The sequence below is a fragment of the Apium graveolens genome, chromosome 3 (assembly GCF_009905375.1).
Source record: "Apium graveolens cultivar Ventura chromosome 3, ASM990537v1, whole genome shotgun sequence".
NCBI classification, from domain to species: Eukaryota; Viridiplantae; Streptophyta; class Magnoliopsida; order Apiales; family Apiaceae; genus Apium; species Apium graveolens.
The window spans coordinates 29,514,918-29,586,537 of record NC_133649.1 but is presented as its reverse complement, the minus strand read 5'-3'; the positions used below and the strand labels follow the sequence as shown (position 1 = coordinate 29,586,537).

The 71,620-nt window shown below is 35.7% G+C and overlaps 7 protein-coding genes across 8 annotated transcripts; 1 reads left to right on the top strand and 6 right to left on the bottom strand.

Moving 5' to 3' along the window:
- Nucleotides 1–18,970: 18,970 nt before the first annotated feature.
- On the bottom strand, nt 18,971–23,130 carry LOC141714048 (type I inositol polyphosphate 5-phosphatase 8-like). The gene is made up of 8 exons (XM_074517593.1): nt 22,819–23,130; nt 21,410–21,474; nt 21,178–21,320; nt 20,963–21,043; nt 20,730–20,841; nt 20,045–20,650; nt 19,502–19,765; nt 18,971–19,142 (listed from the first exon to the last, which is right to left on the bottom strand). Exons 1-8 carry the CDS (start codon nt 23,128–23,130, stop codon nt 18,971–18,973), a joined length of 1,755 nt encoding a protein of 584 aa, XP_074373694.1.
- Nucleotides 23,131–23,649: 519 nt separating this feature from the next.
- Nucleotides 23,650–26,749, bottom strand: LOC141712040 (putative prolyl 4-hydroxylase 6). Its single transcript, XM_074514804.1, has 8 exons — nt 26,199–26,749; nt 26,013–26,105; nt 25,848–25,905; nt 25,455–25,562; nt 24,579–24,636; nt 24,309–24,484; nt 24,161–24,221; nt 23,650–24,030 (listed from the first exon to the last, which is right to left on the bottom strand). The coding sequence occupies exons 1-8, from the start codon at nt 26,357–26,359 to the stop codon at nt 23,720–23,722; spliced, it is 1,026 nt and encodes a 341-aa protein (XP_074370905.1). The 5' UTR covers nt 26,360–26,749; the 3' UTR covers nt 23,650–23,719.
- Nucleotides 26,750–27,121: 372 nt separating this feature from the next.
- Nucleotides 27,122–31,019, bottom strand: LOC141712041 (putative prolyl 4-hydroxylase 7). 2 transcript variants are annotated; one of them, XM_074514806.1, is made up of 8 exons: nt 30,807–31,019; nt 30,627–30,716; nt 30,312–30,369; nt 30,005–30,109; nt 29,127–29,184; nt 28,856–29,031; nt 28,684–28,744; nt 27,122–28,065 (listed from the first exon to the last, which is right to left on the bottom strand). In XM_074514806.1, coding segments are annotated over exons 1-8 (858 nt in total). In that variant the 5' UTR covers nt 30,809–31,019; the 3' UTR covers nt 27,122–27,757. The 2 variants fall into 2 exon arrangements, with proteins under 2 accessions (XP_074370907.1, XP_074370906.1); XM_074514805.1 differs by having other exon boundaries at nt 30,824–31,017.
- A 2,084-nt stretch (nt 31,020–33,103) lies between these two features.
- LOC141712042 (glycerol-3-phosphate acyltransferase RAM2-like) lies at nt 33,104–34,787 on the bottom strand. Its single transcript, XM_074514807.1, has 2 exons — nt 34,163–34,787; nt 33,104–34,055 (listed from the first exon to the last, which is right to left on the bottom strand). The coding sequence occupies exons 1-2, from the start codon at nt 34,700–34,702 to the stop codon at nt 33,192–33,194; spliced, it is 1,404 nt and encodes a 467-aa protein (XP_074370908.1). The 5' UTR covers nt 34,703–34,787; the 3' UTR covers nt 33,104–33,191.
- Nucleotides 34,788–36,275: 1,488 nt separating this feature from the next.
- On the bottom strand, nt 36,276–38,119 carry LOC141712039 (beta-glucuronosyltransferase GlcAT14B-like). The gene is made up of 4 exons (XM_074514803.1): nt 37,531–38,119; nt 37,369–37,444; nt 37,156–37,271; nt 36,276–37,006 (listed from the first exon to the last, which is right to left on the bottom strand). The coding sequence occupies exons 1-4, from the start codon at nt 38,069–38,071 to the stop codon at nt 36,492–36,494; spliced, it is 1,248 nt and encodes a 415-aa protein (XP_074370904.1). The 5' UTR covers nt 38,072–38,119; the 3' UTR covers nt 36,276–36,491.
- A 4,143-nt stretch (nt 38,120–42,262) lies between these two features.
- Nucleotides 42,263–43,358, top strand: LOC141712038 (uncharacterized). The gene is made up of 2 exons (XM_074514802.1): nt 42,263–42,401; nt 42,679–43,358. Exon 2 carries the CDS (start codon nt 42,689–42,691, stop codon nt 43,238–43,240), a length of 552 nt encoding a protein of 183 aa, XP_074370903.1. The 5' UTR covers nt 42,263–42,401; nt 42,679–42,688; the 3' UTR covers nt 43,241–43,358.
- Nucleotides 43,359–49,526: 6,168 nt separating this feature from the next.
- Nucleotides 49,527–49,889, bottom strand: LOC141714047 (uncharacterized). Its single transcript, XM_074517592.1, has one exon. It carries the CDS (start codon nt 49,887–49,889, stop codon nt 49,527–49,529), a length of 363 nt encoding a protein of 120 aa, XP_074373693.1.
- Between the last annotated feature and the right edge of the window lie 21,731 nt (nt 49,890–71,620).

Sequence of the window (71,620 nt, the reverse complement as noted above, 5' to 3'; positions counted from 1 at the left end):
AAGTAAATATGGTTGCTCTAGTCCTGACTAATAGCTTTTCTGGACTAGTGGTGGCTTTTCTACTTAGAAAATTATTTCTAAGTAAATATGGTTGCTCTAGTCCTGACTAATAGTGTGTCCGGACTAGTGAGTAGTTTTAATAATTATAAAAAGAGAAATGCTTTTCATTAATCCGGAGTTTCATTCATACAAAGCATAAGTAAAAACAAACTGGTTGCTTGCCATATTGGCTACAAGATTTTGGTTGCTTTTGTTTTTTCCTATTGGTAGAATTTCCTTAGTTTTAGTCCATGCCAAGTATTTGGTACTTCTGAGCCATCCATGTTCAGGAGCTTGTAGGTTCCTGGCCTCAGGACTTCTTTGATCTTGTATGGTCCTTCCCATTTGGGCATTAGCTTTCCAGTGTTCGTAGGATCTGATGCTTCGGTGTCTCGAAGAACTAAGTCTCCCATTTGGAAGTTTTTGACTCTGGACTTCTTACTAAAGTGCTCTCTAGTCTTCTCCTTGTATTTTTCCATCCTTTCTACAGCTTGGTCCCAGACCTCATCAATTAGCTCCATATTTGTTTTGAGTCCTTCTTCGTTGGCTTCTTCATTAAAGTTTATTGCTTTGTGAGAAGGAGATCCCACCTCAATAGGAAGCATCAGTTCTGTGCCGTAAGCTAGTTTGAATGGAGTTTCTCCGGTGCTTGTCCTGGGGCTTATCCTGTAGGACCATAGTATGCTTGGAAGTTCTTCTAGCCATTTGCTCTTGCTTTCTTTGAATCTCTTTTCAATACCTCGGAGCAGGATTATGTTGATGACTTCTACTTGGCCGTTTCCTTGGGGATATGCTACTGATGATTTTTTGTGCTTGATCCCACGCTCCTGAAGGTAGGACTCGAATTCTGATCCAATGAACCGTGGTCCGTTATCTGATACTAGGACTCGTGGAATCCCGAACCTCATCAAAATGTTGTCCATAAACTTTATGCAGTCTTGCTGATTAATTGTACTCATTACTTTCGCTTCAACCCATTTGGTCATGTAATCAATTGAGACTAACAAGTACTTGAGATCTCCTTTGGCCCGGGAAAAGGGTCCCATAATGTCAATACCCCATACAACAAAGGGGATAGGTAATAGGACTGAGGAAGATAGGATCGGGCTGATCCGGGACACATTGCTGAAGAGTTGTCATTCTTTGCATTTCTTCACGAACTCTATTGCGTCATGATAAATAGTTGGCTAGTAGTAACCTTGTCTTATGATCTTATGAGCTAGGGCCTTTGCGGACATGTGATCTCCGCATATCCCTGATTAGGGCAGCTCCCACTGCTTGTGCTCCTGCTGAGAGTATAATTAGAGAGGCTCTCCTGGTTGAACTATAGTTAGGACTGGTGGCTGAGAGAGGTAGGACTTGATTTCCTCAAATGCCTTTTGGCACTCCGGACTCCAGTTCACCTCTTTCTTGTTGCTTGCTCCTTTGAGTAAATCGAAGAATGGTAAGCACCTCTCTGCTAACTTTGAGATAAATCTCCTGAGTGCTGCTAGGGAACCCGCTAGCTTTTGTACATCTTTTTGGGTCCTGGGAGCCCTCATCTCTTTGATTGCTTTTATCTTCTCCAGATTAGCTTCTATTCCTCTGTTGCTGATCATGAATCCTAAGAACTTGCCTGCTCCTACTCCGAAGGTGCATTTCTCCGGATTCAGTTTAAGTTGGTTCTTCCTCAGGTTGTCAAAGCACTCCTTGAGATCTTCTACGTGTCCTGGTATAGTTGTTGATTTGGAGATCATATCATCGACATAGCACTCCAAGTTTCTTCCGAACTGAGACTTGAATATCTTGTCCATGGCTATTTGGTACGTGGATCCTACGCTTGTCAGTCCGAAGGGCAGCATCACATAAGCATAGACTGCTCCGTGAGTTATGAATGTTGTTTTAGGTATGTCCTTCGGGTTCATCTTGATCTGGTTGTATCCGGAGAAGGCGTCCATGAAACTTAGCATGATGTGTCCGGAGGTAGCATCTATCAATTGATCAATATTTGGGAGAGGGTATGGGTCCTTCGGGCATACATCATTCAGATAAGTGTAGTCCACACACATTCTCCATTTGCCGTTGGACTTCTTCACCATGACAATATTAGCTAGCCACTCCGGGTATTTAATTTCTTTGTTGATTCCTGCTTTGAGTAGCTTCTCCACTTCTTCGTCTATGGCTTTTTGCCTCTATGGGGAGAAATTCCTTCTCTTCTGATTGACTGGTTTTCTGTTGGGGTTGACATCCAAGTTGTGCATTGTTATGGACTCATGTAGTCCGGGCATGTCTCTTGGAATCCAGGCAAAAACATCTTTGTACTCCCGGAGCAAGGACATTAGTCTTTCTTTGAAGGACTCCTCGAGTCCTGACCCAACTTTCACCTTCCTGCTAGGACTACTTTCATCAATCTGGATTTCTTCTGTTTCAACTGCAGCTTCGATTTTCGCTTGTTCTTTGTTTGAAACCATTTGATGAATTCGGGCTTCAGAGTTCTTCTTCAGGTAGCAGTTCACTTGTTCTGATTCTTTTTCTTTGGTTGCTTGTATGGTAGGACTAGCTTGGTCTAGGACCTGATTTGCCTTGTCGACTACCATGACTTGTTTGTTTTCCGGTCTTTGCGAACTTGGCATGTTTGCTTCTTGGTCCGGACTTGATTCAATGAGTTGTACCTCTTTTGTTGTTTCTTCCCTTGGCCGGGGTCGGTGCTTCTTGATGCTTTGTTGTTTGCGAAGGACTGTAGCCTTCCTTTTGTTGTCCTGGAGGGTTTCTGCCATTACTAACCCCTGGCTATAACATGATTCAACAACTCCATAATCTCCTTTTATCTCCCCGACTCCTGTCGGGGTTGGGAACTTGATTTTGAGATGGGAAATTGAAGTTATTGCTTACATCATAGTTAAAGATGACCTGTCGATAATTCCATTGTATGATGAATGAGTGTTGATGATATAGAACTTTATGACATGAGTTACTTGGTTAGGAGCAGTTCCGAAAATTACTGGTAGATATAAAGTTCCTTGAATCGGGACTAAGTTGTGTCCAAACCCATAAAATGGATCCTCCCGGTAATCATTTGAGCGGACGCTCCCTAACTGCATTCGATCCACTGTGTGCTTGAAGAGAATATTTACTGAGGAACCATTGTCTATGTTAGGTCACACACACTGTAGAAGGGGGTTGAATACAATGTTTACTACAATCAAATCGAATATAAGAACTCAAGTAACGGAAAACAAATTTTATTCAACACAATAAACTCTGTTACAATATGGAACTGTCCTTTCTCAGTGATGAACAAATTATCACGAGAGCTGATAGGGTTACAAAGAATAATAACTTCGATAATGATAACACTTATAGTGTAAACCCTATGCATGTGTATATATACTACACAGTTACAAGATAATGTTCTAATTGATATGGAATATAATTCTGCTTCCTAAAATATATCAACTAGTTATCTTTTCTTCCAAGTATTCTATTCTTCATAGAATTCCTTCTTCTTGCATATTTCTTTCTGTCTTAGTCTCGATCTTCTTTCCTTTCAATCAGCCGCCTGCCTTATCTGAAAGTCATCTTAAGTCCTGATATTATTTCCTGATAAATATCTTCTGATAACTTAAGTTCTGATAATTTAAGTTCTGATATCTTAAGTTATGTCTTCATTATAAGTGCTGATTTCCAGTTAAGTACTGATTTGTCCTGTTAGGTAAGATCTGAAAACTAAACACAAATCATATTACACATGACATTATCAAATATATCTAACAATCTCCCCCAACTTGTAAATTAACATAATATACAAGTTCAACAGATATTTGATGATGTCAAAAATATAAAGTACAAATGCATGAGAATTTGACTAGATAACTACAACTTACAGTCCTTTTAGCTTTACCATCTTAAGGTCTGATAACAGCTTCAGTCTGTATACACTTCAGAATTTAAGTAGTTGTAGATCTTTGGCTTGGCTTCAATTTCTGATCTCTTTGATATCAGGAGTTGTTCTGAGATAGTTCTTCAACAAACATCTCTCAGCATATTCAAGTTCATTGACCATCCTCCTTTTAGCATTTATCAATTCAGCTGTATCTTCACCAGTTTGAAAAATAGCTTCTCTAAGATAATTTATCATAGCTTTTCTTATCTCCTGATCTAGTCTGATCAGATGCTTTGTCAGACTCTAGATTGAATTCCACAGCCCTATAACCCAGAAAAGTAGTTATAATCTTAGCAGAATTAGGCTTCATTTCGACAATATCACCTTTGTGATCTCTGTACTTGGGACATTATGTGCTATCAGACTTTACAGAATAAAGCTTCTTCTGTCTTTGAATTTGAGACTTTAAATAACCTGCAGCACTATCTGTTAATCTGTCATTCACTTGAAGTAGGAATAGAACATGTTCCAGTTCCTCAAAATACTTCAGTGGTATAATATTCTGCCTAATCTTGTATACCCTTCCATCTGTCATAAAATATAACAAGATATGTTCTTTCAAAAAGGTATGGTAACCATTTGTACAGATTCAAGTCGATTCAATCTTTCAGGAGTTGCTCCAACACCTGGTTCACTTAAGGAAGTTGGATCATTGGTAGTGTTATGTACTCTTCTTTCATCAGAACTACCCAATCCAGATTTATCTCTTATTTCCTTTCCTGTAACAACTCTTGCTTCAAAACCACTTGTTGCAGTCTTCAAAGGTTGAGCCTGTTTAGCTTTGGTGAATCCTGGTAGGAGTATTTTTGAAGGTTTAACATGAGCAGTGTCAGAGGTTTCCTTTTCCTTATCTTCTGATATCAAGCCAACTTGAGCTATGTCAGAGGTTGGCTTGAAACCTTAGTTTTCTCAATGTGGGTAATTCTGTCAAAGGCTGGCTTGAAAAATCTGTTCTTTTCAAGTTTCACATTCATATCTTGCTGGATCAAGGTTTCTTGAATTTTGTTCACCTTGGCATGAGTTGTTGAGTGTTGACCCTGAAGGTGCCTAGTACTCAATGCAGTAACTCTCAGCTTTGCCTTGAAATCATCATTTAACAACATTTCATCAGCTTTTACCAGATGCTCAGCAAGAATCTTTTCAAAAGGAACAAAACTAACTATGTTCCATTCCTTAGTCCACTCCTTTCCTCTAGGATTTTCACTCCAAGGTACTGGTGCCTGTAACAAACTTCTTGACTAAATCAGCTTTATTAACTGTTTGTTGAGGTGCATGTCCTGATGGACCAGCTGCATCAGCATCTAAATTAGCAGCAGCTTCACCAGTAGTTTCTTCATTGGCAACATCAGAACTTGTAGATACTGCAGTATCAGCATCCTCTGATAAAATAGCAGTATGTGAGGCTATAGAGGCTTCAACATCATTCTTTAAATTCTGATCTACAGCCAGGTTCTGATCAACATCCAAAATTGATGTTGTTGGTGGAGTGAGTTGAATTGGTGGAGCTTTCAAGTACAAAACCCCAGGCACAATCAAGTTATGAATATCAATTTCAGCACTTGTATCTGGTTCTTCAATATGTACTGGATCAACTATAGGTGACATAGGAGGTGTAGGAATTCTGTCTTAAGCAGTTTCTTGTTGTGCAGAAGGAAGTAATTCAATAACAATTGGTTCTGTTGAGATCAAAGATTCCTGATCCCATTCCTTAGCTGCTTCCACTACATCCTCTGAACCTGACTCAACTATGTCCCTGTGAGCTCTCTGTTTCTTTAATTTCTTCAACGGTGGAGACACTGTAGGAGCTTTATCATCATAATTTAATTTTCTAAGCCTTTTGAGGGGCCTAGAACTCCCAATTACAGTATCTTTCTGAGAAGAAACCTTCTCAGCTTCTACAACAACAGGTTCTGATATGGGAACCTGTTCCTCAGCATCTGATTCGTCTCGTAAAATAATTCTCCTTCTCTTCGATTGAGGCTGAGGTACTTTCTTAGTCCTCTTGGGTTTGGAAGATGAAGGCTTCACTGTAGGATATGAAGGTTGAGGTTGAGAAGTTTGAGGTGTTTGTGTAGAGGTGGTAGGTGCTGATGGATGAGGTTCTGATGGTTGGACATCAGGATATAGTTCAGTGTATTTAACTGGATCATAGGTTATTAAGGCTTGTTTGACAGATAAAGGAACTAGGAGGGGTCGTAACACATCCTTCTTATTATCAGTAGATAATAAGTCATTAAAAGCTCTTTTAGCTAGTCTGAATGATGAAATTAATTCACTAGCTGATTGGGGCTTATCATCACAACAAAAACTATAGATAAGCTGACAGAATCTAGCAAAGTAAACAGTATTTCTGTCTTTTGTCATTCTATCCCCAATAAAACCTAAGACAACACTTGCATAATCAAAATCAGTTTGATTTATGAGAGCATACTCGATTTGTTGGCTGAATATGGGGATTGCATCGAAATTAAAACATTTGTTTGCAAAAGCCTTGGTTATGCAGTCAAAGAAGAAACTCCATTTCCTCATTATGTAAGATCTCTTTAACTGACCCAGCTTTTCCAATGTCCTCTCATACCCCAGACTGGCCATCATGTTTTGAAGAACTGGCTCTTCAATATTAGAATAAACACAGTTCTCAGGTAGCTGCAGTGCTTGTCGAACCGTAGCCAATGTCACGACATGCTCATCCTCCCCTGATGAAAAATAATACTTGGGGACCCTTGAGCACCACCATCATCATATACTCCGCTTCTCCAGAACTCCAGCACTTGAGTACCAGAGACTGCATCAGGTTTGGTCAGAGCGTACCCAATATCAGAACTAGCAAGAAAGTCCTGAATGAAATGAAGTTCTGATGGGGCTTCTGACTTGCTAAGAATAGCGGAGAAGTTATTAGGAACAAACTTAGCTCCATCAAAAATTATATCTTTTGGTGCCATTTTTGGAAGAAATTAAGTGAGTAAGAGTATGTTTGCAAAGTGTTTGTAAAAAGTTCTGAGAGAAAAACAACTTCAAAAAATAAAAGAGAGAGAGAGAGAGAGAGAGAGAGAGAAAGAGATTTAGAATAGAAAAATAAGTAAATGATTAGAAAATATTTTATCTCTCATATATATACTCTCTCCACTCAACAGTCATATTTTTGAAGCATGGGATACACTTTACACCTGGCACCATGTGAACAGTCAGTAAACGGTTAGAATTTTTCAGGACATACACGTTAACCACTAACCCATAATGATTATGACTGTTTTATCTCACATTAACCAATATTCTGTGAAAATATTATCGTTCAGGTAATGACCAAAAATAAACCAAGTAAATAAATACTGCCACGTCAGCATCAAAACTTGATTATTATCGGGATTTAAAAGTCATCAGAATATGACTCCTTAACTCGAAAACTGAATGTGTATATCTGTAATTCTTCACACAAATACTGATATGATTTCATCAGAACTTAATCATCAGAACTTCCATCAGAACTTGTCCTCAGAATTTATGCAATTGACACTTAAACTGTTCATCTAAAACAACAGTTATCACCACAGTAATTTTCATCATTCATATGGAGTGTAAGTGTGTGCAATAAGCTAAATATCAGACAAAGAGTAAAGTTTGATTCACTTCAGTACATCTTAGAAATAAGGCATAACTAAGAACTTTGCTTAAAAACTGTCATTAGTCTGAAGCCTACTTTAGAATGAGTTCATGCATGAGTCCACCTCAACTGTTTTGTGCTCATTTTATGCATCTTTTGAAATTCCTTTTTACAGTGTCTTCTTAGTGTAAGTGAGTCACAATTGCTTATCAGAATTTATGCTATTATCAGAGTATTTCTCCAGTAATCAGAGAATGTGAAAAGTCATCAAGAAAATTTTATTTTACTTTTCTAATGCATATTACCTAATGCCAGCAATGCACTTGGGTCTTCCCTTCCACATATATTTTTCTCTAGATCTCAAAGGAGCACCTGATATTTATTTCTTTTCTTTTTCTTTTGATAAGTGAGGCTTATCAGCACTTAGTACATCCATCAGATTTACTAACATCAGAACTTAACAGATAAGAAGCACTATTCTAGTTTTTGACTTAGTAATAAGGTACACAAAGTAAACTTAACTAAGCTCAATATCAGAATTTGCTTGTGTTAAAAGATTTCCACATAAACAATTACTTCAAACATGGGATCTTTAGTATATTAAAGACTACTAGGTCAGCATCTAGCATAGTTGTCCTTATAGGATTGAATAGTCACAGAAACATTCATATCAATATCAGAGTTTAGAAATTCACATCAGACAACAATCAGCACTTAAGCAATTTTCAATTTAAGCACATAATACACAAAGATAGTAATATCTGTAAATACTGATCATAAAGTCTGATGTATCAAAATATAAACTAAACAGATTTAGAGAAAGAACCTGAAACTATTCCAAGTTCATTTACCAATCTTGTAAAAGTAGCTTCACACAGTGGTTTTGTGAAGATATCTGCTAGTTGTTGATATGTTGGAACAAAATGCAATTCCATTGTACCTTCATCCACATGTTCCCGTATGAAGTGGTACCTAATTCTGATGTGCTTTGTCATTGAGTGCTGAAATGGATTACCTGTCATAGTAATAACACTTTGATTATCACAGTAAATAGGGATTTTAGAAAATTCTAACCCATAATCCAGTAACTGATTCTTCATCCAAAGAATATATGCACAACAGCTTCTTACAACAATGTATTCTGCTTCTGCAGTTGATGTAGAAATTGACTTCTGTTTCTTGCTAAACCAAGAAACCAATCTGCCTCCAAGAAATTGGCAGCTTCCACTTGTGTTTTTCCTGTCAATTTTACATCCTGCAAAATCTGCATCTGAGTAACCTATTAGCTTAAAGTATGATTCTCTAGGATACCACAATCCCAGATCAGCTGTACCCTTAAGGTACTTGAAATTTTTTTTCACAGCTGTTAAGTAAGGTTCTCTTGGATCTGCTTGAAATCTTGCACAAAGACAGGTAGCATACATGATATCAGGTCTACTTGTAGTTAGATAGAGTAGTGAACCAATCATACCTCTGTAATCAGTAATATCTGCTGATTTACCAGTATTTTTATCCAACTTTGTTGCAGTGGCCATAGGAGTGGATGCACTTGAACAATCTTGCATTCCAAATTTCTTCAACAAATTTCTGGTGTACTTAGATTGACAAATAAAAGTTCCTTCTTCATCATGCTTGACTTGAAGGTCCAGAAAATAGTTAAGTTCTCCCATCATACTCATTTGATATCTTGACTGCATCAGCTTGGCAAACTTCTTACAAAGTCTGTCATTTGTAGAACCAAAAATGATATCATCAACATATATTTGCACCAAAAGTAAGTCTTTTCCATGGTTGAGGTAGAACAATGTTTTGTCAATAGTCCCTCTGTTAAATCCACTTTCCAGAAGAAACTGAGCTAATGTCTCATACCATGCTCTTGGAGCTTGCTTAAGGCCATAAAGTGCTTTATCAAGCCTGTAGACATGATTGGGAAATTTGGGATCTACAAAGCCTGGAGGTTGTTCAACATATACTTCTTCTTCCAATTCTCCATTGAGAAAATCACTTTTCATATCCATTTGAAAGACTTTAAACTTTTTGTGAGCAGCATAAGCCAAAAATATCCTTATGGCTTCCAATCTAGCAACTGGTGCAAATATTTCATCATAATCAATCCCTCCTGTTGAGAGTATTCTTTTGCAACCAGCCTTGCTTTATTCCTTGTAATTATGCCATCACTGTCAGTTTTGTTTCTGAACACCCACTTTGTACCAACAACAGACCTGTTCTTTGGTCTTGGCACTAGGGTCCAGACTTTATTTCTTTCAAATTCATTTAACTCTTCTTGCATTGCTTGCACCCAATCAGTACCTTGAAGAGCTTCTTCCACTTTTTTTGGTTCAGTCTGAGAAAGAAAAGAATGATAGAGACATTCATTTGATGTAGCTGTTCTAGTTCTGATACCTGCATCAGGATTTCCAATAATTAAGTTAGGCGTATGTGCTTTAGTCCACTTCCTTGCAGATGGAAGGTTCTCACTAGAACTAGATGCTCCCCCATTATCCATGTTGTCTCCATCAACATTTTATGATGCTCTCCCTGAAATTATGCTCTCTGAGTTGGATCCTTCAGAATTTGAGTTTCCAGAAATATCTGAACATGAGTTTCCATAATTATCAGAACTTGGCCCATCAGAACTTGACGAATCAGAACTTAAAGAGCCTGTTGTAGATTCTGATGTTTCTTGAGATGTGGTTGGATCTTCAGTATGCTCCCCCTGCACAGGTGCATCTTCCTTAGGCATAGTCACCACAGTTTCAATAACATCAGAGTTTAATCCATCAGAGTTTGCAGTATCAGGATTTAGACTGTCAGGATTTACAGAATCAGAATTTAAAACTTCATTTTCGAATCTCAGCTGATCATGATCATAGAAATCTTCAAGTCCAGTAATCTTCTTATCATCAAAAGAGACATTGATAAATTCCATGACAACCCTTGTTCTTAAATTGTAGACTCTGAAGGCTTTTGTAGAAAGTGGATATCCAACAAAAATTCCTTCTTCAGCTTTTAGATCAAATTTGGATAGCTGTTCAGGTTGAGTCTTAAGAAAAAAACACTTGCATCCAAATACATGAAAATACTTCATATTTGGCTTCTTTTTCTTCACCATCTCATATGGTGTTTTTCCATGCTTGTTGATAAGTGTTGTATTCTGAGTAAAACAAGTAGTCTGCACAGCTTCAGCTCAAAAGTAGGTTGGCAACTTTGCTTCATCAAGCATAGTTCGTGCAGCTTCAATAAGGGTTTTATTCTTTCTTTTAACAACTCCATTTTGCTTTGTGGAGTTCCAGGAGCAGAGAATTCCTGCTTTATTCCATGGTTTTTGCGGAACTCTTCCATGATCAAATTCTTGAAATTAGTGCCATTATCACTTCTTATGATCTTCACAGAATCTTTGACCAATTTATCCAATTGCTTGACATGATCAATCCATATAGATGCAGTTTCACTTTTTGTGTGCAAGAAATACACCCATGTGTATCTGGTGAACTCATCCACTATGACCATAGCATATTTTTCTTTGCAATAGACATGACATTAACTGGACCAAATAGATTAACATGTAGTAGGTGATAAGGCTCAAGAATTGATGATTCAGTCTTGCTCTTGAATGAAGATTTTCTTTGTTTTGCCTTCTGATAAGAATCACAAAGGCCATCAGGAGCAAATACTGATTTTGGCAGTCCTCTCACAAGATCTTTCTTGACTAGTTCATTTATATTGTTAAAATTTAAATGAGAGAGTTTCTTGTGCCAATCCCAGCTTTCTTCAATTGATGCTCAACTTAACAGACAGATTGCAGAACCATCAGTACTTGTTCAAAGCTTGGATTCATAAATGTTACCATGCCTGTACCCTTTCAGAACAACTTTACCTGTAGAGTTGCTTACAACTTCACAGTGTTCTTCAAAGAAATCCACATGATAACCTCTGTCACATATTTGACTAACACTCAGCAGATTGTGTTTAAATCCTGAGACCGGAGCTACTTTTTCAATGATGACATTCCCAAGATTGATATTGCCATATCCCAGAGTTTTTCCAATGTTGCCATCTCCATAAGAAACACCTGGGTCAGCTTTCTCCACAAAGTCTGATAGCAGGGCTTTATTTTCAGTCATATGTCCTGAACATCCACTATCCAGAACTAGGATGTTTTTCCTGTTGTCGTGCAATCACAAAGACCACTAATGATTAGTTTTAAGGACCCAGACTTGCTTGGATCCTTTGGCCTTTTTAAGTTTGTTAACATTTGCAGCAGATTTAGCATCAGAGTTTATGTTAACATTTTTCTTATTAGAATTTGCAATATCAAACTTTGCGTCAGAACTTACACTAGAAGGAATAATGCTAACTTTCTTTACAGAAGATTTTATTTGATAATAATCATAGTACAAACTATGATATTCCTTACAAGTATAAATGGAATGCCATAAACTACCACAATGAAAATAAGAATTTTATGGCTTATATCTAAAAGACTGACTCTTAACTCCTGATTTTGAAGGTAAGGAGTTTATGTTATTATTCTTCCTGCAAAAAGAAGCCAGATGGTTAGAGTTTCCACAGTTATGACATGTTTTTCTAGGAGCATTAGGAACAGGCTTATAATTGTTACTTTTGTTCACACCTTCCTTTCCATTCCTATTTTTCCTAGGTGGCTTTACCTTGTTTACATTCTTAACATCTTTCAGCTTATGCTTAAGCTGCTTCTTTGTCATTAAGCCTATGTTAACTTCAGTTGGCTTATCCTGTTTAGGTTTGTCAGAAGTTACTTTCTCCTTAACTTCTGATTTCTCAATATCAGACTTTGCAGTTACAAACTTAACATGATTTACCTTTGGTTTTTGTTTAACAACTATATGCTCAGTTTCTACAGTTCCCTTACTGTTCTTATCATCTCCATAATCTAAGCCCTCTTTCCAGTTTCCACTACTAAGAATATCCTGAGTTGTTTTACCAGAGTTAGTCCATGTCCTGATAATCTCTCTTTTCTTTTCTAACTCAGTTTTTAGAGATTCATTCATTTTTAGCACTTCATCCCTAACATAAAAGGCATCATCTCTATCTTTCTGAGTTTGATGGAACATGACTAACTCTTTTTCTAAAAATCATTCCTCTTTTTATAAGCAAGATTTTCAGAAGTTAATCTTTCATATGTTAAAGTTTGATCTTTATAACTAATGAACATGGTCTTAAGATATCTTCTCAACTCAGTAATATCATCAGTATGAAAGATATAAGTAGTTTGAGGTACCTTTAAGTCAGCAGTATCAGAACTGCTATCAGCATTTGCCATCAAGGCATAGTTTTCCTCATCCTCAGAATCTGAAGCATCTGACCAGCTTTTCTTCTTTGTGACAAGAGCCTTGCCTTTGTCACTTTTCCCTTTTCTGCAATAAGGAGATATGTGGCATTTCTCACCACAGTTGTAGCATTTAACATTTAAGTAATCTCCTCTGTCAGACTTTCCTCCTTTGCCTTCAGATTTTCTGAAACCTTTCTTATCAGAACTTGCACCTTTCCTGGAAAACTTCTTTCCGCTCCTGAATTTCCTGTATGCAATCTTTGTGATTCCTTTCACCATAAGAGCACACAGCTTCATCATCTCCTCATCATGGTCCATCTCAGGTATACTTTCAGTTTCTGAGTCATCATCACTATCAGAACTTGATGACTCAGTATCAGAATTTGTGATGAGAGCCTTTCCCTTACCTTTCTTTGAGGCAGCAACTTTGGGAGTTTTCTCCTCAGCCACAAAAGCAATTGTCCTTGACTTTCTTCCATTCCTCTTGCTTCTTTGTTCCATCTCAAGTTCATGAGTCTTGAGCATCCCATAAATTTCATCAAGAGTTGTTTCATCAAGATTATAGTTGTCTCTTATTATTGTGGCCTTCAAATCCCATCTTTCAGGAAGAGCTAATAGGAATTTAAGATTTGAATCTTCAATATCATACTCTTTGTCAACTAGTGACAAATCATTCAAGAGTTTGATAAATCTGTCATATAAATCAGTTAATGACTCATCAGGCTTTGAGTCAAAGTGCTCATACTCTTGAGTGAGTATAGTCTTCCTGTTCTTCTTGATTTAATCAGTTCCCTGACACCTTATTTTCAAAGCAACCCATATCTCTTTTGCAGTCTTGCATTGAATTACCCTGTTTGACATGACATTATCAATGACACTATGCAGCAAGTGTCTTACCTTTGCATCCTTTGCAATCGATGAGATATCTTCAGTAGTGTAATCACTTTTCTCCTTTGGTACAGACTTTGCTGGCTGACCTGCAACTTCCATAGAGAGTTTGGTTGGCATATGTGGTCCTTCATTAATCCTGTCGAGATATTCTGAATCTGTAGCTTCCAGAAACATAGCCATCTTCACTTTCCATATGGATTATTCAGAAGGTTTCAACATGGGAACTCTTATAGTCTCATATCGACTATGGGTTATGGTTTTTGGAGGTTCTTCAGTTTTGGTGGGCTTGGTTGGAGTTTCTTCTTCAGACATGATTGTTTATGGATCTTAGACTGTATGTGTGTTAACAGATCTGCTCTGATACCACTTGTTAGGTCACACACACTGTTAGGGATGGCAATCGGGTCGGATCAGATCGAGTATTGTAGAATCCATATCCAAATCCGAAAATTTTATCCATACTCGAACCCGACCCGAACCCGAAAAATACCCGAAAATGAATACCCGAACCCGATCCATCGGATTTCGGATCAGATTCGGATATACCCGAAACCCGAATTTTTTTGAATTGGATATTCATACCCGAATCCGAAACCCGAAATCTGAAAATTTGTATAATTATTGATATTGCAAGTGCTTGGGATCGAACACACGACTTGTAAAAAAGCGTTTTGATGTGTCATCTTCAACCACTACACCACATCATTAATTGTGTTATTATATGTATAACTAATATTGAAAAAATCAACTCAATTGATACCCAGTTTTTTAGATTTATTACTAAAAGATGTTTTGTTAACCTTATAAACCTTATCACCCGTATAAATGATTGAATAATTATATAATAATATGTATAATGTATATAATTAATTAATTTTTAACATAAATATAAAAATATATGTTCTAAAAAATCTATAATAATATATATAATGTATATTATTAAAATATATATTATAATATTATATATATTATAATGTGTAATATATAAAATTATAATATTATATATATAATTAATATATATATAACAATTCGGGTTTTTTCGGATTTCGGGTTCGGATCGAATTTCGAATTTCGGATCGGGTTTCAGATCGGTATACCTAATATCCAAATCCAAATCCAAAAATTTCCGGGTTTAAAAATTAAATCCATATCCAAATCCAAAAAATCGAATTCGGTAAATCCAAAATTTCGGGTTCCAGATCGGGTGTCCGTCGGATCGGATTATTTTGCCATCCACGAGAGCTGCTAGGGTTACAAAGAATAATAACTTCGATAATGATAACACTTATAGTGTAAACCCTATGCCTGTGTTTATATACTACACAGTTACAAGATAATGTTCTAATTGATATGGAATATAATTCTGCTTCCCAAAATATATCAACTAGTTATCTTTTCTTCCAAGTATTCTATTCTTCATAGAATTCCTTCTTCATACATATTTCTTTCTATCTTAGTCTCGATCTTCTTTCCTTTCAATCAGCCGTCTGCCTTATCTGAAAGTCATCTTAAGTCCTGATATTATTTCCCGATAAATATCTTCTGATAACTTAAGTTCTGATAACTTAAGTTCTGATATCTTAAGTTATGTCTTCAGTATAAGTGTTGATTTCCAGTTAAGTACTGATTTGTCCTGTTAGGTAAGATCTGAAAACTAAACACAAATCATATTACGCATGACATTATCAAATAAATCTAACAGTCTATGAGCATTCTTCTTACTTCGTTATCAAAGATGTCCAAGGTGACAACTAAAGCTGCATTGTGATGAGGGTTGACTCCTTCATAGTCCTTACTACTAAAGGATATCACCATATCTGGGAGTGATTGGATTGATAGCACTTCTTTGCCGAAGTCCGGGCTCCGAGGTGGGGAGTGGGGGCCTCCTAGGACTACGTTGACTACATTCTTTCCTCTCTTCTGCGCTTCCCCTCTGTTGTTGATGTCCCAGACTAAGTACTTGTTCATATTTCCTTTCTTCACTTGGTCCTCAATGAATTACTTGAGTGATAAGCAGTTCTCAGTCTTGTGGCCATGGGTCTCATGATAATCGCACTGCCTATTGTAAGGCCTACTCTCTGGAGGAGTTTGCATTGGTTTCGGAGGATAATAGAAGGGTTTGTCTTTTACCTCCTTCAAGATTTCCTCCCGGGTCATGTTGAGAGGAGTCCAGTACGGCTCCTACTTGGGCTCCCGAGGTTATTTACGGGTCTTGGATCGCTCTTTGACTCCTGCTTAGGATCGAGTCTCTGAAAAACCGGAGTAGTTTGTCTTTCTTGGCTTTGTTGGTTTTGCTTGAACTTCTTGTCCTGATGGTAACCCCCATTCGGTCGGTCATCAGTGTTCTTACTCCTGGACCCTCCATTCCGGGTCATCCTCATTGCCTGGAGTACATCAGTTTCCTTTATGAATCTGACAACCATGGAGTAAGTTGATGTCAGATTTTGCGGCTCCTTATTGATCAGTTCTACAATATATCTCTCATTGTGCTATGGATCCAAGTTTCTCCTGAAAATGCTCAAAGCTTCGCGCTCATCTAGGCTCGAGACTTTGTTGATTGCTTCATGGAACCAGCTCATATATGCAGAGAGAGACTCACTGTCATGCTGTCGGATTGTCTCCAGGTGACACATATGCATTTCGTGCGTTTTGTTTGCTCGAAATCTCTGGAGAAAAGAAGCGCGGAACTCCTTCCAACTATGGATGTTGTGGGAGGGGATCCTGTTGAACCATCTCTGGGCCCCTCCCTTAAGAGTTGATGCGAAGAACCTTGATTTCATCAAGTCATTGTAGTAATATATTTGTGCGATCTGCTCAAAGTAGTTTAGGTGCTCCTCCGGGTCTCCTAGACCATCAAATGAGTCAAACCGCTGCCGGGGAATAGCCTCCAAGGAGTGGCTGAAAGGAGTTAATGTTTCTCCAATTTCTACTCATGAGTCTCTGTCCATCTTTCTTTGCAATTCATAGATCATATCTTTCAGATCTTTCTTCTTTTCCTCTTCTTTATCATTAGAAATCAGCTCCGGAGTAGGATCTCTCCGGGTTCTCTTGGTCCTAGACTTGGGCAGTAGCTTTTCTTCTTCCAACTGCATTCTTTTTTGGATTTTTAGCTCGAGCTTTGCTTCTTCCTCTTTCCTGATTTGCTCCCGCATCTCTTCCAACCTTTTCTACTTAGCGGCTTCTGCTTCTTTCTTATTATCTTGTTCCTTTTTGCTTTTCTTTCCCTTAGCTCCAATTCGATCAAAGACAGATGTCTTAGATTACTGGGAGTCCCCGGACTCCTCCAGTTCTTCCTCAAGTTCGGCTTCATCCTGGAGCCGGGTTTGCTCCTGCCTGTATAGCCTGATTGCTTCTGCCAGTTCATCACTTGTAAGGTTGACCATGTGCTCCTCGGCCACTGGGACATTAGTGTATTTGTATTGGTTCAGCTCAATAAGGCTTCTGGCGTCCCTGGTGTTTACAATCCTCTCCATGACGGGAGTGTGTTGCAATGGTTGCTCCTGGAACGCTTCGGCTCCTGGATCGAGGACCCGAGAGTGGTCCGGCTCCTGGACCTGAGTGCTAACAGATGATCTCCCAGAAGTATGTTTTTCTGGTCTTGCCATTTCTCAAAAATACCAACAACAACTAACAAAAATCTCCAACTTACAATATGGATCTAAGGCTGCTTTACGAAAATCACAAAAACTATCCCAAACAATGACAAGTAGTAATAAACAGCTTTCTGGGACTAGTTTAAACAATCTTCTGGGACTACTCAGCAATGTGGTAACAAAAGTGTAGCGGGGTTTTAGAACACAAAGGAAATATTCAAACTAGAGCAAAATCAGGGTTCTAAAATAATCAAAGCTAACAATAGCACATACAAATGTGGCTTAAATCGACAAAACAGGGCTCACACAAATGTGGCCTAAAATAACGAGCACACACAAGCGTGGCTTAAATAAACAACATTCATGTTTATGGAAGAGTTTGGTTTCTTGGGTTCTTACAAGTTAAATAAATGGACTCTTTCAAGAGCTTGTTGATGAAAGTGAATCTAGGGGCACCGAGACCCAAGGATGGAGAGCCCCTCCTTCTAGCGTCAAATGATAACTCCTTGTGGCGGGGCCGCTCCTTCGACGCCGTGTCTGGATCCTTCGCCGTGATGGTGGTGTAAAGTGGCGGGGTTCCTACAAAACAACACCGGCAGGGGGGTTTGGGTCTCGCGGCGCCTCCGGTGTGAAAGTAAGAACTCGCTTTTGGGGAAGATGAAGATAGATATGAATGCAAGGTGGTTGTGTGTGTATATGAGTGTGAGAGGGTGATTAACCCCAAAACCTTACCTTCTTGGGTTATTTATAGCCCAGGGATAGGGTTTTAGGGTTGGTACCTTTAAATCGCATCCATCGGTTCTGGGAGCGGGGGACACCTGGTTCGAGTGAATGATTTACACGTGTCAGTGCGGGACTAGACACGTGCCCTAATTATTCCCATGATTGATAGGTGACAGTTGTCCCTGTCATGTGATTAGGCAAGTGCCTCACGTGCTGGGATTTCCCAAGATTGAGATTTCGGGATTGGGTCAGTCAGGACTGGAGTGTACGAGACTGGACTGAGATAGGAGTACAGGACTAGTCCTTTTAGGAGCTATATGCAGTTAGAAGTTCAGGACTAGTCTTTGCGGGAGCTACATGTACTATGAAATCGTAAGTATTTTTTGAGGAATGAATTAGTTGGTGCTTATGTCCCAGTTTTGGTAGAGACACAATGTGCTGTAGTTTATAATATGTTTTTTTTGTCTCAAAGTATGTAAAAGCTCTCAGTTTCTTTAGTTTTAGGCATATGTATCATAAGCATAACCTTAACTGCACTGCAATTGAACCATGTGTACATAAAAGTATAGAACAACAAGACAAATTTTCTTCCTATATTGTGCATTTAACGTAGCAGTTGTAGATAACATGAATAAATTTTATTCAGTTATATCTTTAAGATATCTTGACTAGTGGAGCATGCCAATGGTAAAATATGTGTGTTTGTTTTTCGTATTTGGTTAGAAAGGATTAGTATTAAGGCCTTGAAGGGTTGCAACTGCTAGGCTTCTTGGTCTTGGTAGATGTGTTTCTCTCCCTGCAATACATTGTTTTAGGAACACTAACAATAGCAAGTTTTATATAAGTGTAGACCAGGACTAAGCACAAGGTATGTAGATGTTCTTACATTATTATATGGACATATATTTGCTTGGAACAAATGTAAGCCTCGGATTGGCAGATTTGAGAACTATATACGTAGTGAAAATAGCAGACACAGGTCGATGATCTGAGAACTTGCTCTCACTGCGAAAGTAAGAAAGTTGTTTCACCCCCTTTCCGTACCACAGAATCCTGTCACACCTGCTTGCATGAACAATTGCCTCAGTTCATGATTTTATTTTGATTTACCTGCAATTAGAAAGCATCATTCTATTTTTTTTAAGATTACTAGCTTAGAAAGCCGAGTTGCAACTTCTCCCAATATCTGCCCTGTAAGCAAATTAAGGGAAATACCAATTGTGCTAGGTATACGTGATTTATTAATAACCTTACCACGAAAGACCTATCTCATTTCTGCTAGGCTTTAGCCACTCTCGGTGGAGGCATGTGTTAAGTATTTAAATTTCTGTGATTGACCATATGTAACGCCCCCCCACCCCAAACACAAATAATAAAGGAAAAAAATCAAAAGCAAAGACCTAGTTCATATTGACCAGTACCATGCTGGAGTACGCTTCTTCTCTCTTCTTCTACTTCCGGTGCCTCCTGAGTAGTGATTGCTATTTATTTTTGAATATTTATATGTAGGTGCAAATTCGATATTTCCCTCCTTCCAACCTTCAAACACTCCACCGTCTTCTAGTTCCTGCTGTAGCTGATCAAACTCTTGCAGTGCTGCCCAGTCTTGCTCTTTTATGAGTTGCCTGGCTAAGTTATCTTTTGAGTATAGCCTGTAGTTTAGATCCCCAAACCAGAATATCCGACTGTCATACAACACCACATTTCACGATGTTAGATGTTAAAATTTACATGTAATCTACTGCAATCACTTTGTTGCAAACCTGCAAATTTTGCCCTCTTTAAACTTAATTTAAGCTCATATGATCAGCTTAAAGGGCTGTCCCTTACAAACTAACTATTTTCAGGTTGCAAAGGGTAATAATTTGGACAGTTTTTAGTCACACAGGATCACAAGAATTCTGATTGTTTAAAATTTATTAATTATCAGTTTGAGACTTCTATAAGTTCTACTGCACACTTACTCGTGGCCTAAGATGGTGAGTGGATGATGTTCGTCGACATTCTGAGCGAGTCTAGTGAAAGTCGTTCGTCTGAAAATCTCAGACACTTGGTGATTCCTTCTTACTTCATCACCCTTCTTCTCACCTGAAGCCAAGTGTGCAGCAGTGAAACAAAATGTAGTTCCTTCAATTGATATGCTGACTGAAACTGAACCTTTGTTCCCCAAATAACCCATGATCCCGCAAGCTACAGAACTAACTCTAACACTAATGTGGTAACTCTCAACAACAGTCTTCTTCATCCACACACTTACAAACACCCCCACCATCTTCTTGCTTGCAATGAGCATGTAACTACTACTCTGATTTAGATATTCGTATTGTGTATTTTGCTGCCCTGCCATAGGGGTTATTGTTCCACATTTAGTAGAGACTTTTTGCTCACGTTCTGACACTCTCATATATTGATAACTTTCGCTATCCATTGGTTTCAACTTAAGGGTATCACGAAAGAAATCAAACTTGGCATTAAGAGCTTGCCCGATAAGCAGGTTCCATTTTTGACATTCTGTTAGGTCTTCCACTCCAATTACTGTTCTGGCGATTAGGGGAACAATTTCTTGAAATCTGCGAAGAATAGATTTTTGCTTCTTGAACAGCAACACTTGGAGAAATATGAATATATGAATTAGATTTTTTGACTTACCCAAGGACATATATGTCAACACCCTCCTTGATATTTAACCATTTATCCAAATCTACTGCCAAACTCTCAACCGGAGATCTTCCCGCGACATTCCAAGTACCCAGAAACACACTGGACAGAGAAAATTCGATCAATACTTATGATGCGGTGTATAATACTCATTTCTCATAATCGAAAAATCTAGCAAATATATGCAGAGGAACCACACCTTAATGATTTCGTAGAAATGCTTGGAACCTCGTCACTTGACCTGCAATATTGGATGTCACTGGACACATAATCCTCTTCATCTATGTCTTCGTCTGCAACCTGACCTGTGAATAGCTTATCAAACGACATCGACTAGAAAATGATAATGACGGGGAAGGAGGGCAAGAAAATTAGTGAAATGGGAATGAGGGGGAGGGATTGTGATAACTATGACAATAAGAATGCTTCAATCGGAAACCTGGGACGTCATTTTTATTTTGTGAGTTGGTTCTCTTGTGCTTCCGTTTAGACCACCTGCCAAACCTGCGAGTTCTCTGTGTTGATCTAGTTTCAGTCATGAATCTGTAATGTGTTTCAGTGTTCACAATAGGAACAGCTTTCCTGTAGAAAGTGAAGCATACAGGATTAAAATATAATTGCACATTATGTAATAAAAAAGATGGTACTTAATTTGTAACACCATTACTAACAATGTGACGGATTGTGATGGAATGTGGGTGTCATCATCTGTCTGTTTCATGCCAAAGAGAAGAGCCTGCAGTAAAAGACAGGAGAAGCTCGAATAAATCGCGGTTGGGACGATAATAACGAGCAGTAATACGAGAAGTACAGCAAAGGTCAAATTTCATTATGTTGTTTACAGTATTATTACCATTGCAACATTGTGAAAGTTGTATTTTTATATTTGGATGAAGCAACTGGTAGTATTTAACTGTCCTCCTGGTGAACTTAAAATAAAATAGTTGATTCGTTTTCAATAAGTGTTTGTTTAATTTTTAAGGTGTGCATATGGGGCTAGAATTATGCTCAAAATAATGAGAAATGAAGAAGTACACATCCTGTGTAGCTTTATCAATGAATACAAAGTGAAATTACTAATAATCGACTAACCATAACTATTTTTTGTAGTATTTTGTAGATAAGCAAGTAGAATACTAGATCAACAAAGTTACTGGATGGATGGTATCATTTACTAATTGTGTGCTTCTGAACTAGACAGGCCTCTGTTTCGGTTTCTCCATTCCAATCAATACAGAGTTGCTAGTTGCTACACTTTATCACTGCAATTGTTAATGTGTTTTTGTTCTTAAATTTGCCCGCATATTTTCCATCCGGCATGTGCAGTGGCGGATCTAGGGATCCAGAAGGGTCCCGGGCCCCCCTTAAGATTCAAAATATAATTCTTGTAGTGTTAGTATTCAACATGTTGTCTTCTTAGTTCAGCTGGTTTTCTACGTCCGCCACGGGGAATGTGTATGCGGAACTGTGGGTGTTACAATAACCTTAAACTATAATCCCTTACGGTATTTAGTTCTTAAATTTTCCTGCGTATTTCCCATCCGGCATGTGTATGCGGAATTGGGGTGTTACAATAACCTTTAACTATAACCCCCTTACAGTAGCACAAAGTAAGATTTGAAAGTTTAGCGCAAGGCTTTAACAACACATTGTAAGACTTGAATAATGAATATATTAAAAATCCAGTTAATCATCTCTGTCTTCAAATTGATGAATCAGAAGAAAACAAGAGAGTGTAACATCATTTTTTGTATTATTTTTCTGGTAACAAGTCTTTAGTGTGAAGTCCTTTGAGGCGTAGAATAATGTATAGAAAGTAAATAAGACACTGAGTATGGCATTTTAGACGACATTGAGAATCGTATACACATAAACAAGAAAAATATTTATTGGTTCCAGAATCGGAAGAGCAAATGTTCGAAGATTTGAATGGAAAAGTAAGTACATACAGCCTAATTAGGTATCATCCATAATATACAATGCATTCCGGATTGGAAGAAACCATGCCTTGCGCAGGAAAATGTAAAAAACAAAATGCAAAAGAATCTGAAACAAGGCATGTGGAGGCAGGCTAGCTCACACGTCGCCTAAAACATGCAAGGCATTCAAACGTCCCAGGCCTCGCCCTCTGAACCCTTTGCTTCCTCGAGGGGGCTGAACGCAATGGGATAGAAGGTTGTGGCTGCTGCATCGACACAGAAGATTCACGGCTAAATCTGCTATCTTGGATTTTCGTCTTCCTAAGCTCCGAGCTAAATCTGGTATCATGGACTTTCCGAGGAGTTAGTAGCTCGCATGACTTGGATAAATAACTGTCGTCCCAAATGCGACCAGAGGAGCCCTGTCTCCGGAACGAATATGCCGACCTCTGCAATGTATGGTTCATAGCCATATCCAAAACTAGCTATCAAGTTAACTTGTTCTTCCCTGTGTCTTTCTTCATTGTTAATAAAATTTTGAAGGAAAGAGAAACAAAAAAAGACAGAAGAACAGAACTTGCAACAATACAAGATTGTTTGGTATTGCAGGTCTTTTCATTGCCCATGTTTTTAGGCTTAGTTATCTCAAAGTTCTGGATTCAACTGTATGCTAATAATTTAATATAGAATGTTTTTTTTTCTATTATTAGGTTGGCCGGGCCTAGTTTGTTTCGTAAATAATTAATGTTTTTATATTTAATAGCTACGTAACTTGTGATGACCCTGGTTGAGCTTAATAACTAACTTCCCCTATACTGGGTTAACTACAAAAACCATGAAAATTGAAGTTCCCTTACCCAATTTAAAATACATCAAACCAAATACTACCAAATACTGCAACTCATTTCGAATCCAAGGAACTCTAAGTTACGTAGTCGGGTTACATCGAAACAAACGAGGCCTATACTGCTAATTTATCAACCAAATTGTAAGAGATTTGAGATTGTACGCTATGATTATGAAAAAAAAGATATTGTAACAGTTGTATAATCCATATTTAATCTATGCGGAGCAAGCATTACAGCTTTTAGTGCAAGCTCCAGGATGATCCTCCGTACCCACCATATATATTGGATTTTTTTCGCATTCACCCTCCTTAGCCCACAAAGCACAGTCATCATCTTCATCAGCGCACTTACTCCAACTTACCTTCTCCGCTGATTCTATGTAATAAGGCTTTTCGTGTATCCACTTTGTTGCCGACCATTTTTCACCTTCAACCACTGGACAGCTGCCGTGGAAGCTCATGGGGTCAACTGTTAAATTTATATGCAGATTATAAAACAGCAATGCGTCGCCCTTCTTTGGTTTCACTGCAATTAAGTATATTCTATCAATATATGGTCTATACCACTATCAGCGTAATGCACATCTAATGCCTACTGATAAAGATTTTCAAAAATTGTTAGCGAAACTCTGATTTGAGATTCTAAAACTAGTTACCTCCATAATCAGTTTTAGCACAATCAGACCAAGTATCATCTTTTGGCTGAACTTTTTTTGCCTGCAGAAAGGATAAAAAATGATGTTATCCGGTAGTCGTAGAGAAACATGTTAATCAATGCATTACCTGGAAAAAGTTAGAATGTACCTCCAATACTGGAAATATTGTTTCCCCTCCCTTGTCAACATTAGACAAATACATGAGCACTGTTGCCACTCGGTTACCACCAGCTTGTAAATTGAAGTCGTCAACAAAAAAATCAGCATGAGGCTCATACTTTTGGCCGTTTTCGTAATGAAGTATTTGAAGCTGCTCCCCATTTTCTGGAGACAACATCATTTTTAAGTTTAGAATTAGAATTCAGATTCTACCATAGAAAGAAAAGAAACCATAAACAAAAATGTTAACGCCAGTCACCCATAGGAAGAAATGTCCAAGCAGCGATCCTTTTTTCAATGCCGGCAACTACTTCATCCTTTGAGGGTGAAATAAGGACACTGGTAAGTTTACAGTTTCAAATAAACAGGTGCGGTGAGGGCACACACTCACAGACAAACAACATTCTCAGAAAAACCGATTTATAATTATTGAGATTTAATATCATGCAAAGTCAAATTGAGGGAATGTGATAGAGCTAAGTATGGGGTAGTACGTTCTAAAACCCTGCTAGAGAACAAAAAATTACATAGGAGTACCTTACTAAAAAAATTTAGCCCCCACTACGTCAAAAAATTAAAAATTTATATCCGCATAAAATTTTTTATTCCATCTTATCCCCGCAACTAAAAATTTCTGGCTCCGTCGCAGCTGGCGTCCTAACTCTTTCATCAACTTTGTTAATTACTGAAAGCCTTTCTTATGATTTCAAATGAAGCTGCAAGGTGACACCGTCGCTTTAATACTACTGATGTGTTCATCGTGGAACAAAATTTCAAGCACTTGTAAATTTAAAAACTTGATGTTTTCTGTGGCTTATTCATAAATTCTGATATTTGAATGCAGGATTCTCACTAATGTCTCTTAAACTTTAAAAGATGTATACATGTTTCAGACATAATAAACAAATTTGCTCAGTTGGTCACTGCTATAAAAACTGCATGTATGTGAAAAGCAGAAACATCTTTATACCAGTAAGGTGTTAATCAAACATTCTTTGGCTAGTCAACTACAACTAATTAACGTTTTTAATACTTATGATTCTGTTTACTATTCAGGAAATGAAACAGAGAAAGTTTGTCAACTATTTAGAACATGAAAGAAAGAAAGGGAGAGAAGTTAGTTAATGGACCATACATGTGCTGTGTCAAGAAACATGCCAGAGCTTGTTCGGACATCACTTGGCACACCATCACCAGTTTCGTCATCGACAACCATTGATTTTTCCAGGCTCCCGGCCTTGGCCTTATTAGTGATTAAAAAGAATTAAATCTGCACTGTTATGGAAATAACTAGCACAAATGTATATTTTCAATTAACAATGTTAATATGATACATATAGTAAGAATGTTCAGTGCACATGCCAGTATCGGGATGGTGGCAAAGGTGCGCCTAGTGTTAGAAGAGGTCTAGAGTTTGATTCTCACATAGCCTTAATATAAATTAAATACTGATGTAAAAAGGATAAAGAACTAGGTTAATGTGGAGATAAAAGAAACAACAGGTGGTGCATGCAACATTAGGCTTTACCAGATTGATGAGATGATCACACTCTTCATCTGTTAGAAACTTACTGTACGAAAATAGCCTGTGTATATAATCTCCAGTCACATATACAAATTAAAACAAGGCAGAAACATATGCAATTTTAAAGTAACAGCAGAAATTTTGTAAGAGATGAAAATGTGGAGTGACCTGGGTTGCCAAGAAATCTGGGAGACTCTTGTAGGATCAAAAGTAGCCACTGAATCGACTCCAGTAGTTAACTTTAGCACTGATCCTCTTTGTCTGAAACAAAAGTTTAAAAGCAACTCATGAACCAAATATGTAAGACAGTATTAAAGAAAAAATTAAGAGAAAAAGAGTTAGTGAGAAGTTAACATATTATTGTTAGCAGTGGTAATATGATAAGGGTGATTCCATGTCCAAGCTGAATTAGAGAAGAAGCGAAAAGCAGCAGAAAATGAAAACAGAGTGGAGAAAAGAAACAGCACAGAAATTAGTAACAGAAATAAGAAGAGAAAAACTTTATGATCTTCCATTTAAGGTAGAAACATTAAAAATGTAAAATGGAAGATCTATTTGATCCAATCTTTGATTTGAACTATGAACCAAGTTTACACACGAGTATCTTCCTTCTTATTCAGCACACATTCCTTTTTGAGCTACAGAACAAAGTGACTTTAAGTCGGAGCAGTTACATACTTTACAGCTAGGCTCTATGAATTTCTTGTGATTTATATTTAAGCAGCTTCTGACGACACGTGGCTATGGTACGACTTACCTGGTCTCTGACCTGGCCGAAACACAATATAAGAATTCTGTATGTACATGATGACAAGAGCTGGTTAGATTTCAAGTGTATCCAATATCAGTCATACAACATACATGCATTGCCTAAATATCAGGTTAGTTAGAAGACAGGCACAAAGAGTGCAGTTCATTCAATCAGCATGCTACGCAAACGCGAAGAGAATTCAGTGAGTAGATAGGATCTCAAGTGTTTCTAAACATAGTACTTGGAGCTGGATGCAATGGCTTCAGAATTCAGGCATCCTTGTTCTTTTTCTTAGTTGAGCAATAAGATGTGAAATTTAAAAAAATATTTTGGTACTTGTCAGTTTCATTCCTATTCGAGCATAAAATTTTGCTTCATTAAGCGTATTCAATTTATTCTTAACATGTACTCATTTTGGTCAGGATACTTTTTATAGGGGTAAACCTTTCCTTTTCTTTTTTGCTTTGAAGAAATGACCCTTTGTTTTCTTGCTAACAGAGTCCTAAAAGGGATAACAAAATACAAATAAGGAGAGAATAGAACCTGCTACTTATCAACTTATACAATTTATTATAAAATTCTGTCATTTTTCCCCTTTCATCTCCAATCTACATATCTTACAAGTATTTTTCATTTTACATGTCACTGCATGCCCTTACCACTCTCCGGTTTCACCCTAACTCATGGAGCTCAAATTCATACAATTGAAGTAATTTGACAACCTGAATTTATTCCGATCCATATCCAAATTTGCCTGATATTGCTTCAAACCAACTTCATTTCATACAATAACAATATTTTTCCTTTTAATGTCCCTGTAATTTGGAAGATCATTAAACCTCTCCTCTCTAGGGACCAGGGCCATTGAGGCTTTGGAAACTAGTTTTTGGAAGAAGAGAATCAAATAACATGTACATGAAACATGACTAATACAAAATCTATCGAAATTTTTACTATATTATGTAAATTCATTTAACATCTGTGACTTTGTATACCCCAAACGATTTCCAAACACGACAACCCCCCTCCCCCCCCTTTTCTTTTTTTCTTCTAAATCTATTCCTTCTTACTTGAGTTGCACCTACAACTGTACTCCGAGAACTATTTTTTTTTCATTAAACAGAAAAGGCGGTTAAGCTGCAAATATATTGGTAGAGGATTCCTAAGAAGAGCACACCTTGCAACTCTTCCTACAAAATCCAAGCTTGTTCTTAGAGCCAACCATATAAAGAGGATTTTTTTTACATTCACCTGCAGCAGCCCACTGGGCACAGTTCTCATTGTCATCAGAGCAGTCTCCACTTGGTTTGTTCTTCATTACTTTCTCAAAAGACCTCACATGAATCCATTTGGTTGCAGACCACTTTTCCCCCTCAATCACAGGGCAGCTCCCATGCAAGCTCAGTGGATCAGTAGTTGCATCAGGATGAAGACTATAGAAGAGCAAAGCATCTCCCTTCCTAGGTTTCACTGAGATTATAGCATATCACATATATTAGAACAACAAAGACATTTAGTCACATGTAGTACCACCTCAAACAATATAAAGAACGGACACCTGTAGAAAACCATCAAGAGCACATACACTGAGATAGAAAACATTTGTTCAACTTTTTCTAGTCCATAGAGAAAATCATAGGAACAAAATATTCAAAACCCTGTATTTAACGGACACCAATTATAGTTATAAAATACAAATTATTAAACTCAGATTTAATGATTAAAATAATAATCAGTTAGGAACAATTCTTTCCGGCAACATAAACTACTTCAGAGGAAAAAAATAAATGATTTGATTAATCCTGCACAAAACCGTTAAATGTCTAGCATTTGTTTATGAAGTTGTCTACTTCGATCATGGGACTTCTGAGCATTTCTTTTGTAGCTGGTGTTCCTTAAAGACTTCCCATGGTCCTTTCATTAGTCTCCGTCACTCTCTTATTATAAACCCCGTGAAGCATCAAAGTTTAAATAACATAATTCAGATTACAATTCTACTATTCAAGGAGGCTTTCTTCTGAAGTCAATATGATAAATTGCATTCAGATCGGGTGAAATCTTAAAACAATCATTTTCTTAATTTCTTACCCGAGTAACCTTTTTTCGCGCAATCAGACATGTCATCTGTCTTTGGCTGAGAGTCTTCTTCCTGTAAAAATGTAAATGTTGAAATTAGCTCCCTACTCTTGCAGGAACAGAACCAAAAAGTTAAAACAACAAAATAAAGATGAAAGACAGACGTTTTAACAAAAGAAAATACCTCCGAGTTTGGAAAAACTGTTTCTCCACCTTTATCGACATTAGATAGATACATAAGCACTGTTGCAACCCTGTGGCCACCCAATTCTTGATTGACCTTGTCGTGAAAATAATCAAAATGTGGTTCATACTTTTGACCATGCTCATAATGCAGAACTTGAATAGACTCCCCATTTTCTAGTTAAGAACATTACGATTAGAGACTGAACAACTTTCATTTTCCCATCCAATAAATCACGAGGCCATCAATTGATATGCCGAGACCAATTTACCTGGAGGAAGAAATGTCCAGGCAGCAATTCTAAACTCAATGGAAGCAACCACTTCATCCTTCAAAAAAAAGCAAAATTTGTTAGTCTTAAGATTACGTTTCTGCTTGTAAAATCCTAACACTCAAATTGTAATATATCTCAAGTAGGGAAGAGGTTAACAATATTGTCAACGACACTAATAAATATTAGATCAAATCACATCTAACTAGCTTTGACACTATACAATTAAAAGTTATACCATTAGAAGGATGGTAAATTAGTTTATAACTTAAGACTGGATAGCTTTAATCCTATGATGATGCAATGCAAAACAGTTAGTTGAGAACTTGAGAGTGTTGGAATGGTTTCTTTTATATTACGATAGACTTTTGTTTCCCCCGAAACCTAAGGAAACAACTAGTCTCAAAACCAGCTTGTGCCACACAATGAAATGATATCTGATATAGTACCTCAAGTTCTGAAAGAAAAAAAGTAAAGCATATATCTTACTCTAGCAGTTTGCTCAAATAATTTTATGAAATTTATGTGAAAACCAAAATTGCCAAACAAAATCAAGTGCCAGTTTCCAAAACACCACAAATTAAAGAATGACTTAGTATTGGTGTACAAAACAAAGTTTAAAAGATCTAAAATCAACCAACAGATTATTTTATTAAAGCATCCATTCAATTGTAGAGCTATGACACTCCAAACGGCATCATGGTCAACAAAATTTCCTTATACAGCTACTGCCTACAGTAACATATACTCAAACAAACTATGCTCACAAGCAAAGCCTCCCACAAATACACACCCTAGAAGGAATTGCGAAAAAAGATCATCTTAACATACTAAGAGTGAATTGTGTTTTAGTGTATATATGCGCAGAAGCAACTGACCTGTGCTTTGTTTAGAAACATGCCAGAGCTAGTCCGGACCTCACTCTCTATACTCTTACCCGTTTCATCGTCAGCAACCATGGACTTTTCGAGCTTATCATTTGCCTAATTTGAAAGAAAAAACAGAAAGCAAAAAAGATTAACAAATCATCAAAATCTCCATCATCTCATTTTGCTGTCAAGAGGCCACATTATACATATAGAGGCTTAAGGAAAAATTACAAGTGCAGTCTTTCTTTACATCAGCATTTCAATTTAAAAATATTTTTAAGAAAATAAAAAATCATGATAGGGTAGAAAAGCTCACCAAAGCAATAAGATGATCACACTCCTCATCTGTTAAAAAATTTCTGTATATAAACGCCCTGTACATTTACAATTCCAAACAGCGTAAGGGCCAACAGATCAATAAAAGAACACCCAAAATTTGCAACTCAATTTTCCTAACCAAAGCAGTCCCATTTGATTTCATTTTAAAAAAATAATCAAGAACTTACCAAAAATAATATATCAATAACAACTCAACAAAACACTAAAAGTAACAAAATGCTTAACTCATATGATGAGTACAATAATATGTAAAATCATAAATTATTAGAGAGAGAGAGAGAGAGAGAGAGACCTGGGTCGCCAGGAAAGTTGGGTAACTCTGGTAGGATCAAAAACAGAAGCAGCAGCATGAGTTGTTAATTTAAGCACCGACCCTCTTTGCCTGAAAGATCAAACAAGATAGACATGCATTCAGATACTTTATATTACATGACATAAAACCCAAACAAAATATATATAATATTTTCGGTACATAGATAATTTGTGTACATCATTTTTTGTCCATAGGAGTGCAGAGCTGAATGTGAAGTATAATTAGTGGAAGTGATGAAGAAAATTAAAGAAAACAGGCGAAAAAGATGATGAAAATCCATGTAAATGAAAAATATATAATGCCTGGTTTAGTTGATAGAAGGTTGAGTGAATTGGTGAGGAGAGAGATATAAGTTGTACATATATAGAAAATGTGTCAAGTAAATGGAGTTGACAACATGAAGATGGTGTAAATGTGTGCAAAAACAGGACACTGTTTTAGTTCATAACTTACATTAAGTTGCAACCAAAGTGCCGCTCATTGGTTTTCAGTACGTGGTTTTGCCACCAATTTTCAGTATGTTCTTTTCTCCAACCCCCGGTTTAACCCCCCATTCCATTCTACACGATTAGATCTATTTCTTTATTTACATCTTAGTTCATTTATTCTAATTCTAAAAAGGTTATACTTTTTTATAATTTTCTTTTACGATATCTGATTGTAAAATATATATGACTACAGTTTTTATGATTATTTCTTTTTATTTTGAAATATCGAAATGAATCTGACGGATCCAAAATTTATTTTTTGGACATAAATTTATTTGTTTAAAACTTCAAACAATGTATTTTACAAAATTGAATTGTCGACTGTTGTTATCCTTGATAGTTTTTATTAGTAAGTTAGAGAATTTGACAATAAACGGTTAGTGGTTAGCAGTGACATATAAAATGTTTTAATTAACATATTGAGTAAACTGTTGATTAGTGTTTTGTTGAAAACTGATGTTTTAATGACTACTAGCAAATTGAATTATATGTTTTGAAAAATATATTTGATAAATTCTGTTTGAATTAGCAATGTAAATCCTTTAATTGAAAAATCTTTTGTAAATAGTTTTTTTTATATTAAGGTCCAAACCTTTGAGGTTTAATTTGGTCAAATATATGATAATACCTTCTTTAAGTTCTCTATTTTATCTTCCATATCAAATCATGCCCCAAGTTGGCAAATCTATCATATTTACAAAGTTGACTAATAAATATAAAATAAGATAATATTTTACCTCACAGATCAATCATACCCTCCTCAAAACTTTCATAAAAGTAGTTAATATGTCATCATGTCACCACTATCACCAAGAAGAGGCGAACCTCTGGACCAGGAGTTAACGACAAACATTATAAATATCAATGTAAGTTGCACAAATGGAGGACTCTAATTCTCACACACTCTCATTCTCACATTTACTCTCACCAGTTTCGCATTCATATCACTCTAATATAATAACTCTCAAACACTAAACATTTATTTTTCAATTATTTTTTCTCGTTATTTTCCACCACAAGTTATTTACTCTCACATCGGAGATGCTTGACGGCTATCACCCCAGATTGGGCATTGTTTTGCGGATTTCCCACCAACAGCTACACCACGTCTCCGTCAAAATATCAACGGAAGAGGGTTGTTTCGGTAGAGTGTAAGGAGCATTATCAATATGTAATTTAGTTCAATAAGCTAATCATTCCTAAACTGCTATGTTTTTTAATTTTCCTAAGCATGAACAAGTTAGCTCTTATGGATTTACTGACAGTGTTAGAAGCTTGGCTGGAGCTGTTGGCATGAGGGAGGTTGGTGGCTACTGGCTACTGGAGTACAGAGCTGGGGACCAAGCTGAACTGTTGAGAAACAAAGCTCAGAGATTTCTTCTTTGAACTAGAAAAGTTGCAAATTAGCTATGCTACGATTCCTGGCAGTTCTACTGGTTCTGACGAGGTTAATTCCAGTCTTTCCAGGGGAACGACACCGTTCTGTAAGTGTCAGTGCACCATGTTTTGCCTGGTTGCCGAACGCTCTGAATCCAGGAAATCTTTACATTCAAAATGTTCACCCCAACCCAGGGAAGTGGCCCGTATATAAAACGTTAATTATTTCTTTGCCAGGGTGCTTTTGTATTTTAGTGTTTCTTGTTAGGAAAATGCTAGAGCCACACAGTGCAAGTACGGGGTAACTACACTCTGTCTATTTAGCAAAAAAAGAAGACTACAATCTGTCTGTTACATAATGCAAGTTTTAAAAAGACTCAAAATGTTCCAAGAAGGATTCTAAGCAAGGTGAAGATGATTATCAAATTGTGAAGGTTAAATCAGATATTTGTACAAGTTTATGTTTAGCAGATATCTACTATCTTGTTATTTATTAGATGAGATTATGTTTGATCAGACAGACTGCAAGTTTATGACGTGTAGAGAAATCAACTAGAATCGAGAAATTAAGATGATTTTTCCTCTCTTCATCTTTATCCAAGGTAATTATCATCTAAACATTCAGACCTTCTACAGAACTAAATTTCATACTCTACAACCATTAAAACTGCAAGGGTGATTATCTAGCAACCGTGCCATCATTCCCGGCCAATGCCCGATACTTATCCCTCCTTGTAAAATTGGTGCACTCATAGGACAATGTTGAAGCGATGGTCCTCTGTATATAATTGGCAACAACATGGCTGGATTGGCCTGTGCCGCATGTAAGTTCCTTGGGCAACTTGTTTAAAAATGTAACCTCATATGCAGGACTAGGGTTCATAAAGAAATAAAACGGGTCCATCCCTTTCCACCCCCTTGCCGTTGTTCCATGAAACATGCTCATTCGATTTGACATTGCCACTGGAACCAGTTCGTCTGTCAACTCAGCAAACAAAGCAGAAAATCTAAGTAGAAATGGTTCTCTACATGTAGTCCCTTCTGGACATAGTACTAGATCACCCTTTTGTAATAGTTTCTTGATCATGTTAGCATCAGTGACTCGATCACGGCTAAGACGGACGGTTTTGATTGGTGAAATAATCTCTGAGAGCCTGGAAAGGGAGTAAGTGACTGCAGGGATAGGGCGGCCGAGGGCAGCAGAGAGAAAAATAGGGTCAAGCAGGGTTCTGTGCGAACATATGAATAAGTTGCCGGTTTGGTTGGGGGAATTTTGGGCGGGTGGCGGTGGAGTACCTTTGATTATGACACGGACCCCAAGGGCCCGGAAAGCATGGTAAACCAGGGGCATCGGGAGGAGTGCACCTGCGGCGATTCTCATGCATGCTAGGATGAAGCCAACGGGAAGCCAGAGGAGGATGAGGAGTGCTGTAAGAGGAGTTGGTTTTTTAACTAAACGGCCGTCATGAAATATTACTGGCTTTGGTAACTTGTCATGTGTTACAGCCTCAACTTCAGGACGTGCTGGAACTACATAACTTTCCTGCAATTGCAATATATTTTAAATTTAATATGTTGTTTTTACTCGCTAATGTTATTTAGGACATTGTATGCATCAATCTGAGAAATCAGACAAACTACCACACAAACCTTGCAGAGTTTCATGAAGGGGAAATCGGTCTTTCGATCGCCAAGTCCAATATCTGGTGGAGAAGTGTCACAAAAAGCCTTTTGCAAGGCCAAAGCCTTGTTATTGCCAACAAGCACACCAGGGCTAGTCAAAAAACCTGTGGCACGACCTCTAAATGTTGCGATTTCTGTTCCCAGTACAACATCAGCCCCTAAATATTCCTTTAAGAATCCCTCCACCATGATCCTTGGATTTGCTGTCAACACATATCTTGTCCCACAAGAAGAGAACACACGCCAGGATTCGGGATGCAAGTCAGCAGAGTAAAATTTTGGCAAAACAGCATGTGCAACAGACTCTATATCGGACACTTTCATGCCACAGAAAGTTGCAAAAACCAGGACCTGAATGCCTGCAGACTCAGAAATGTTGTAGTATAGTAGTCCAGCTAATGGAGAAGCTAGTAACAAGAACAGAAGTCTCAGAGCTCCACCAACTTCAAATGCAACAAGGGCAAAATATGGAAATGAGCTCCTTCCTCGGAGTAAAGTCCCGTCCATGTCTGCCACCACCGTGTGCTTATCGCGTCCAATCGATTCACACCGATGGATTGTTGGAAAGTTGAAGGAGGAAGAACATTCTTGTTGCTTGTCCATTCTAGTAGAGTATGTTAACTGGTTGGTTAATTAAGTTGATGTTATTTGTTACTCTATATATAGGGGGGGGGGGAATTTTGTAAATAAAGGTTGTTGGTGATGAAATACTAGTACTACCAAGTAAAAAGTTAAGAGTTGTAGCCCCGATTTCTACTTTTAATTGTATTGGTGTACTTACTACGATTTCTGGCTTTGGAATTACCGTTGATTAATATTCCTTGGAGCCTAAAGAACCCATGCAGAAACATATAAAATATTGTAAACTAAATTTTAATTTAATCAATTGAAATGAGAAAATTAGCAATAGTAATCTATATCTGCAAAGGCTTCGGCTATTCTTAAGTTGAAAAACATTGATTTAAGCATATGCTCTGCCATAATATATAATATAATGAAGAGTGAAATAGTGAATGATTGTAAAGAAGATATAATACATATCAGTGTCATCGATGATTACTAAAACGTGACGGTCTATCACATTCTCATTGCACTTGATGTCTCCATCAGCTTGGGAAATAATCAGTATCCTGATTCTGGATACATCATGCATACGTCTGCTCATATTACTGATCCTCTGTCTAAATTTCGGTCATCTACCCTCAACACTCTCCGAACGAAACTAGAATTTCATGTCGAGGGGAAGAATTAGGAGAAGCCACTGTACGCGGTTAATCATCAAATGTTAATACATATTTTGAATTATGATATTAAAAAAATGCAAAAAATTACAAATAAAAATAATGCTAAGGAACATTTATGTAACACCTCCCACGTTAAATAGATTTCAGACTTCAGTTCACTTTATAAGGCAAAGTATTACCAAGTAAACCAATAAATCATGATTCTTTTAGGGGCTTGTCGTGGACTTGTGGATTATCCAAATTGATTGCACTTGGGCTGGTAGGTTTCGTCTCATTTCATACTCGGAATTAGGATTTGACCGTTTTCAAAAAAGACTCGAAATTTGACACGGTTGTCACAATTTCCCTCTCAGATTATGTTAGTTCCAACTTTTTTGAAATCCCAGTTAGATGCTAGTAGGTTTCGTGTTATTACGCTCACCACGAAAAAAATTGCAGGGGAAAGGAACTATCAGTTGGTGGAGATGCAGACATTTTCAATCATGTGAGCAAACTGAAGTAAAGGAAAAATATTAGTTGCAACCTGGTTAGTTTGTTCAGAATCACTAAAGATGGAGAAAGCTACAAGGGACTATAGTGATTGCTTGATAAGTCCGCAAGTTGACTCTGAATACTACGTAGTATTCATAGACAATGACTTATTGATTGCTATACTTTATATTTTTCTGGTCACATTCAGTCGATTGTACCAAAGGGGATGAGAAAATTAACTAAATATCCAACCATTAGTCTTCTTGTGGATTGAAGCTACATGCATCAGAATTATTCTGCAAAATATTTGGTGCAGGGACAATAGACCAGATTGTTTTTACTTCTTTGAGACCCTTAAACTCTACATACATTTGCCTTGTGCTTTTTTTAAATATTTATCTGATCTTTACAACTGGGTATCAACAAAACTTTTTAAAAGAATCTATAGCTTTTTCATGTATGGTATTTGCAGATTCATCCTTCTCTGTGCAATGAATATTGACTGAGTGTTCGAGCCATAATGTATCTTTGACACTAATGGTTATAGCCAAACAGAAATTCATCTTCCAAAACGAATTTGGCTATTTACATTGCCTTGGTCGAAACTTATTATCTGACAAGAGATATCCAATCAAAGTTTTTAGTCTCTTTGCTCCAGGGGTGGGCAAAAAATGTGTTATATTCCCTGCAACAGAACAGGGATCAGCCCCATTTTTCTGACTACCTAAGCACCATCCACCAGGAACTATCATATCTTGACCACGAAACAGGAGTTCAGAATCAATCTTATCAAGCACTGGGTCGTCTTTGTGGAACTTTCTTGCAAATGGTGCATTACTGGCAACCATCTCTCTCATGTCATCAACAGTAATGTGCTTGGGATGCTGCTGTGGAGGATTGTCCCACGGTATGAAGTGCATATCAGTGTTCACTGTGGTATTACTAAACTCAGGAGCATTACAGATGACAGTTTGGAAATAGCTTTCAGGGGAGGACACAAAATTTGTATAGTACATGAGAATTGTTCTGGGCAAATTGTCCCATCCCCATATGCAGTAGTTTATGAAAGGCCGAGAAAGTGCCATCCAAGCAGATCCTGTAATAACAAAGCATGAAAAACATATCCTGAATTAATTAGGTAAACAACCTGATGCTTTCTGTAAATTTCAAAGTCCCCCATTTTCTACACAAAGATACTTAACTATCAAGACAAGAAACGGTTGGAATCAATTAACGAATAATCACCTGTAAAGAGCTTGAATGCTGTTGGCACACCTCGACGTTCTGTAGTGAAGAAGACATCACTCTTTTTCGTCATATACAACCCTGGATCAACCATTACCGGCTTAGCTCGGTGTTCCCTTCATAAATCATTACAGTTTTCGCGAAATTAACACAAATTCCAAAAAAAAACAATCAGAGTAAAATAAACAAAAAAACGTTAAAAGAATCATTTACCTTTTCCACCCAAGTTTACTAGTATGCTCAATGAAATTTAAGTCTCGCGGTAAATCTGAAAACGCATCAAGAAGATCTGCACACTCACCACAAAAATCATTACAAGAGTTACAACAACTATATCAACAATCACAAACATAAGGAATAGTACATTAAACAGACCATCTTGAGTAACGAGCGGATAGTCAGAAGCGCTGAGATTAATAAACCAATCCCACTCTCCAGCATCTCTCAACAACACAGCTGCAGCATGAAGTGTATTAGCTACCATAGTGGAACCCCTATAGGTGACAAGATTTGCCTTGGTGATCATCCGTACATTACCAAACTGAACAAAAGTGGAGCAATTTTTTACAAAATTGAACAAATCCAAACGCTCTTCAGGGGAGGATTCAGCATCAAGATGAACAACGTACTGATTATAGGGATGGTATAGAGCCAGGAGTGTACGACGAAGCATTTTATGGTCGCCTTTTGAGCCAGAGATGAGGTAAGCTAGGCGCGGAGGTGGAGGGGGTGGCGGAGTGACTGGCTCTGACTGGACCTTGGAAGTGGCTGCTGCATAACGTTGTAGAGGCAGGAGAAGAATGGTGCTGGCGGAAGTGAGAGTTATCAAGAAGAGAAGGGATAAAGTAAGAATAATACATGCAATGGCTAATGCCAATATCCATTTGTGTTGTGCTGTGTGTGGTTGTCTCTTCATCTTTATGATTTTAAGACTAGAGTGATTTCAAGCTTGAATACAGTTGCAGGTAAACTATCAGATGTTACATAATCACAGATATCTATCTCATTTAGTCTGGAAATCTTAATGTAAGTCATGTTAAATACTAACCAATTCATGAGTGTTTGTTAATTTGGCTGTAATTCACTCAAAAAGTGTTGAAAACTTTAATTTTCATGTTGATGCTAATTTACTTAAATTATAGTTTACATAACAATACAATATTAAATCATGAACTCAAGGCAGGAATATTATCCCACAATTTCTTCAGAAACAATTGAACTAGTATTGCATTAACATGTGCATTAAGAATGTGAACAATCCAAAGCCATTAAGTCAAAGAAATTTAGTCAAATATTTGCAGGAGTAACACTTCTACATTTTGACCTTTTGAGCTATACACTTGCTCTGCTTGTACTCCTTCCAGAACGATCTTGTTATATATAAATGCACTTGATTTCTTTAGGTTTTTATAGTTATACTCCTACTTTTTTGCTGCAATTAAAAGTAAAGTTGTTCTGCTTTTCTGTACTTGTAATTCTACTTCTTTCAGTCTTTTTGCATCCAGAAGCAAGCATAACTGTAACATGATAATTTGTGCAAGGTACACATAGAAATCTGATTCATGTACTTGTATATATGGTGTTTGATTTCGCCAGTACATGATGCAAGATAACAATCTTATTTTAACAAAATCTCGACTGGAATCTCAATGCCGATCATCTCTTATGACCACTATTGAGTGATATCCTCACTTCCGAAGACAGGATCAGCAATATGACAGGAAGCTCTAGCTAGTTTATCAGCCACTCTGTTGGCAGATCATTTAACAAATAATAACTAAACCTCAGTCAATTCTTTAAGCAGGTCCTTACATTCCATTCCTCACTAACACACACCAAAATAACAAGCCGTACATGTAAATCGGGCTTCTAACAGATTGCACTACTGTGAGGGTGTCTGATTAAACAATCACCTTACCCCCATATGCTTTGTCCTTAATCTAACTTAACGCCTCATCAACTCCTAAACCCTCTGCCCATCTCTGGAGCAACACATCCTGCTCCTCAACATGACTTTACTTCCAGAATTGTACCTGTGCTTATCCCTCAAGAGAAAATAATTAATTAATCAAAATATTAATTATCAATAAATTAATAATTTATTAATTTATTGATATATTAATAGTTTATCGAGGAAGAAATTACTAAAAATACTCATTTATCTAAGTTATTTTACTATCTTCTGGTTTTTTTTTTGCAAAAATACGACCAAAATCAAGCAGACGTGCAACTGGTTGAATCGAGTTTGTCTAGTTCCGAAACTCGTCGAAAATTGCCTCTAGTTGAATTGAGTTGCAGAAAATCGTTTTTCGTAAAAAAAATTAATTTGGTAAAATAAAATTAAAAATGACAGTATTTTGGAAAAAAATTGACCTTGCGTATTTTTCAAAAAAACTCTTTATTAATTTATCGATCTATATCATTTTTAATTTTTTAACATTTATTTAAAAATATATATATATATATATATATATTGTCAATTCATCGAGGGCTCAATTAGATAGAGATCCGTAGATAACCATTATTTAAAAAATATAAATACATAATTTATTTCATTTTTTCATCATATATAATTACAAATTTTAACTACCAAACTAAATAAAAAGTTGCACATTTTTTTATTTAACAAATTATTGAAATTTTATGAAATAGTTTACGGTGGTTATCTAGTAAAATCACAATAAAATCACATTTATCCTAAATTATATGACAGTAAAATCAAATTTAAAATCAATTTTTTTTCAAATTTCAATTGTTAAATATTTTATTTAATTTAAACATAATTATTATTCTACATTATTTTTTATTTTTTATTATCGTAGGAAACCCGCGACTACTACCTTCGGGTGCGCACTGGGTAAAACTCACAGGCTCACACAATAGCCTGCAAATCACGTGAACCAAGATAAACCGCATTTAAGCGACACGTTGTGGCTCATGAGGCATAATCATAAATTCTATTCACGTGGTAATCGAACCTGTGACGAAGAGAATAGTTATCCACTCTTAAGGGAGCCAACCTTTGCGGGAATTATTATTATTATTATTATTATTATTATTATTATTATTATTGTTATTATTATTATTATTATTATTATTATTCTATATTAACAATAAATTTGATGAAATTTTATGATAGATATAAGGGTTATATACGATTTCTCACTTAAATAAAGGTCCATATATATATGAATATATATATATATATATATTATAAAGAGATTATTGATTTTTATTATGAAATGGATATCGAAAATGTTATTAATTATGCAGACGAAAATGAAGCAAAAGTAGTGACAAAATTGTTGAATGATAAAAAATCATTTTGTGTTGTGGAATATAAGAAAGAAGAAGAATGTTAAGCATTAAGCTTTGAACCGTTTTACAAAATGATGTTTTTAAAGTAATAATGACATTGCGTAATTTTAACATGTAAATAATTTTAACTAACAAGAAGTACATGAACAAATCAATTTAAAAATTAATTAATTACACTATAGTATTATTTTGAAACAAGTCTTTCAATATATATATAATTTTGATATAAGATGAAATTATTATTTTATATATTACATGGAACTTATATGTATTAATAAAAAGTTATTATCTTATAAGTCCAGCGAACTATTAATTTATATTAATGATCCCGAGTCGGGAATACAAAAAAATTATAAATTAATCACGGTTTTTAATTTATCGAGTATTAATTTATCGAAGTTTAACTGACTAAAAAATAATAATTTTTTTGTCAAATACACTCAAATTTTAATCAATTTTTTTAAAAAAGTTTGGTACTTTCTAAGAATTAAAAAAATCTAAATAAATACATATTTCTTGCCACGAGTTAGTAGGTTACAAAAATTCTAATTTGATCGATTAATCCCGAAATTAATATTTTTAAATGATGCATATTTTAAGTTTATATAAGATGATTAATGAAATGAAATAAATATTATTATAATATTTAAAACATTTGATTAATACTATTATCGGGTAAAGACAAATTTTATACATCAAAACCCGCAACTGAACTGGACCCAACAATCCACCACATGTCAGTCCGAAAAAGTTAGCGATTTGGTACATATTAGTTGTTGATTTGTATCTATAAAGATCATAAACGCTCTTATTCTTATCAACGTGGGATGATACAAACATCCCCTCTTATAAACTCGACGCCCTCGTCGAATCCACAAACACAAATACGGATCTCGAGACAGAACTCTGATACCATTAATAACATCCAAACCCGCACATGAATGCGTACCGGACTCAACAATCCATCATAGGTCAGTCCGAAAAACTAGCGATTTGGTACACATTAGTTGTTGACTTGTATCTATAAAGGTGTCAAAAACTCTTATTCTTATTGACGTGTGATGTTACAAATTTAACCAATTTTTATATTAAAATTAACGCAATTTTTCGAAAAGTTGACAAATTTTAGCGTATAAGGTACCCAACTGCCATTATATATTACATAGCCAACTGTCGGTGTATCTCGTATACTCCCTCCGTTTCAAATTAAATATTCACTTTCAAAAAATCACACAGTTTAAGAAAAGTGAAATTGATAAATTAGTTATATTAATTGACTATATATATGTGCAATGAGATTGATTTATAAAATATAAGTAAAAGATAGGTGGAGTACAATTAACTTTGTAAACATAAATTAACAATAAATTAACATTAAAAGTTGAAGTGGAGAAATAAATTGAAACAAATTTTTTTAAGTAACATACAATTTAAAATGGAGGGAGTATAAAATACCAACGAACAATGAAATATTCTATATAAATTGGTATATACTCAATTGATAATTGAGTATTCAATTGATTATTTTTTTATTATAATTATTATAATTAAGTTATTTAGAAAATAAGTTAATTGTATTAGGTTTTTCATTATTTTCGTTATCATTTCGATCAACTCCAATCGGCAATCAATACCGACCCCCAATTTTTTGTGGAACACGAGTCAACAGTTATTACATTGGTCAGTAATTGTTGGTATTCGAATTATTCTCCGGATTCTAAAAATCATTGGAATATAGTAAAAAAATTCCCCCGACCCCTTTCTTTTCTACTCCCTGTATTTGGGCTTTGTGTACTTCTACTAAATGCAAATTAAAGTACTTTGTTGTAATAACAACCTCAGTTTCTACAAACAAAACACCCACTTGATAACTCCTTATTCTGAATCTCCCCAACTGGGTTTGTGCAGTTGCATCCTTGTTTCTTGAGGTTAGGTTTTGCCTTTTTACGTTTCTACTATCTTTTTATTTACCTATGTTATCATATTATTACATCCTAATTGATTTTGGGTTTATTAGTTTCTAGTTTTCTACCCTTGTTTTTATTATTCATTGTTATATCATTTCTTGATTATTTGACTTGTGTCTCTATGTTTATGTTTTACTCTGTTAATTTGTTACTTAAGGGGCGACCCGGATCTTTATCTTTGCATATTAGGACATGTTTATGTTAATTGACTAGGGTATTTCTTGGTTTTGGAGTTCAGTTTTAGCACAATGTCACAAGGCTATGCAATTGAGCTTTACTTTGACCCGGCCCTCGAAAACCAAGTCTTGAAAGCTTGGAATGTGTTGGCTCGCCGCCAGATTAGTACTCAGCTTATTGAAATTGAATCAAGGCCTCATATTACTTTGTTTTCTAGTTCCTATGTTGAACCCTTGAAGCTTGAAAACATTGTCAAGAATTTCGCTTCTAAGCAAGAACCTGTGCCCTTGTCTTTTCGTTCGATTGGAGCACTTCCGAGCGACAACAATGTGCTTTTTCTTGCGCCAAATCCTTCTTTGTCTCTGCTACACTTTCATTTGCAGTTGTGTGATGCTATGAAGAAGGAGGGCGTTGAAATTGGTGAGGAGTATCGTGCTGATTCGTGGATTCCTTATTGTCCTGTTGCTGAAGAGGTGTCAAGAACTCGTATGGCTGAGGCATTCACTGTTTTGAGGGACTTGAAGTTGCCGGTTTCTGGGTATGCAATGGAAATTGGGTTAGTTGAATACTCTCCTGTTCGTGAGCTCTTCTCTTATGCACTGGGTAATGCAGTGGAACCATGAGCATGTAAAACCATTTTAATGTTAGTCTTTGATCATTGACATTATTTATATGTTTGCATCCTTTTGTTGTACAAGTTGTTTGTAGATTATCTTTTATGATCCTATATTAAAAAATTTAGCCTCTTGGTTCAGTTATCAATACATATAATATTGAACAATTAACACATTCTCTGCTCCCGAGTGAGCGACCCCTTTTATACGAAGGATAGTGGTCATCCATTTGGCAACATAGGGTATAACTTAGTAATTCTATGTGCTTTGTATAAGCTTTCAAATATTCTGTGGCATGGGCATAGTCACATAGATCAGTTAAGAGCACCATTACTGGTTTAAGGGAAGTTCATAAACCCTTATCCCATCTTGCTTGTAGGAAAAACGAACTTCTAGGAATGTCAAAACACTATTTTCTGTTACTCTGTGATACATAGGAAATTGAAGTTCAGTTTAGGAGATTAGAACGAATGTGGTTAATCTAGTTATGAAGGGACCAAGTTGAAGAAAGGTCTTATCAATTCTGATGACTTGGACTGGAAAATTAAAGGAAAGTTTAGCCAACTGCAACTTGGAGAATGTATTAATCATACTACATATGTTACAACAAAGAGAGGCTTGTAGAACATCTTACAGGCCTCCCTAACTTATATTCTTGGTTTATGCTATGGTTTCCTGTCTAATGTGTTTTATAAAAGGTGTGACTTTGTGAATTTGCATTGTGTTGTGTTACTGCACTACTTAAACACTTGTGAATGTTAGCTTATTTAATCAAATTATTTAGAGTCTAGACCTGGTGTATACGTGATCCAGCTTTTCAGTAAATACCTGTTAGTTTTGATAGTGTGTAGTGGTGCTGAGAGTTACAAAAATCGAAAGGCATATAGATAACTGTTTCTAAATATTAGAATTAAGCCTCATTGCATTTACTTGGAGAGAATATGACCACTTCTTCTTTTTTCCCCTGCTAAATGAGATTATTACTGCATATTCGCTAACAGAGTGCTTTTGAAGTTGTAATGTGTGAAGGTGAGGTAAATGATCTAAAATGGGACTACTAGTACATTAGGCTAGTCATTTTATTCAGGGTTCTACGGTGATTGAGTATTTTCTTGGTCTGAACAATTCAGCTACACTGAAGAGATTCTGGAACAAATAGGTTATTAAGTTTCGGGTTACGCGGATGAAGTGAAATGGTCTGCTACTTTCTAGGTATTTCATGCCTTAATGTGCTTGCTCCTTTAATATAAGACAGTGGAGTTGAGTAATATTCTGGGATCTGGGTTGTACCATTGTTTGAGTTTTTTCGTGGTCTACATTATATAGTGATGTGTAAAATAATTGCAAATGCACAGCGGTTAATTGTAGCAAATACAGGTCGATCCACAGAGACTATCAATTTTCAAAATCCTCACAATTTAAATCAGCGAACTAGACAGTGAGATTTGAGAAGAGGGGTTTGAATTAACCTAATTAGCAAATAGATCAAATAATATGGAAAACCTAAGAATCAGAATCCGTTAATCAATCACAATTAAAATCAACTCGCCTTAAAATCAATTCTCTTTTCTTCACATATAAATTTTAATTAACGAGACAAGCTTATACTATGAAACTTGTTATCTAACAATAACCCATCAAAACTTCATGGAGTAAGCATAAGCTATGAAAAATAAATCCGGTAACAATAATATATCAAAATCACTTTGTCAATTAAACAATTAAGCACCAAGAAAAATCATGAGAATCAAATAATAAGAACGAGAAGATATCAAAGCAATAAAATTAACTTCATCTTCATCCCAGGGAACAAATTTAGCTACACATGATAAAAAGATGAACAAAACAAATAACTAATTGGGTGTCTTGGGTGTTGGAATGTTGAATGTGTAAAATACAAGAGGGGAGACCCATATATATAGGGAAAATATGAGGGTTGGGTTCTTGGAATACAAGTAGGATTTTTAAAGTAAATTCTTCTTATTCTCCAATAAGGATTCTATTTATCTTCCAATTCCCTTGACTTCTAGAATAGTCCACCTCCTTGCTTTTTCACCTTTTCCAACTCAAATTCTGATTTTATTTATTTTCCTACAAAACAAAGTAAAACTATTTATTTATTAATAAAATTACGAAAAAAGTCATAAAATAAGTATTAATAATATGTAATAATATGGACCTATCAAATGCCCCTATACCTATCTTTTGCTTGTCCTCGAGAAAAAAGGAAAATGCTAACTAAGAAAAGTCCTATGCTCCTTTTCGTAGGTGTGACGGGAAATTTTAGGTTTACCAACCCGTTAAACTCATAGACGATCTCTACAAGAGAAGTGTTGTCTCCTAAGGGTTTATAAAAGATATACCCATAAAATCTGTGAAATACTCTAGCAAGTAGGGGAGCGCGGGTCGGATCAGGGCGGGTTTTAGATAAAACCGTAACCGAAACCGCATACCCTCGTTTTTGAAATTTAAAACCGCAACCGCAACCGAAGTCATCGGTTCAGTGTCGGTTTTAAAAACCTCGGTTTAGATTTTATCGGATCGATTTCAGTTATAAAATCGCTTCCAATAAAATTGACAAATTAAATACGAATTACAAAATGACAAATAAATTACAAAGTAGAAAATACGTTTGTTTGAAAATAAGAATACAAAATCATAACAAATTACAAATCTCTTGTCAAACGAGCCTCCTGATAGTATGTTCCATCTGTAGAGTTATAGATACTCTGAAATAGATCTTTTTTAGCATTTGTATAGATTCAACTTTGCAAGCATTCGAATAAAATTTTGAATAAAGAATAAACCTATTTTACAGACATGGTAGATAAGTCTAAGAACTGATACAATATACTTCCTTGATCTTCATCTCCCACATATAATTACAACTTTTCTATTTCTCCTTATGTTTTAGTGAATGCTCGCAAATTAACCCAGTATGACATGAACTCAATGACCAACGATACTCTTGCTTGCATTTAAAAACTACTAGCTGAATGCCACAGTATACTGATAAAATTAATAGGATGCAGAACATAATTTATAACTTCTATTAAATAACTATATGTATTTATTAATTTTTAAAACATCTGTGTATATATATATATATTAATTATATTTTATTTATTTTTAATTATCGGTTCAGATCGGATTTTTTCGATTTAGTTTTCACCTATAACCGAACCCGGATAATCGGTTTCGGTTTTGGTTTTTAATTTTGCGGTTTCGGTTTCGGATCCGTTTTTTGCGGTTCGGATTTTAACGGTTTTTAACGGTGTCAGTTTCGGACTCGGATTTTTTCGGTTTTCTGCTCAGCCCTACTATCAAGTGTCCAAACTCTATCAACAATAACATTCATCAGTGTCAACACAAGAATTTTTAGGAAAGTACATGCATTTAAGACTCTTCTAATTATAGCCAGGATATAGGTATTAATAATCCACTTATATCTACTCTGAATGTTTACAAAAAAATCTCAAGGTGTGTCGTGAAAATAGGTCTCTAAAGAATCAATTGAGTAAGTACATTTCCTCTTTTTCAACCAATATTGAACGAACCCAATCTCTATCAAAACAAGTATCCAGCCAAAATTCACAATTTTTTTCTTTTTCTTTTTTTATAATTGACTCTGCAATATCCGTTTTCTTAGGCTTTCTATGTTACCCATGTAGCGAGTTTTAGGCCAATGACTCCTAAACCAGATGGTCTTAGGGCACTAGGTTTAAAATACCCCTACGGACTTAATTACTCAAGTAACAAAGGCCATAAAACAAGACTAGTCAATTATACTACTTGTGCCCATCATCTCAATTTTTTTTCTCTTTTTTTTATTTGTGAGGAATATTGGGTATTGAAGTAGTTTATTCAAGCATCTCTTTTTTTTTTTGCTTTTGCTTTTTTTCTTTTTTCGCAAAAATTTGATCGACATTATTTTAACATGTGGGCTCTATCTCAAATATCGAAAACTTCCCTAAAAAATCTTTCCTACAAAGACCTTGTGCAAATGTGCCGTCTTGGACTCTTAAGCAAAAATTCGTTCGACACAAGTTTCATGAAGACAACCTTACTCAACTACGTTCAAATCATCTCAAGGCATTATATATATAAGTTTTGAAAAACTGCTAACACCAACTATTATTAAAGTACAAGAGTGGACTGAACAACTTAGCTAAAATATCTCCGATTTTTTTGTATTTTTTTCTTTTTTCAAATTTTTTATATAAGTACTACTAAACCCTTCTCCCATACCTAAATCATGCATTGTCCTCAATGAATGCAAATGAGAGAAAAATGATAAAGTAAAAGGACGAGAATACGTGATAAGGGCATGACGATGAATCACAATTACCTATAACACATACACATTCACACACATTCACTCACACATACATAATTACTCCCCCATACCTACACTTTATTATGGGAGAAACACACAAAAAGCCGTTGTTAACCAATACCAGAGCATGGGGAAACTACTTTCGTAACACAATCAACACACATGTGAAACTCACTCATAAGAACAATATTATCCACTAGAGAGATAAGATCATGCATCAAAATAAAACTCACAGCACTAACATTATTCATGGACCAATTATACGCTTCTTTATATTGTCTAAACAAATTAATGACTTGAAATTCTTGGTTATGAACTTTTCTACTAGAAATAACAACATGATGAGTTTTATTATTAACTACCAAGGATTGTTCAAGAGTGGAAAATGAATGAATATGATCGAGTGTGGGTGGCTCACCAACAGAAGTCTTAACAACGATCTTAGGATCAAAATAACTAGCCTCAAGTTGGGTTTCATGATTAGAACAAATGGCATTTAATTCCTCAAACATCTCATCACAAGTGAAATTCTTATATAACTCATGAAGTTCTCTGTTGCTTTCATACTCATGCGAAACATCTTCCTCAAGAAGAGACTCAATTGCACTATCCTCAAGATTCGACCAAGACACGACCTTATTTATCGGATTAACTCCTACAGGTTGTTCAAAAAGCTCATTAGGTTGATTTCCTACATTAAAGATATTCAGATCTATCGACATGTTTTCAAATGTGAGTTTCATTGAACCATTTCTACAGTAAATCAAAGCATTAGAGGTGGTAAGAAAAGGCCTTCCTAAAATGATGGGGATTTGATTTTTGAGATTTTTGACTGGTTCGGTTTCTAGAACAACGAAATCAACGGGGAAGATAAAATCACCGATCTTAATCAACACATCTTCAACTATACCCTTAGGAGTTTTAACAGAACGATCAGCTAATTGAAGAGTAATACTGGTCTTTTTAAGTTCACCTAAACCCAAGGCTTGATAGACAGATAAGGGAAGAAGATTCACACTAACTCCTAAATCGAGTAAAGCTTTATCAATGAAGGTACTACCTATGACACAAGAAATGGTAGGACAACCAGGATCCTTATACTTCACAGGGATTTGATTTGACAATATAGAACTAACATGAGAGGTTAAGAAAGCTTTCTTAGGAACATGAGTGGTTCTCTTATGAGTACACAAATCTTTTAGACATTTAGCATAAGAGGGAACTTGTTGAATTGCATCTAAAAGAGGAATGTTAATCTTGACTTGCTTAAAGACTTCTAAAATGTTATCTAACTGAGCCGATTGTTTGTTTGAGATAAGTCTTTGAGGAAACAGAGCTTTTGGCTTAAAAGACTTTTTCACTAGGCACGTCAGAGTGGGGTTTTGAAGGTGGTTCTTTGGATGGTGATGACTCATTAGATTCAAAAGTTTCAGGATTTGAAGATTGTGGAAGACTAGGATTCAAGAGTAGAGGATTTGGTTCAGATGTTAGCTTATCTTCCTGATGAGTATTAACATCAACATGATTGTTGAATTGATTTTCATACCTTAGAGAGATGACAGAGTTCACATTTTTATGAGACTTTTGGTTTTGATAAAATTTAGGATTAACCTCGGGTTGACTAGGGAAACGATTTTTCTCTCTCTCTCTCTCTCTCTCACTGATTGTGTTTGCCAATTGACTAACTTGGACCTCTAGCTTAGATATGGCTTGTGTGTTTGAATTTAGCAACTGCCTATCTTGGGTCATAGCTTGCATGAAAGATTGTTGAGATTTAAGTAAAGCCTCCATATTTTTTTCAATGGAATTCAATTTCTTATCAGATTCACTAAAACCAGGAGGGTTTAAGGGGACCGAGTTAGGATAATGACCAAGATTTTGAGTTGGGTATGGACCAGGATTGGGCTTTTGAAAAGCAGGTTGAGAATTTTGATTAAACTGATTGTATTGACATTGATTTCATGAGAAATTTGGGTGATTCTTCCAACCAGGATTGTATGTGGGTGCATATGGATCATTCCTAACTCTAGGTTGAAACATATCATTAACTTGTTCACTTTCAGGGCAATTGTCTATTACATGATTAGGAGAACTACAATTTGCACATATAGAAAATTGAAAAGGCACATTGTTGGTATCTAAGGCCTCTAGACGTTTAGTGAGTGTAGCTAACTTAGCTTCGGTTGTAATAGAATTACCAACTACGTGTAAGCCCTTAGATCTTTCAGGTTCCGGATTAGGTTCCCTAGTTGACTCCCACAACATTGTTTTTTCAGCTAACTCCTCAAAATATTGCCAAGCTTCTTCCTCAGTTTTATCCATAAATTTATCTTGGCACATAGACTCTAAAAAAGCAGTGGTTTGACTGTCTAAGGCTTCATAAAGAATTTTACAAAGTCTCCATTTTTCTATACCATGTTGAGGACACTTAGACAAAAGTTTTTTAAATCTATCAAAATACTTCCAAAAAGACTCATTTCGATTTTGTTTAAATTGGTTAATTTCATTCCTAAGTCTGTTTTCCTTATGGTTTGGAAAATATTTTTTAAGAAAGATAGACACAAATCCATCCCACGTGGAAATAGAAATAACAGGTAAACTATACAACCATTGTTTAGCCTCTTCTTTTAAAGCAAAGTTAATAAGTCTGAGCCTAATGGAGTCTGAGCTAAGTTGTTGGAGTTTTTGTAAAGCACATACTTCCTCAAATTCTCGAATGAAAAGATATGGATCCTCTCCCTCTACCCCAGAAAACCTAGGCAACATGCTAATGTGGTGATGTTTGATTTCAAAATTGTTCGCGGTTACTTCAGGTAGGACTATGCATGAGGGTTCAGCGGAACGAGTAGGATAACAACGGTCTTTAAGTGAGACAACCATGATTACAAGTGGAATTTCTACTTCTTCTTTTGACTCAATTTTAGTGGGTGAAGAGAAGTCGAGTTGCCTTACTACTTTAGGATATGAAAGGTTAGAGTGTCTTATTAATATAGATGAATGGTCTCGAACCCAATTACTTTGCATATAAGACAAGTAATCACGTAGCAGATAAGAGCTATAAGTCAACAAACAAGAAAAATTGGAAAATCAAAAAGAAAAAAAAACTTAGATCTATGGGTAATCCTAAAAAAAAATCTAGACAACTCCTAACTTTTGGACTACCAAAAAGTCTATAAATCTAGATTTATTCAAACTGATTGGCCAGGTAAGCGGGGGCACTTCCTTGTAAACAAGGCGCTGAATTAGAGAACCGATTGCCTAGTCACCAATCCAAATTGGCCAGGTAAGTGATACACTTGTCTTGTCACCAAAAGTTCGAATAATTCCAAATTTACTTCCTCTTTTAAGTACCTTCCTAATTGAGCTCGAAATCCTACGGCCAACGTCTACTTAATTTTATTAAGGTAGGTGAATGCAAGATGAAGGAATTAGTGATTTGTAAAATAACTTGATGTGTAAAATAACTGCAAGTGCACAACAGTTAATTGTAGCAAATACAGGTCGATCCACAGAGACTATGAATTTTCAAAATCCTAACAATTTAAATCAGGTGAACTAGATAATAAGATTTGAGAGGAGTTTGAATTAACCTAATTAGCAAATAGATCAAATAATATGGAAAACCTAGGAATCCGAATCCGTTAATCAATCACAATTAAAATCAACTCGCCCTAAAATCAATTCTCTTTTCTTCACAAATAAATTTTAATTAACGAGACAAGCATATACTATGAAACTTGTTATCTAACAATAACCCATCAAAACTTCATGGAGCAAGCATATGCTATGAAAAATAAATCCGGTAATAATAATATATCAAAATCACTTTATCAATTAAATAATTAAGCACCAAGAAAAATCATGAGAATCAAATAATAGGAACGAGAAGATATCAAAGCAATCAAATTAACTTCATCTTCATCCTAGGGAACAAATTTAGCTACACATGATAAAAAGATGAACAAAACAAATAACTAATTGGGTGTCTTGGGTGTTGGAATGTTGAATGTGTAAAATACAAGAGGGGAGACCCATATATATAGGAAAAATATGAGGGTTGGGTTCTTGGAATACAAGTAGGATTTTTAAAGTAAATTCTTCTTCTTTTTCTCCAATAAGGATTCTATTTATCTTCCAATTTCCTTGACTTCTAGAATAGTCCACCTCCTTGCTTTTTTTGCACCTTTTCCAACTCAAATTCTGATTTTATTTATTTTCCTACAAAACAAAGTAAAATAATTTTTTTATTAATAAAATTACGAAAACAGACATAAAATAGGTATTAATATATGCAATAATATGGACCTATTAAATAGCTTCACTGAAGATATTTTGGAACAAATAAGTTATTAATTTTGAATTTTTGGTGTTAAGCCAAATAGGTGAAATGGTATGCTACTTTCTGGGTGGTACATGCCTTAATGTGCCTGTCCTTCAAGGATCGACAGAGGAGGCGAGTAATAGTGTCATGCGATACTTAATTATCTTTGCTACATATTTTGACATACAGATCTTACAGTCTTTTTTAACTATTCTAAGTCCCAGTTTGAAAATGAGTTGGTGAGAACATTGAGAGGAAGAACCTAAACCCGGGTATTGTAATCAAGATGTGGCAGCCTAAAGCCCTGGATGAACTCCAAAGTGCAGTTCTTGGCCTTTGTAATGGGAAAACTAAACCCAAGATCTATGACTTTTGGTTCTCTGCAGTGACCATAACCTATTAGACACCCTTACTCGTGGATGCAGTTCTTTCTGAAAATTCAGCGAGCACCACAGAGAATAGTGTTTGTCCTTCAATTATCAACCCAAATAACATTCATGATTATCGTTGTACCAGATACTAAAACTATCAGCCCCTAAGTTGTAGGAACAAAAGTGGAGTGATTTAGCTCCCGAGAGGTCTGGAGAGGAGGAGAACCATGATTATGAATATTTCTCCTTGCTGAGTGAAGTTTATTGCAACAACTATAAACAAAATTACTAACTCCATTGCTAAGGAGTCTGAAAAGGGTGCAGATACACTACACCAATAAAGGACATTGCTGAAAAGAATGTTCAACCTGCGTTCAATATATTCCAGCTTCTAGGTTACCCCATTATTGAGTTTTAACTCGTCTAAATGATTCAGCTATAATATAGAGATTTCGGAAGAAACAAGTTATAAGTTTTTTGCTACGCTGATGAAGTAAGTAGTCTGTTATGAGGATTGCCCGACCTCCTTTATACTCAGCAATTTGAGGAAAATATTATAACAATGTCAATAAAATGAGCAAGGGGAATTTTTTTGTTTTTTTGCTAGATTTATAGGGGAAATTCTAGCTATAGATTGTTTGTTCGGATTTGAGGTGTCTGGTTTTGGTTTCCATTTTTTCTTCCAAAGCACAAATATATATATATATATACCATACTATTATAAGCAGAACACCCTCTATTTGATAGTCGGTTGCTCGGTACAGTTGTTTGGTACGGCAAATAACAACCGTCAGATCTAAAGTCAGATAGATGAGAACCGTTGGATGCAATAATAAATATTATTATATTAATGTTAAACTGCTCTCATGGATTCAGGGTTCGAATCCCGTCAACAGCTTATTATATTTAAACTTTTATATTCTTTATTTTAACAATTTCTACATTTCAAGGCTCGAGTCCCGTGAACAACAAATTATATTATATTATTTATTTTCAGTCAAGTCTCAAATTATCACAAAACATCCTCTATTTGGTAGTCAGTTGTTGTTCGGTACAGTCGTTTGATACGACAAATAACAACCGTCAGATCTAAAGTCAGATAGATGGGAACAGTTTGATGCAATAATAAAATAATATTATATCTCTCATGGATCCAGAGTTCGAACTCCGTCAACAACTTATAATATTTAAACTTTTATATTCTTTATTTTAACAATTTCCATAGGTTGAGGACTTGAGTCCCGTAAATAACATATTATACTATATTATTTATTTCCAGTCAAGTCTCAAATTATCACACAACATTATTATTAGAACTTACTATGTTCTTCAATTTATTTTTTAACTATTGAAAATATATATCAAAATATAATAATTTTAAGATATAAATATATTATTAAAAATCATTCAAGTGTTAAAAGCAGTCCGTGCATCGCACGGGTCATAGGCTAGTATATATATAGGCAAGTGCTCAAATACAAATCAATATTAGAATACAAACTACAAATCAATAAAAGCCATATGTTTAATCCCTTTCTCTCTCTTCTCTTCCATGTGCATCATGTATTATTTTCCCCATCATTTTTTATTTGACTTTTCCTGTTAATCGGTTAACTTCTTTTAAAAAATAATTTTACCATATTTTTCTTCATCTCCCACTCATCAATTTGCATAGCATATTTGCTATATTTTGACGAGAAATCATCATTTAAGCTTAACTGAATCACAAATCAGTACTATTTCAGGAACCAGTAGATTTTAGTGATTCTCGTAGGCATAATTACTGATTTATCGCTGAAATATATCAAATATGGTATTCATACTGATTGTTGGAGGATGTAGAAAAATACAGTGAAATTATATTTTAAAAAGAATTCACCAATTAACGGGAAAAATTTAATTAAAAATAGAGGGAATAAGGTGGAGTTGTGTGTGGGATGGTGTAGTTTGTAGTTTGTATTTTAATTTAGTTTGTATTAGAGCAAGACCCTATATATATATATGGGCTACTTCAATAAAAACCAATATTACAATAGAAACTAGAAACTAAATATTTTTTTTAAATTATTTCGAAATATAACACATATGATATGCAAATCAATCGTTGAGGGATGGAGAAAAATACAATGAAGTCGGATTTAAAAAAAACTTACAGTTTGACGGGAAAAATAAAATTAAAAACGGAGGGGAAAAGCTAAAATTATGTGTGGGAGGGTGTAGATTAGTTGAGTGTAGTGCTTTTAGGGGACCATTAGATTAGATTAATCTAATGACTTAGATTAGTTCCTAGTTCCTAGTTTCTATTTTAAATTTAGTTTCTATTTGATCATTCCTCTATATATAAGCACTTACTCAAATGAAAACCCCAATATTTGTGAGAACTGAGATCTAATCTCAGCCCTACATTTTATAACATTTCTTTTAATCCGTACCACACAATTCCTTCTCTTTTATCATACACACTCCCTCACTTCATCCTCTTCTTCTCCACTTCTCTCTCTCTCGCCTCTCTCCACAATGCTTCGCTTTCTAGAAACAGACAAAACACAAATGTTAAACTTTGCATTTCTCTCCCTCCTCTCCTCCTTCTCCTCACTACCTACACCGCCTGTACCACCGTCGGCGTCAGCTACACAGCTTCCAACGTCGCCTCTTCGCTGGAACACATCGTCGCCTCTTCGCCGGAACACATCGTCGCCGTTCTCCGCCCCCACCGCATCTCCGCCGTGCGTCTCAAAGCTCCACAACCTTATGTCATCTGCGCATTAACCTAATCCAACATCTCTCTCCTCGAAGTTCCGAATCATCTCATCTCATCCTTCGCTTCGAACATCTCCGTCGCGAATCTCTGGCTCTACACGCACGTCGTTTCGTTTTATCCGCGTGTGCGAATCTCCACGATCTCTATTGGTTCCGATATCGTTACTGCTTCTCAGGTTGATCTCGCTGATTTACTCATCCCGGCGATTCAGAACTTGAAGCGATCGCTTGACTCGCTCGAAATATAGGAGATTTGTGTTTTCTCAAAGTGATTTTAACAGGAGGTAGGAGGTAGTATGGTGTCACAATTCGGTGTGATGATGGTGGTATAAGTCGGAGAAGATGAAGTTAGGGGCAGGTGAAAGTGGTGATTAATATATGATTTGGTGATGTTTGTGAGAATATGGTGATGATTTTTGTATAATGGTGATAATTTATATGTGGTGGGTGGAATTGTTGGTCGGAGACGGTGGTCGACGATGACCAGATGTTAGTGATTTTTGTATTTTCGGCGGTGATTTTATGTTCATCAGTGACTTGATACGATGATTTTTGTGTTTCTTGTGGTGATTTCTTATTTTGACGGTGTCGATTTTATAATTTTTATCGGTGATTTTTTATTTTTTACTGGTGATTTTTTGTTTTCTGGTGGTGATTTCATATTTGACGGTAGTGATTTTATATTTGTCGGTGGCTACTGTCTGGGTGATTGTCGGAGGTGGTGGTGGCCGGAAATGGTGGTTGTCGGTGGTTGGAGGTAGTGGTAGGTGGAAATTAGAAAGATGATGATGTACGATGTGATGGTTGGGGATGATGATATTTAAAATGAGTGATCCAGATTAAAAGTAGATTTAAATTTATGTGGTGGATATTAGATCTCATATCTCATCCTAAAAAGGGTTCTCACTAGAGTAAGATCATATATATATAGACATATATACAAACACACACACACACTAGTATATAACCCAGACGATGCACGATTGTTTTTATCATCATATATTATAAAATATAATTTTAATATATTGTTGTTAGAATTCGAACCCTATACCCCTAGTATAATAATTTTAAAATGCGTTGCGGTTATTTTTATCATTCTATATTAAAATTATAATTTCAATATATTGCTGGTAGTATTTGAACCTTATACTTCGTATAAAATAATTTTAAGATAATATTTAACGGTTCTTAATAGTTTGATCTGACGGTTTTGGATTGAGTGATCAAGGAGCACCAACCAAACTTTTAATGTTTCATCTTTAAAATAATAGTATAGATTTTCATTAATTTGCGTACACAGCTATGTAGTTTCATGTTGTCAAACAAAACTATATATTAAGATTGAAATCTATATACTATTATATTAAAGACGAAACAATAAAATTTTGGTTGGTAGTCGGTCTCGTCACCATAATTATAACAATATTTAAAATAAAAAATTCTTATAAATAAATTAATATTTGTAATAGAACTATGTAAATAAAAATAAAATTATAATATGTCTAATGTACTTGATTTAAACAAAATAATATATAATATTCACTCGGGCCAGGCTAAACAAAATTATACAATTGATCCAATCTGAAATAAAAATTTAAAATAAACTACATACATTTAGTTGGATTTGTAGTTTCAGATTAAAACAAAATAATAAATATCAATAAAAATTTGAAAGCGAATTAATCTGATCGATATAATGTCCTCATGCTAAAACAAAATAATAAATGGGCTAAAATAAAAATAAATATTTGAAAGAAAATTCGTTTAGCTCATTTAATGTCATTGGGCTAAAATAAAATTAAATACATTATCCATTCGGTTTAAAAGAAAATAATATTTAGTTATTTATCCCGGGCTAAAAAAAATAAACAAAAGACTACATATAATTAGCTAGATTTTGTTGACATAATGGGCATGAGGCTAAAACCAAGATTTACTACATCATGCTAAAATAAAATAATAAATATTATCGATTGAACTAAAAAAAATTTATTGAACCGGGCTAAAATAAAAAAATTGAAATGTAATAAGTTGGTCAATATAATGTCATCACGCTAAAACAAAATATATTATCTTTTCATTTTTAAAAATAAAATAATATTCATCCAGAGCTAAAATATTATTAAAAATAAATTAAATATAATTAGCTGATTGATATAACGAGCCTGAGGGTTAAAGTAAAATAATGTATGGTATTGTTCTACGCTAAAATTAAACAAATTAAAACTAAAATAAATCTGAACATAATTAGTTGGATGTGTTTGGTATAAGATAATTCATATATTATTGATGTGAGGTAAAATTTACGTTTAAATTAAAACATAATTATATTTCATAAACACGCCAATAAATATCAATAAAACTATACTTTTTAATTAGTCTTATTTTTTTAAAACTAAAATATCACTAAATTATACACATGTATATAATTAAAATTATTATCAAATTATATTATTAAAAATTTATAATAAATAAATTTCAGAGTTTAAATTTTCACTTAAAGTTAAATTAAAAAATGATCTAATATTAAAAAAAAATTCTTGCATCGCACGAATTTTAGGCTAGTATCAATATAAAACCAGAATCTACCAATGGAAATTTCTCATAGCTTAAAGTATTTTCCTCAACAAAATCAAATTTTAAATGATAATAAATTTTGATTAGATTATAAACGAAAACTTTAATTTAATATCTAAAACTTTTTTCCTCAAAAAAATTAAAAACATAAAATAATAAGGATGATTTCTTTTACTTTCTTCCCAAGAATAAGGATTATTTCTAAATTTAAATGAAAGAGAGAAAGAAATCTAATTTGGTTTGAAAGGTTGAACATTGACCTCCTCTGGAAGAGGCATGAGAATCCGAGAACCCAACTAATGCACCAACCCTTCCTTAGCTGGTCTTTTGTGCGAGTCTTCTTTCTTGTTTTGTTGTTTTGGCTCTTTTCAATCATTGCGTAGAAGTTGTACTTGTTCGGTAACATTTTTTCCACCTCTTTAGCTTCTTCTTTTTGGGTCATATTCCCTGAAAATCATATGTCAGGGAAACTTTATCCAACCCATTATGTCCCGGCTGTGGATTTAAATAAAAAATTTACCCGGTTCGTGCAGATTACGATTCATTAAGAAAGGTACAACCACTAAGGAGGTTATAAGGAATATAAGAAGAAACAAGACTATTAGAAAGATATAAGAACACACTGAAGTTTATTGCTTAGAATATAATAGTTGTCTAAGACTTAGATGTCCTAAAACAATACAAAGGGATCCTATTTATAGTAGTCCTGGAGGGAACAACTTGATAGGATGAAATCTTACAAACCAATCAGATTTAAACATGTGTAAGGATATTTTATCTTTATAAGATAATAATATCTCTTTCCACTTAATACTCACCACACCTTTTATTTTGCAAATACACCACACACTCTAACTTAGTACACACCACACACTTTATTTTGATACACATCACAAACCTTATTTTGCAAGCATAATAATTAATTAATATTCTCTTCTTCCCCCTGGTGAAAAAAAGTCATGGCTCCACGTTTTCTTCTTAATTTTCCTCTTCGCTGCCGGACAAAACAGGACCCGAGTACTTAAGGACAGGAAGATATTTATAAAACCGGGGAGGTTCTCTTTTGTGGAGCCTGAAATCAAGATGGTCAGGGTCATCTAGTTTCGTAGTTGCTGATTCCAGGTTTAACTTGAACTGGAAGTCTTGAATTGTTGTCACATAGTGATGAGGGAGAATATTTGGCTTCTTCCAACATGTATGTGGTAGGCCAGGAGGGGCTATTATTACTTCAACATTATTAACTGCGCATATAAGTGTCTTGTGTTGTTCTGTTGGACCATTAGTGTCGTACACGGAATTATGGAAGAATGTACATGAATATTCTGTAACACCCCCAAATCCGGGGTCGGGGATTCGGGTTGTCATGAGTTCCATTTCCCTTATCAATACTTAATCTTAACAATCAACCAACTACTGCATACTGTGACCCCACAATGTACACACACACACCACAAGTTATAGTCTCAGAGATGAATACCACAAATAACACAAGTCATTTTATTCCACAATTATAAGTCATTACACCTCAAAAGGGTTCCTGAATAATTTACATATTCCTTGCCATTATTACAATTCATAATATACATAAGTCTGGTACATCAATAGTTAAAAACCTAGTGTATTGGTAGTTCCTACCTCAGCTACGGCGGCATCAACGCCTACTGGAAACTGCGGAACGTTTCATATTCGCTCGCGAATTGGGAGCTTGATCCTGTTCATCTTGTCTATCTGTTGTTGTGTGATGAAAGAAGAAAGCAAGGGTGAGCAACAAGCCCACCAAAATAATAAGTATAATGATTAACAATATATGAGCATTCTCATAGCACTCATGAAAGTCTTGGTCAAGAAGAATTGAACCAAGCTTGACCTCTTAATGCGGCCAAGTCGAAAAATATTTAGTATATATGTATATATACTTTTCAAAATCTTTGAAATCCTCTGCCATGCAGAATATACACAGGGTTCCAGTTTATAATTGTATAAAAATATCATTGCAAGGTGATCTCATATATCTAACCTTATCTCAATGTTTTTCTGAAAATCTTTGTCACGCATAAGATAATCATTAACTAGATATAAGTTGAAAAGATGAAGTTAAAAGATACTCCAATATACTTATATCTTTCCCAAATACTACTTGAACTACCACCGTTCAAGGTATAATCCGTTTCAAAAGTTCATCACATAAATAAGACTACAAGATAAGATTTGAATAGATTCAATCTTTGAAATATCATTATAAATAATGAAGTTACGAGATACTTCATTAAGTCCCGATATATATATACACCTATATATATACATTTCATACACTCCTTGAAAACCTCTGTTATGAAAATTATAAACAGAGTTGCAATATCCAATGAATTTGGAAAGGAGAAAACCTTGAAATAAACCTGATATCTTGCTGATCAGGAAAAGATACCAATACGTAACCTTTTCTACTAGTAGATGGATGAATTCCCCACTGGTCATCATCCTGGCCACATTAGGACCTATGCTGGACTGCCACTCAGCCACTTACGCATTGATGGACTCCCACTAAGCCACTTACACTTTCATGGACGCCCACTGAGCTCATGTTGCTTATGCCGACTCAATTAGATGAACTTACTTCCCGAACGATGGTCAAGTAATCAAGATGTTTTCTCAAAACAGCAACCTCGTTGTGAATGTAAAATACACCACTGAGCCGGATCCCTCAGGTTTTGAGCGAGTATTTTAATCCCCTTCTAAAGGAAGATCTTAAATATAAAAATGAGTTTTGGGATCCGCTCTAATTTTTAAAAATCATTTTGAAGACTCGAAAACATTTTTAAGAATGTTTGGAGTAATGCTGATTTAATGAAATACATCAGTCCCGATATATTAGAAAATATCTGAATATTATTATTTAAATAATATTCCCATAAGGATAATCTTTATAAAAATAATTTGAAGTAGAAGTTTTAAAACTCATTCTTGAAATGAATAATAAATAACCAAAGATATACTTATACGAAAGTACGATCTTTATTTGAATAATCGAAAATAAGTTTGATTATCGAAACATTATTCTTTAATAAAATAAAGAATATTATTTAATAAAAGAAGCGGAGTCATAATCCCTCGAATGAATATTCAAAATAATATTTATTAAATAAAATAAACGGAGTCTTAAGTCCTCAAATGAATATTCAAAATAATATTCATTATATAAAGTAAACGGAGTCATAAGTCCGCGAATGAATATTCAAAAATAATATTCATTAATTAAAATAAAGTTATCGAATAAACCTTATTCGATTAATAGTTTTGAAAACTATATCTATATATTATATATATATATAATATACTCGGGAACATCAACTCCCGGTTTAGAAAATGTTCACCTTTGGGTCCCCTATACTAAGGGTATACGCAACTACTGCTTATCTCTAACATATGTATTATGCAACTTATAAGCAATTGAATCAACAATTAGATATCAAGATTAAGAAATAGACATGCATATATACCATATTACATGCTCCAATATATCGCAAGATTTGCTAATAACAATCATGCACTTATCACAAGATAGTGCATATACATATATTTACATCACAACAACAGTATAACGGGTAGAAAACTTGCCTGAGTGCTCCGGGGTAGACTTAAGCTTATAGTGGGTCCGGTAACCTATGAACAACAACATAAGCCGGAATTAAACCACGGTCGCTTAAGAAACTAGACTTTAACCAATTGAACCCTAACGTTTGCTTATGGTCATTTCTACGCTTAACAAATCACATAAGTCGTTCGAGTACCCTCGGCTCCACCATTTTTAATAAATTAACCGTTACGAATTTTAAGACGACGCTTTCTCGAATACCCTACCAACTGCCTATTCCACTTTACATAATTGTTTCATACTCCAATTAGTCATTTAAGGGCCTTAACCAAGATTTCAAAGTAAGGCGAGGGGTAATGGTTCATTCGCGAAATGCCGTTACTTAAAACGGTCGTTTCTCCAAAACCGTACATCGGATTCAAGCGAACCACATATCAAAACGAAGCTCGTAACATGAAATATCTAAACATGGCAAATGTTAGAATCTTTCAGTGAGTTCACGGGTCCTAAAGTTAAGAACATAACAGTTAAGGAAAATCGGGCATTATGACATTTATGTTTACGCGATTTCCAATTTAATTAACACTCTAAATTATCATCAATTCACTCACAACCACCAATACAACAATATTCAACCATCATACTACAAACTCAGTCCCAACTCCAAGTTTTACCAATTTATCCAACCAATCAAAGACCCAATATTCAAAACCAATACAAATCCACTGAAACTACTTATAATCAAAGATCAAGCCTTAATACTAACAATGCTTCAATAAAACTTAATAGAATCATAAAATCAAAGGTAGGGTTTAAAGTTGATACCTTCCTTGATAGGTGTTAAGTTTCTAGGAAGCCTTAGGGAGCCTTAATCTAACCTCCTACAAGCTTGATCTTTCCAAAGAAATAAAGAACACAAAGTTAGGTTTTGAAGTTTCTAAAAGTCTGATTTAAAGAACTGTAAAACGTAGGGTCTTACCATGCTTATTTGGACGAGACTTGTGAACAAGAGTTGTAGGCCATCTCAATACCTTTCCAACAAGCTATAGAACACAACATTTGAGTGAGTATTGAAGGAGATATGGTAGTTTTAAGTTGCTGCTCTGGTTTTGGCCGAGAGCAAGGGAAGAAAAAGTGAAGTAAAAATGTTTCTAGTTTGATTAAATGATTTGTGTGGTGTTTAGCTTCGTTACTTCCTTTTGTTGTTAATTAGATTTTTACCATGGTAAAAATTGTGTGGCTCACAATCAACCAACCAATCCCTCCATTTGTCATGCTTATGTCACCATGCCTATGTCATCTTTCTCATGTCATCCTCTTACACTTGTCTTCTTCTTGTTGGTGTGATGACATCATCATCCACTAACCTCTTTGATTAACCCCTAATTACTTGGCTAATGACTGCTTATCTGTTATACGGTTCGCTTAACTTTCGTTCTCGTTTATCGTTTGAGAGATCATACCTGGGATCTTATTACTTAGGTTCCCCTAAACCTTTCTCAATATTTTATATTCCTTTTATGATCCTCTCTAAAACTCCTTGAATTTAAATCCTTTTTATCATGTTACCTTATACTCAATTCTTTCGGTATCTGGTGGATTTTCGGGAAAAATCAAAGTGTTCGGATTTGGATTCTGACGATCCTTACATACACTTATTTACTTTATGGAATACTAATACGATCTTAGAATTTCCATAACAGTACTCCTATATAGCATGGTCTGATAATTTTTCTTAATCAGCATCATCAGCAAAAGTTACTATTCATCCGTGTTTCAAAAATTCCAAAAATTGGGGTTATTACATATTCTTTCTGAATTAATAATCCGTCTTCTTGAATATTGATGCTTCTCCGACAATTGGACACGATAAGAATATAGCGTTGGTCTTTTATTCCATTTGAGTTGTTTCCTTCTGGTCTCAAGTTTTCATGCCAAAACATGGTGTTGCCAAAGAGAGTCAACCATTTGTAAAGATGTTTGTACTTCTTCTTGCAGGGTCTCATGTCTGTCACTAAGAGATAGTGGAATAAATTTGTCTTATCGAATATTATGTTGAATGGACACGTCTCCACAAAGTACCACAAAAACATGTATGCTTTTTTTGGAAACTAAAATTTAAACTTTCCATTAAGCACGAGGATTGTCAAGAAAGGAAAAGTGGGGTGTAGAGGAAGATTTGTAAGTGGCCCATTTAGATAAGCCATATCGCCTGATGTATATTTTTTGAAAGGAAAGTAACTATTCTAGAGATCTTTTCTTCATAACAAAATAAAGTACCTTGTCTTTTATATGAAGCGGAAGATTCTCCGTCTGAATAGAATATATTAGTGGGAATACTGGAGCTATTGTCCTCTGAGTTCTTGACAAAAAATCTGGAAGAAAATTATTCTTTCCTTTAATATGCTTGTAATCAAACTTCCACTGTGAGAAGCAGTTTGCCCATCTCAAAAGTTGGGCTTGAGGCAACATCTTTTGCTTGAACTGTAACATTTTTGGAAATGCATACATGTCCATTTCGATGAGAAAGTGCTACCCTATCAAGAAAAATTGAAAATTTTCAAGTCCCCTTTTAACTGCAAGAATCTCTTTGTAAGTAGAGTGATAATGAAGCTCTCCACTTTTAAATGCTCCACTTTTGTAACCACATATTTGTCTCTTTCCATTAGCTTCTTCTAGAAGGACTGCTCCCCAGAATTTATCACTTGCATCAGTCTGAAGGACTTTTTCCAGTAGAAGGAATATTTAGTGAGGGAGATTTTTTGTTAAAGACTTTAATTTTCTAACTACATCTGTACATGCTTGATTCCATGGCGGAGCATCTTTCTTTAACTGATTGGTGAGAGTAGTTCAGAACTTGACCAACTCATGGATGAATTCGGCCATATAATTGACAATCCCCAAAAACTATTGAACTTGTTTGAACGACAAATTCTCATCGGGGAAGTTATCTAGCTGAGTTGTGATGTGAGGTTGGAGTTGATACTGCCCTTTAGATATACGAATCCCTAAAAATTCAATGTCTGTTTCACCGATATGCATCTTCTTTTCTGCCAGCATGATTTCATAACTTTTAACTAAGTCATGAAAAACTTTGTTAATAAAGCATGATGAGAGTCGATATCTGGTGAAAATAACAAAATATCATCAATATAAATCAGAGCATTATCCATGATCGGCTAGAAAATCTTTGACATAGCCTTCTAAAATAGTGACGGAGCTGGTTTCAAGCCGAATGGTACTACTGTCCAGTGATAGTGTCTCTCTGGTATGCAGAAACCAGTTTTTGGCCTTTCATCTAGATGAATTCCGAGTTGCCAGAATCCTGACTTGAGATCAAATTTTGAAAATATTTTGTCCTGAGGGAGTTTCTGAAATAGTACTTCTCTTTTTAGTAAGGGGAACTTATCATCTTCAAGAAAATGATTCAGAGGCTGGTAATTAATCACCAACCTTAATTTTCCTCTGGCTTGTTCAGATCTTTTATTCACATAGAAAGCCTCGCAAGCTCATTGCGACTTCGTATTTTCGATCAATCCTTCTTGCTCTAACTGCTCAACTTCTTTGATGGCAAGAGTATAGTGATCCGGATGCATGCCTTTGTGTCTTGATTTAGTAGGATTAATATCTTTATTATTCTTGAACGGTAGATGAACAAAGAATTCCGAATTTTTTCAAAGTGGGCGAGAACATTTTTGAAGGAATTTTGTATGAGTTTCAGCACATGAAGTTTTGGCAATCTCTTCCTTGAGTGTAATTAAGATCTCTACAGGATATAGGTTTAGAGTCATTGTCCAGGGCAACAAATGATTCTTGTGCTTTAGGCCTTCTTTGCTCCATGATACCCTCTTCAAATTGTGCAGGATGTCAAACCCGATTCGTAGATCCTTTTCAGGTAATTCTGAACCATAAACTTGATGTTTTATGATATATCCTGGAAAAAGTTGGATGTTAATAGGTTTGCTTATCTAGGTAATTGTAAAGTTATCTCCATTAGCCGCACAAAAAGATCTATAGTACTTATTCCAAGATTTTTTTGGCAAAATATTTGGCTTCATGCTGGAGGAGGTAACTCCTGTATCAAAAAATGCTATAGCTGGAATTGGCTTATCCCATTTTCCTGGGAAGATGTGTATCTTGTTTGATGGAGATGGTTGGTATAAGCAATTTCTTCGGGAGTGAGAGTGTATATATCATCAAATAAGACCACATCATCATCAGATTCTTTCGTTGAGTCGGAAAGATCTGGTGTAGAGTCTTTGTTCAGGGAAACAAATGATTTTTGTGTTTAGGCCTTCTTTGCTCCATGATACCCTCTTCAAATTGTGCAGGATGTCAAACCCGATTAGTAGATATTTTCTAGGTAATTCCGAAGCATAAACTTGATGTTTTATGATATATCCTGGAAAAAGTTGGACGTTAATAGGTTTGCTTATCAAGGTAATTACAAAGTTATCTCCATTAGCCACACAAAAATATCTATAGCACTTATTCCAATATTCTTTTGGCAAAATATCTGGCTTCATGATGGAGGAGGTAGCCCCTGTATCGAAAAATGCTATAACTGGAATTGGCTTATCCCATTTTCCTGGGAAGATGTGTATCTTGGCTGATGGAGATGGTTGACATAAGAAACTTTCTTCAGGAGTAAGAGTGTATATATCATCAAATAAGACCATATCATCATCAGATTCTTCCGTTGAGTCAAAAAGATCCGCTCCTAGAGCCAGGATGGTATCTGGTCCTGGTTCTTCGTCTAGGGAAAATAGAGATTCCAAATCTTCGTCTTCATTGTCTTTCACTTGAGAAATCTTTTCGATAAGTTTGGCGCTCTTCTCTTTATTTGGGCATTCCTGCACAAAGTGTCCTTTCTTTCTGCATACATAACACCTGAAGGATTTGGTGTTTCATTTTTTCATTCTTAAAAATTTCCATTTCTTCTTTTTGGAAAAATAATTTTTTCCTCCCCTTTTTTTGTACTTCGAAACCTTGTCCTTTTTCTTTTCACATTCACAAGAGCTGCTTTTGCTGCATTTGATATGGAGTTCATTTTGATCACAAGCTGAACCAAGGTTTTTACTCTATTCTTCAATTTATTTGAGAAATTTCTTCTGGTTACATAATTTTTCCAGAGCTAACAAAATATTCTGATACAATTCTCTAAGTGAAGTACTGTTGATAGGAAGGTTCTTAATCTGTAGGAGCCTGAATGTTTCATTCCCTAAAGGTTCCGGAAGGGAATAGAGGAAGGTCTGTTTTAGATTAACATTGTCGATACCATTTATAGCATAGAACCTCTTGGACATCCTTTCAGAGTGGGTTTCCAGATCTTTCCTTTTATAAGAACAACATCGCATGCTCAAGTATTCCTCTCGGGCTTGATTTTTATAATGATCCCATACTGCTAAAAACTCATTATGTACATGCATAATCAAAGCATCCATATTTGGACGTTGTTTGATTATCAGTTGTCTGTAAGTTCCAAGAGCAATCCACCATTGCCTTAGCCTGTCATGAAATTTGGCCACAAATTTTTCTGCAACTGATGGTATAGTAGCTCCAGGCTAGAGTAATTCAGATGTAAACCAAGCATGCATCTCATAAATTCTATCTCTCCACTTTGAAGGTGAGATGTTGTCAAATGAAAATCCTTTTGATGGGTCATTTTGAAAAGGACTTGGTTGTTCAGGCTCGTGGTGTTCTTGGGTATAGGTATCTTCATCTTCTACCATAGGCACATCTGCTGGTGGATCTGCCATGAGAATTTTTAGTAACATGTTATCACTATCTGAATCTTCTTCGCATATTTGCTACAGAGAAACTTGTTTTTCTCGTGATTAGGTTTGAGAAGCCATCTTATTTAGAAAAGATGAAATTAGATTCTCCATCATTAACTGGGAAGATGATCGAGGTTCCTTTAGAGGAGATTCTTGTGATTTTCTCTTTGATGATTGTGGTGCTTCATGTTGCTTTATTGGTAAAAAGCTGCACTATTGAATGGATTGTGATCATAGGGTGAAAAGGTAGAAAGAGGTTGTGAATAGTTTGGCAAAGGTGGTAAATCTGATGAAAATGATGGTGCATCGTAATAGCAGTATATGACTTTTGGGTTTGAATTAAATGAAGTTGGGCTTTCAAAGATTTTAACTCTGCCTCCATTTGGCTTAATAGAGGTGAGTTAAGGAAACAGTTGTGGCTAACTGTATAAGCTCATGATGAAGGTCATCAATCTTGATTTAAATTTGCCAGGTAGTGCTTGAAATTGATGACAAGCCATGTTTTAGCTTCTTGGCTATAGTTTGCTGAGTCACCATTATTTGTTTCAAAACCTTATTTTGAGCCACAACATTCTCAGATTTCCAATTTAAAGTAGCCTCTACAGGAGGGATTTGCTTGCTTGACCCATCTGGATTTTTGGTTGTTGGAATTTTTATTTTTCATGCATGAGAAGCCTTGTCATGATCAAACTCTAGAGGAGGAAAGTCTTCATCATAAGATGTTTCTTGCATCATATTGCATTCTTCTGGTTCCTTGGAATAAAGGACGTAGTAATCAAATTTTCCGGATGCTTCTCCTAAAAGTCCAACTTGTGGATCCCCCTTTTCATAGCATTCTTGTAGACTTTTTTGTATAGAATTTCTTTTACTCCTAGGTGGATAATCGTCTTCATCTTCCCATTATTCTTTAAGGCATGCTTCACAATTGCATATTCCCCAGAAGATATGACCATCTTGGCTAAAGGCGTAGATGGGTTTGCCATTAGAGTCAAAAGAATGGATATGAACATTTAAAGGAGTTTCTCCAATCATGTTTATCTCCGAGGAGAAAATGGTTGTATCAGCTAAAGATGAAGAATCATCTATTTTGAAAATAATCTCTACTGCGCCATCTTTTTTCCTGAAGAATGATGATTTTACTGAATCAATGGGCCGATTGTCTCTTTGGATTTTTTCATAATATGTTACCCATGACTCAGGAAGAAGTTTGACAAGTTCATCTTTAGGAATTTTCTTTGGCACATGAATGCAAGATGAGCTGGACTGAGCGTCTATTTCCAGAAATAAAGCCTCGTCTGTGTCTCTAGGAAGACTAAGGTCGAATGAATTATTTTGGACCCGATAGGCCATCTGGTAGTGAAGAGTGACTATATAAGTTCCTGCCACTTGAGGTGCTCCAACAATCTGCAACTGAACTTTGAGATTGTTATAGATGAGAGGGTCCTCAAGTCTCATGTTGAAGTTTGGAAATAGTGTCACGAATACGGTACCAGCGTTGAGTGTTGTTTGAACAGTTGCAATACATGCATGGGCATATTGCTGAAAACGAGTGTCCAGAAGTGCCATTCTTGCCACTACAGGCAAGCCTTTTTTTTATGGAGTGTTAATTCCATTTGAACTACTCCAAAATGAAGATGAGTGTATCCATTCATTTGCCATTGGGTTGGCAATGATTCTCCCAGTTGAATTGGGATGACCTGTTCAGCTTCAGTAGAGGGGATGGGGACTTGTTCTAACTTTGAGGCCAATACGAGCTCTCTAGCCTCTATCTCCTTATTATATGATAGATCCTGTTTTACAACTCGAGAGACGGCATTTTGTCTTTTTGTAAAGGTCCTATATTGATTTAATAAAGGAAGTTCGGTAATAGGGATTTTACTATCTTTATGATGATAATCTACCGCATAAAGAAAATCATTATTTTTGTTTTAGAAGAACTGAAAGAATTTCGAGAAAAAGAAAAGAAGAGGAATGCGTGAGCTTATTAGTACCAGCCATAAGAGTGATGATCCTTATTCCTCTAAACTTGCCTTTGGAATTAAGGTGTCTTACGAACACACCAAGTGTTTAAAAAATCATGCAATCTCTGTGATAATCTAAGCATATACCCATTGCCGCATCGTCATAGCAGCCTATAGGGCCATAACTCAAGATTAAAACAGCCATTTCATAATATATTTTTAGTCTTTAGATTTCCGGTGTGAGAGGATCCCCTGTCGGGGCAACCACAGAGCATACTCTCTTTAGACCATAAGTAAGTCACCGTAAGATCGCCGGTTTGTTGGGAGGAATAAGGGGAGGGGGTTTAAGCTTCCATGGCTTTGATACCAAGATTACAATTCACTAAGAAAGGTACAACCACTAAAGAGGTTATAAGAAATATAAGAAGAAACAAGACTATTAGAAAGATAAAAGAACGCACTGAAGTTTATTGCTTAGAATATAATAGATGTCTAAGACTTGGATGTCCTAAACCAATACAAAGGGATCCTATATATAGTAGTCCTGGAGGGGACAACTTGATAGGATGAAATCTTACAAGCAAATCAGATTTAGACACGTGTAAGGATACCTAATATTTACAAGATAATAATATCTCTTTCCACTTAATACTCGACGTGCTCCAACAATCTGCAAAATATCCGCGGAAAGGATAGCTTTCGCGGATATTATGCGCGGATCGGGTAAAGACAAAAATACCCTTAAAATGTTTTCACCGGTTAATATACGCGAAAGGTCCGAGATCAGTTTAAACCCGAAAACGAACCCATTTTTCAGTCATTCAATCAAAACACATTCAATCATCGATTAGACTACGATTTGGTGGCGATTTGGAGGAGGTTAGATTGCAACTCAGCGATTTCATCCCTTTTTCATCGATTTCACCTACGTTTCTCTTACAAGGTTCGTAATTTTGATGTAATTAGGATTTTATTTCGGGTTTTTTGTGTTAGGGTTCATAAAATACGATTTTGTTTCCTAATTGATTTTATGTTCATATATCTTTCCGTGGGGTCAAATATGGGGCATCATCTTCGTGTATGTGATATGGCAACACACCATCAACTCTATTGGCATCCCCCGTCCACCTCCGTTTCACAAATGTTCTGGTAATTCAGCCACATGCCTCTGTCAACACGAAAATAATGTGGCGACACGACATGTCCGAATGCTCAAACATTCTGCATATGCGAGAACCCCTTAATGACAACTTGTAGAAGGTAACAAGGTAAGTGGTTCTCTTAGAATCAAACATTAATGGTCGATAACATTTGTAGTATGTATCATCCACATCTTCTAAACAACGATCTATATCCTTCTCCTCAAAGTACTTTGCGGCCTCAACCAATTGTTCTTGAAATCTTTTAAACATCTCCTTGGTATAAATGGAAGCGACATGGTGCTCCAAGGTAGGGCTGTCAAAGGATCGGATCTGAATCGGATCGGACTTGATCCATATCCTGATCCATTTAATTTTACAGGTTAGAGATGCACAAAAGGCCCACTGAGCCGGGTTTTGACCGGACCTTAAAAAACCCAGGCTTTGACCGGGCCGGGCTTTTCGGATTTTGACCGGACAGGGCCGGGCCGGGCTTTTCGGGTTTTGACCGGACAGGGCCGGGCCGGGCTTTCCGAAAATGTCAGAGCCCGTTTGGGCCCTCGAGGCGGGCCTCACTGGGCATTTTTTTGGGCCGGATCGGATAGGGTCGGGCTTTTTTCTAATTTAAATTGGATCGAGTTTTATTAGAGATTCTGAAAACTACATGTGTTAGCAAATAGATTATCGTAAAAATGTATTAGTTTGTATGGAATATTTTATGAAAAAATTACTTCGTTGAAAACATTTAAGTTCGGAAAAAGAAAAACATATTTGTAGAATAATATATTTTATCAATATTATCCATAGATATATAGTGTACTTACTATATGTTCTTACATTAATATTGCAATAAAGTATATAAATAATATTATTAATCACGAATATGTAAATAAATGTCTCTTTAAAATATTAATTAAATCTATAGTAAATGAATAATCATAAATATATAAGAAAATATATTATAATAATCAGATTTTAACCGGGCTATTTCGGGCTTTTAATCAGGTCGAGCCAAAGACCGGGTCGGGCCGAAGCCTGGGCTTTTAATCGGGTCGGGCCGGGCTTTGCCTAAAAATATAGGGCCCGTCAAGGCCTTAAGCCCGGGTCGGGACCATGCCGGGCTTGACCGGGCTTTGACCGGATCGGGCCGGGCCAGATTTTCGGACCCAGGCTTTTTGTGCATCTCTAGCCCGATCCATATCTGAATCCGTTAGGATCACGGATAACGGATCGGAGCTCCGATCCGTCAATATTTTCTCAAAAAATACCGAAACTAAGTTTCATACAATGACAGATAATTTCATGTACCATTAGGATCGGTTTAAAAATTTTGACAGGACTAAAAGACGCTAACTAGTAGTGTCTAAGCAGAGGGGTATTTAAGTCTTAAGTAGCCTGGTTTGTTCACCATATCAATATAAAAGTTTGGTGAGTTAGTGATGAATACTTTCTAAATTCTAATTATATTTACTAAATGCATAACAATACTAATTTTGGAAGGCCAATTTGAGAATGCAACCACTATCAACTAAGTAATAGCAAAAACTTCAGTCGG

Bases quoted from the DNA above. Each gene is read 5' to 3' on its own strand.
- LOC141712041 (XM_074514805.1), bottom strand. From the start codon at position 30,927: ATGGATTTTCATCATCTTTTTCGCCTGTTTTCTTTAATTTTCTTCATC. The intron at 29,185-30,004 runs GTCAGTTGCTTC...TTTTTTTTGAAG, and splicing joins TGTTTCTAAACAAAGCACAG to GATGAAGTGGTTGCTTCCAT. The intron at 28,066-28,683 runs GTAAGAAATTAA...CTATAATCTCAG, and splicing joins CGCGAAAAAAGGTTACTCGG to TGAAACCTAGGAAGGGAGAT.
- LOC141712038 (XM_074514802.1), top strand. From the start codon at position 42,689: ATGTCACAAGGCTATGCAATTGAGCTTTACTTTGACCCGGCCCTCGAA.
- LOC141714047 (XM_074517592.1), bottom strand. From the start codon at position 49,889: ATGGATAAAACTGAGGAAGAAGCTTGGCAATATTTTGAGGAGTTAGCT.
- LOC141712040 (XM_074514804.1), bottom strand. From the start codon at position 26,359: ATGGAAGATCATAAAGTTTTTCTCTTCTTATTTCTGTTACTAATTTCT. The intron at 26,106-26,198 runs GTTAACTTCTCA...CTTTTGTTTCAG, and splicing joins ACCACTGCTAACAATAATAT to ACAAAGAGGATCAGTGCTAA. The intron at 25,563-25,847 runs GTAAAGCCTAAT...ATCACTAATAAG, and splicing joins GTGATCATCTCATCAATCTG to GCCAAGGCCGGGAGCCTGGA.
- LOC141712042 (XM_074514807.1), bottom strand. From the start codon at position 34,702: ATGGACGGGACTTTACTCCGAGGAAGGAGCTCATTTCCATATTTTGCC. The intron at 34,056-34,162 runs GTTTGTGTGGTA...TTGCAATTGCAG, and splicing joins CCTTCATGAAACTCTGCAAG to GAAAGTTATGTAGTTCCAGC.
- LOC141712039 (XM_074514803.1), bottom strand. From the start codon at position 38,071: ATGAAGAGACAACCACACACAGCACAACACAAATGGATATTGGCATTA. The intron at 37,445-37,530 runs GTCTGTTTAATG...GTGAGTGTGCAG, and splicing joins TCCGCTCGTTACTCAAGATG to ATCTTCTTGATGCGTTTTCA. The intron at 37,272-37,368 runs GTAAATGATTCT...TGATTTATGAAG, and splicing joins AGTAAACTTGGGTGGAAAAG to GGAACACCGAGCTAAGCCGG.
- LOC141714048 (XM_074517593.1), bottom strand. From the start codon at position 23,130: ATGGCTATGAACCATACATTGCAGAGGTCGGCATATTCGTTCCGGAGA. The intron at 21,321-21,409 runs GTTAGTAATGGT...CACTTTCTACAG, and splicing joins CCATCACAATCCGTCACATT to GAAAGCTGTTCCTATTGTGA. The intron at 21,044-21,177 runs GTTTCCGATTGA...AGCTATTCACAG, and splicing joins AAATAAAAATGACGTCCCAG to GTCAGGTTGCAGACGAAGAC.